Source organism: Schistocerca americana, chromosome 5 (genome assembly GCF_021461395.2).
Source record: "Schistocerca americana isolate TAMUIC-IGC-003095 chromosome 5, iqSchAmer2.1, whole genome shotgun sequence".
NCBI classification, from domain to species: Eukaryota; Metazoa; Arthropoda; class Insecta; order Orthoptera; family Acrididae; genus Schistocerca; species Schistocerca americana.
In genome coordinates, this window is record NC_060123.1 from 469,204,913 (window position 1) to 469,277,001 (window position 72,089).

The following is a 72,089-nucleotide window of genomic DNA, read 5'->3' on the forward strand; positions in this document are numbered from 1 at the left end:
AGTGGACCTAGGGATGTTTAGGAGTATGTAAATCTCACGTACAGACGTATGACACAAGTGACTCCCGATCACCTGACCACCTAACCAAGTCCATGAGGTCCGCGGGGCGCCCCACTCTGCTCTCTCACGATGTCTAATGACTACTGAGGTTGCTGATATGGAGTACCTGGCAGTAGGTGGCAGCAATATGCACCTAATATTAAAAACCAATGTTTTTGGGGGTGTCCGGATACTTTCGATCACATAGTGTACCATCCATATAATTCCCTACCTTGCAGCAGCCAACAAGTTCGAGAATTATCGCACAGTCATCTTAACAACTCAAGCAACCAAGTTTCTGACAAGAATAACATTCAGAAAAAGGCAACAGAAAATGGAGGATGCATTAGATGTCAGTCAGTTTCGGTTTAGGAAAGGTGAAAGAGCTAGAGAGAAAATTCTTACATTTCGGTTGATAACGGAATTAAGGCTAACGAAAAATGAAAACACGTTCATAGGATTTGCCGACCAGGAAAAAGCTTTCGACAGTGGCAAATGGTGCAAGATGTTCGAAATTCTGAGGAAATGGTGCAAGATGTTCGAAATTCTGAGGAAAATGTGGATAAGCCATAGGGGACAAAGGGTAATACAAAATATGTACAAGAGCCAAGAGGGAAAATAAGATCAAGAACAAATTTTTCAGATTAAAAAAGGTGTAAAACAGGGCTGTAGTCTTTCGCTGCTACTGCTCAACCTGCACATTGAAGAAGCAATAAGGAAAACAAAAGAAAGGTTCAAGAGTTGAATTAAAATTCAAGGTGAATGGATACCAACGAGAAAATTCTGTGATGACATTTCTGTCGTGAGCGAAAGTGAAGAAGGATTACAGCGTCTGCTGAATGAAACGAACAGTCTAATGAGTATAGAATGTGGATTGAGAGTAAATAGAAAGAAGATGAAAGTAATGAGAAGTAACAGAAATGAGACCAGCGAGAAACTTAACACCGGGATTAGTAGATGAAGTTAAGGAATTCTGGAAATCTGCTACCTGAGCAGTAAAGTAACCCATGACGGACGAGGCAAGGAGGAGTTAACAAGTAGACTATTACTGGCAAAAAGGGCATTACGGTCAAGAGAGCCTACTAGTATCAAACACGGACCTTAATTTAAGGAAGAAATCTATTGAGAATTTGCGTCTGGAGCAAAGTAGTGTATGGTAGTGAAACGAGGACAGTGGGGAAACCGGAAAAGAAGAGAATCGAAACATTTGAGATGTGGTGCTACAGAAGAATGTTGAAAATTAGGTGGGCTGATAAGGTAAGAACTGAGGATGGTCTTCACAGAATCGGCGAGAAAAAGAATATATGGAAGACACTCACAAGAAAAAATGACAGTATGGTATGACATCTGTTAAGCTATCAGCGAATAACTTCCATGGTACTAGAGTGAGCTGTACAGGGTAGAAACAATAGAGGAAGAAAAAAATTGGAATACATCAAGCAGATAATTGAAGATGTATGTTGCAAGGGCTACTCGGAGATGAAGAGGTTGGCACAGGAGAGGAATTCGTGGCAGGCCACATCAAACCAATCAGCTGACTAATGACTCAAAACAAAAAAACAAAAACAAAAAACAAAAAAAAGAATAAAGAACAGCAGGAACGCCTATTACTATGTCCTCCTTACGGAAGACAGTGCAATAGTCAAACAAAGGTACCAGGGTGCCCAGAAAATAATGCACTCAATAAAGAATTATTGAAGAAAACAAATTCGGTGCATTACTTTCTGGGCAACCCTTGTGTGTTTGTACGATTCTTGCGCGAGATAAAATTTCTTAAAAGTGAAATTTAAAATTCGGCTCCGCTTTTGTTATCTTCTACTGCCACACATACTGGTCAACGAGGCCTTCGACCCTCTTAACCATTTTACATAGGACCAGAATTACGTCGGATTTTCGGCAAGATCTTTTGACAAGGTATGACAGTGGAGGTTTCTCTATGCTTCACTCGTCGATCTTCTTATTCGTTACTAAGAAGATATTAAAAAGAACTTCACTGCATGCAGCTTATAATATATAGACATACCGATAGCTGAGAGACGAATTGCTTTTAATAAGGGCTTAGTCTTTTATACATAATAGCATCCCTTTGATTCACAAACCTCTTGATCACATTTTATTTCATCAGGCCATGACATAATATTTCCGTAACAGTATACTGGAGTTTTAGTTCTGATGAGACTCATTGTAGCAGAACTGTGATACATCTGGTAATTGTGATCGAGATATTTGTGAATAAAAGAGTGTATTTCAAATAGATTGCGTTCTGAAATTTGACAATGTCAGATTCGTTTGATAAGAACATCTCTATCCGACAAATTTAGTAAAACTACGTACTACAAGAACAGGGGAGAAAAGTAATGAGAGTCTCACTAAAGGGGTTTACATTGTTTGAACTATAATATCTGAGGAGCTATTAATTGGAAACTGATCGAGTTGTGATTGTATGGTGCTCTCATGACTAGTGCATGTAGCCATTTATTTGTTTTTCTTTAGTTTAGTTTCAGTTTCCAATAACTACAAGTAAACAAGAAGATGGTTGGAAACTTGTCCTTGGATCAAAGTGGATTTTAAAGTGTTACTGGAAATGTGGAAACATGAATGAAGTGTAGAGACGTCTGCAAGCAGAGTTTGAGACTGCGCAACTGTCACGTGTTACAATAAAGAAATTAAGCGACAAATTTGAGAACGAAGGGATTGCGCGTGATCTGAAGAAGGGATGGTGTGGCATGAAGAAGTCTGTAGCCGACGAAAGACTGGCGGACACAGTAGTTCAGGCTTTGACAACATTAGCTAAGAAGTCCATACACCAAATTGCACGCGAATTAGGTGTCAGAAAATCAAGTGTTCACTGTGTTTTAAAACATGTAAAATGGAAACCATACATACCCAGGCTGCTTCACACGATAAATGAGGACGATTCAGTTAGGCGACTCGAATTTTGTGGATGAACAGTTGACAGGTATCATTGCTCGGTATATTGAAGCGACGTTTAAACTGGATGGAACCATCAATCACAATAATTGTGTGTACTGGGCAAGAGATAATCCCCATTCTGCGACTGAAAGAGCTGTTAATCCTCCTGGGTTATCAGTGGTTTGGTATATCTGACAGAAGACTGGTACGGCTTTTCTGTTTTGAAGGAAGAGTGATAGGTGTAAAGTACCCTAGCATGATGCAGGAACGAATAGTATCAGCTGTTCACCAACTGTACCTTCATCTTTTTCTTCCAAGAGCGATAGTGCAAAGACACATTACCATCGGTATGTGTGGTAATTCACACATGAAACATTTGTTGAGAGGTGGACAGGGCGACGCGGAAGTGCTGAGTTCCCACACGTAGCTCCCAATGTAACGCCGCTAGATTCTTTCTATGCAGAACCCTGAAGGACACCGTGTACGCCACATAGCCACGTACGCTGGATGAGATCAGAGAGGCGAGTGTGACTGCCTGTGAATTCTGCGGATGGATTTCGTTAGATTTTGCTGCATATTTCCTGAATCGGAGCCGACATTTTCTGGAGTAACTACAGTTTGCCTGGGGCCAACATTCCCCGCTAGATCATCAACCACGCTGCTAGTCCATTGGAATTTGCCGAATTCTTTTCGCATCCGATCTTTCTGGAATAAAAAACCGTCTCTGAAAACTTCGCCCTGTTGCCGTAGGACTGTGTTCTACCTGTAGTATTCCGGATTACAAAAACACGTTTCTTCAGTGGATTTCTTGATTTCAACTTTTTCCTTCGGTGCGCCAACTTCCTTTCACGTTTCAACGGTGGAACAGATCGTTCAGAGATTCGGCGCACTACTTACAGGCACTACGCATTGCGAATACAGTGCCATATGTCAGCAGTTTTTCGAACTATTTCGAAACTTCTACAAAACAATTCTTACAGCTTTTACAATAAACATATCGTTCGCTGCACTCGTCTGTTGATCTTAGCTTTCGAGATATTAATTTTGAAATTAGGGAGTCTTTCGCTGGCCACAATGAAAGTACTCACCTATCATATATTTTGAGGATCACTACAACGCTCTAACAAGGTATTATGTCAAAAATTAAACTTTCAGTTAACATGATGCAGAACCACCTTTGCCAATCACAACAGTGAGGATCATTACGATGATCAATCAAAACTGGTAACCAGTTGCATTTTCTCACTAAAGAATAGTTCTCTAAGATATTCTGGAGGATATATTTGAAAAACAAAAATTCAGCCACAACTGAGATGTGCGTGTGAGAGTAATCCTTTTATTTATTGCGAGTTTTGGATGTGACAGCTGCATTTTTGGTTCCTCCAGCCTCTGTGCAAATGGGATCAGATAGATACTGTAATATGATTCACACAAAAGGCATTGTTGTGAAGATAACTACTCGATAGAAACACGAATTCAGTCTACCTATAATTAAACATCACATAGTACATGAGAAGGCGAAGACCGTTGTTGTTACGTAACTTTTACAAGCCTCTGATCTCCAAACGCTGCGTTACTGAGAATCGAACCCTCTTCTCCCATGAAGTAGTTAAACACTGAGACCACTCAGCTACGTAGGTGAGAGCTACCCATAAATTTTGCTCACACTTACGAAGAATTTTTTTTTAAATTTCTCATATTTAATGGGCTTCCACATTGTCTGTTTTGTAGTACCAGTAAACGATATGAAACAAAACAAATAGTCTGTCTGGCGTTCCTTGTCGCATCCACAACTACAGTATTCGTTTTCTCTTCGATCTGTATGCAACGTACAGGAAACTGTCATCTATCATATACATGGAATCAATTTTGATGGTCACTGTCACCTGTTGACGATGTGTATTGAACTTATGTCATGTTCATTTCCCCTACTTCGTTAGTAGTTTCGACATAACAAGCAGATTAATTCCTTAATTAACTGTGGAAAGATATGCGCATAGTAACATCTGCTCAGATTCAGACAGCGTTGATGTGTTACGAATTGCTCATTCTACCTAATGGCAGCTGGGTGTGACATTTTTTCTGATAGAATTTGCTATGTAATTTGTCTGATTGGTATAATTTGGGATTTGAACATTCTAGAAGCTACGGTGAACAAAATTTATGTTGTTCCGTTGTGGAGGTATTGAAATTTTTACTCACCGTAGCAGCAATTCTGGTCATAAAAACTATAACTCCTTTATGACTATATGTTGCTGTTTGTTTTTGTACACACACTCTTGCTTAACATAGCTAAATCATATCACCTTGTTGTCACTAAATGAAGGATAACAATAATAAGCTCTTAATATATTTATATATACCTGTAAGGGGGCGATCACAAAGTTTCCGTTCGAAGGCAATGCCAGCCCCTTGCCTACATGTCGGTGCTCATATAACCGCAAAGGAGTCGCGCAGCGATGCACATACGCTGTAGCAACATACTCACACGGAAACTTTTTGACCGCCTCTTATATGTAATTCTTCCGACACTTACAACCTTTGGCGTCCTCTTAAGATTGATTTCGTAGTTTTATTAAAATTACAACATGAAAGCCCGACATTTTTTTTAGGAGGTCATTAAACCTATTCACCTCAGAGTAGCTATTTTAACGTACGTCGTCAGCTATTTGCTAAATGTATTCCTATCTGTGTCTCTCACTACACTTTTTACTCTCTTGAGCTCCCTACAGTACCATGGAATTCCGTGATGTCTTAACAGGTCCTATGACCCATGCCCTTCTTCTTGTCAATGTTTTCCATACATTTCTTTCCTCTCCAATTCTGCGCTGACCTGCTCATTCATTACCTCATCACCCACCTATTTTACAACGTTCTTCTATAACACCACATCCAAAATGCTTCGATTCTCTACCGCTCCGGTTTTCCCACAGTCCATGTTTCACTGCCATAGTATGTTATGCTCCAAACGTACATTCTCGGTATTTTATTTCTCAAATTGAGGAATGTTTTGGATATTAGTAGAATCCTCTTGGCCAGGAATGCCCTTTTTCCTCTGCTTGTTTGTTTTTTACGTGCTCCTTACTCCGCCCATATTGGTTGTTTTGCTGCCTAGGTAGTAGAGTTCCTTAACTTCATCTACTTCGTGATTACCATTTATGATGTTAACTTTCTGTACTCATTAGACTGTTCATTCATTCAGCAAGCCCTGTAATCCTTCTTCACTTTCACTGAATACTGTAATATCATCAGCGAATCTTATCATTGATATCCTTTCACTCTGAATTTTAATTCTACCCTTGAACATTTATTTCTCACAGAGTTTCTTCGACGTACAGATTGAACAGTAGGAGCTAAACACTACAGGCCTGTCTTACACCATTTCTAATCCAAGCACTTCGTTCTTGGTCTTTCACTACTATTTTTCCCTCTTGGCTCTTGTACATGTTGTACATTACCCATCTTTCCCTATAAGGTACCTCTATTTTCCTCAGAATTTCGAACATCTTGTAACACTATTATCGATTAGAAGTAGGTTTCTATTCTGTAACTGTGTTTCTGACATTATGGAGTGTGTGTTCTGTGTTAGTTAAAGTCATAGATTTGCGACAGAAACTTTAGGGTTTTGTAATGTACATATGTAAAAAGCAAAATGATTTGAAAATAATACATTTTTATAATATTTGTATCTTTAAAGGAAAGACAATGTTTATTGGAAGTTGGTTTATACTTAGGGCACTTGTATATCTAATATATAAAAGACGTAGGGAAGGCCCTTCGCAACAGAAGTGACATGTCGCGATGTAAAATGTGGTTTTGGCGGTCGAATTGAGCGGCTCTTCGTGTGAACAGTACTCAGTATGTGGCTAGCCATAGCACGGTACACTTCGACGGCGCTAAGAGAGGCAATTGGAAACTGCTTCGCAAAGGAATTTTGCCTCGGGTGTGGATCTGGCTATTATTTGGTATTCTCGGCAAAAAGAAATGGCTCTAATATGTTGAAAATCCAACGCCAAGAAGAAATTTTATAGAGCATTCGAACATTAAGAGAAGTGAGTACAGTTAATCGGCATGTCGCTTGCCACCAAAACTTCACCACTGCCTTGCTAACTGTATATATGCAGTTATGTATATTGGCATAGACCAGTTAATTTGTGTGTGCAGAGTGAGATTTTCACTCTGTAGCGGAGTGTGCGCTGATATGAAACTTCCTGGCAGATTAAAACTGTGTTCCGGACCGAGACTCGAACTCAGGACCTTTTCCTGGTGAAACTGAAGCTGTGAGGGCGGATCGTGGGTCGTGCTTGCGTAGCTCAGTTGATAGTGCGCTTTCCCGCGAAAGGCAAAGGTCCCGAGTACGAGTCTCGGTCCGGTACACAGTTTTAATCTGCCAGGAAGATTCAATTTCATGAACGAGATTTTCACTCTGCAGCGGAGTGTGCGCTGATATGAAACTTCCTGGCAGATTAAAACAGTATGCCCGACCGAGACTCGAACTCGGGACCTTCGCCTTTCGCGGGCAAGTGCTCTACCATCTGAGCTACCGAAGCACGACTCACGCCCGGTACTCACAGCTTTACTTCTGCCAGTATCTCGTCTCCTACCTTCCAAACTTTACAGAAGCTCTGCTGCGAACCTTGCAGAACTAGCACTCCAGAAAGAAAGGATATAGCGGAGACATGGCTTAGCCACAGCCTGGGGGATGTTTCCAGAACGAGATTTTCACTCTGCAGCGGATATGAAAGACTCAATTTGTGTGTGGTTTTAATAATAATCCAAATGCTATAAATCTGCAAGGGTCTTGCTAAAGTACTCTTGGTTTATTGCAAAGTATAGTTTTGCTGGAATACATTGCTATATTGCGTAAATGTTATTGTCTAAAATACCTTCTTCACAGGTGATAAAAAAGGCAAATAAGTTGAGCTCATTTTAAAAATAGTGTGGTCCTAATTTCTGTCGTGAATGATTCCTTTTTCGAAGTTAATTAAGTTCAGTGTTGAAGTTTATTACCTTGCAAAGTAAATTATGAACTACTCCAATTGAAGTGACGGATTAGGTTTGTCTCAATTAGTCTTTTCTACTGAGATAATCATAAAGTTTGACTAGTGACAGTATAGTAGTTTACGGCTACCCATTATGTCCACCACATATTAGAAAGATAATTGGACTATTACAGCTGCTAAGGAAAACTGATGCATCTAGAGGAATATCAACAGTGTTTTTAGGATATTATTTATATTTATTTGTGTTTTTTTTTCATGTCAGTAAAGAAAGAAACCCCTCATGTCCAGATTTAGTTCTGAACTTCATGCAATAACATTTCAGTATTGGTTTAAGTAGTGATCTTGAGTGTAGCTGTTATCATTATGAGCTTACTGTAAATTTACTTTCCATAATTACTTGTTTGTGCGTTATTGATAACTGTGTCAGTTTGTATCCTGTGCGCTATTCAAAGGGAGATATCAACGAAAGTAACTTGAACAACCAATATTCAATTTTCTTAAACGTATATTTCCAAAACAATGTGTCAAATTTGGCTGGCGACCGCTCATTTTTTCATTCACATATGATTTTTACCACTTTCATTAAATCCCAAGGTTAAAGTCCGTTTAGGTTTTCTATTAATTTCACCATATTCAAAATTATAGTCCGATTACTTTTCCCACTAGATACGCGCACTGTCAAAAATCCGAAATCCTTCAGAGGGTAACATTAGCTTGTTTCACGGCAGGCTGCTCTTATAATCTTACACACTTTGATATTGTCGAACGCTTTTCTCGTTTGGAAAATCCTATTAACGTGTTTTGATTTTTTGTTAGCCTTGCTTCCATTATGAACCGCAATGTCAGAATTTCGTCTCCATCGCCTTTACCTTTCCTAAAGCCAAACCTTTCGTCATCTAACACATCCTGAATTTCCTTTTCCATTCTTCTGTATATTATTCTGGACAGCAACTTGGATGAATGAGCTGTTAAGCTAATTCTCGCACTCGGCGGCTCTTACAACTTCGGAACTGTGAGATGATAAATTTACCGAAAGTCTGATGGTATATCGCCAGTCTCTTTCATTCGACTCACCAACATGAACTTCTGCTTCTAGTGACCTACAGAAACAGAATGAGGTGAGGACAGAGGAGCACACAACACAGAACGTCGAGAGCTTTCGGCATCTTATCAATAGATGCCTTGCGAGTGGTTCTGGGGACCTGCCCCATTGACATCACTATCCACCACAGAGCAGCGGCATACTGGCTAATGAGAAGCAGACACGACGGCGTTCTAAGGGTAACAGAGGAAAACATCGTAGACGTGAGTCAATTAAAGAGCTGGCGCCTTAACACATGGCAACGAAAGTAGGAGACGGTCGACAAAGGACGTGGCGTTTTCTCCAATGTACGTGAACGGCTGAAGATGAAACAAGCGAATCCAGGCCGCGGCATAGTTCCCTGTTCACGGCCCGAACCCAGCACATTTGAACCGCATGGGCCTTAGCCAGAGCGTTACTTGCACATGATTCTCCTTAAAAAAGCAGCACCCTCACGCACGTAAGACCTGTAATAGAATATAACGTCTTCATAGAAACATGACGCGACCCAGACAAACGGTGGGCTCCAGGTAACATCGTTGATAAGGTTTCAAGAACATTGCATACGCATAGGGGCAAGAAAATCCATACGACAGACCTCTTGCAGACGCACAACTAACACGACATCAGGATCCGAGGGAGGACTCCAACTCAGACTCAGCCACAAACATAGATGCAGACCTAGAAAATGACACAAACACAACAACAACATTAGATACTCACTCATAACACAGGGAGTACTACACCTAAAATAGATAACTATAACAAAAGCAGGCATAGCACATGATTGGTTCATGTACCTAAACTGCATTTTAAATATGATAACTAATGTAAACGTAAATTACTAACATAAGCTACGAGATAATCAATACATGTAAGGAGTACGTCATACAAAGAGGCGAGGCTGAAAACTTAAGCTCTGCGGCTTCCCTCCCGCCTGTGGCAGTGGTCTTGCACATGACCTTTCAACATAACAGCACACAAACAACATGTAGAACTACATTTATAGTAACACACATAGTGCAATGAGTATGTCCTACATAAGCACGTAAAATATGTAATAAATAGTACTAGTTTCTTAGACAGTAGAAAAAAATACACAGTCACTTATGATGTATTTCATTTAGTAATGTAGGAAGACATAACTTTGTATGCTACTTCAAATGGGACACATTCGATATTTCTTCCGAGGCCCTCCCACCTAGAACAGCAACACGAAGCATAATTTATATGTTATATTGTATTTTAACGGTAAAAAACTGCTGATCATCCCTTTACTATCTTTCTATTATTTTCTTCTAAATTAACAACACTTATTATTTTAACGCTCCGTTTCCTACAACTAATTTAATTTTCTTTGTAACTCATTGTTATTACTCTTTATATTGCTCAAAACAAATTTTGCTAGTAATGTGGAACCATGTACTATTACATGTAAAATTGTATTATTATCAGGCAGCAGACCTTAAAATATGAATAAATGAAATGAAACAACAACCAATCAAACAATAAGTGATCGTTTGCTCTATGAACACTTCCTCACATTGTAATGACATCCTTTATATATGATAGATGTGGAAATACGATTATAACACTTGACAAGCATCACAGAACAATTCACTTGTTAAAATTTTGAATTTGCGAATGCATTATTTCTTAAACCAAGTGTTGGCCTAAATAATGGATTTACTTGAATGCTTCCAGTAGCAGGCAGCACAGACTGCCTAAGTGCTTGTGTGCTTGCCTGATTAGTGTAGTATCGTAGCCAATATGTGTTTTCTGCACTTACATGCTCAGTCAGGATAGTTTTGCTACATCTCCTGGTTTTCAGCTTATTTGAAACTTCAGCTGACAGTTTCATATATTATTATTTAGCCAAATGGGTTTATACATGAAAATAACATTCACTAACTAACTTTGAGGATCAACGTGATATTTTACACAGCTGTTTAATGAGTATGTGGATGTGTGTGTGCAGGGAAAATAACATAATGACGCTTAACGTAAAATGTTGCTTTTGTGATGTTGTTGCCGTATTTTTGTAGACATTTTAAATGTGAAAAGAACGTTGTCACACTTTACAAACACTGTAGAACAATTTGCAATTAGAAAATATTTAATTTGTGGGAATAACATTACGACACTTGTCATAAACAGTTCTTATTCTGTATCGCTGAGGTATTTTTGCAGACGTTTTAGACTTGGAAACTACATTGTGACACCTAACAAGCATCTTCGATCAATTTAGATGTGGAAAATAATTTATTTGAGGTTCTTTTGGTACAGAAATCGAACTCCACAGGTTCACTACTGCCGCTTAATCTCTAAGTTCATGAAATAAAGAGTGTCTGTGTGTGTGTGTGTGTGTGTGTGTGTGTGTGTGTGTGTGTGTGTTCAAATGGGATATTTTCGAGTATGCCCAAGATGTGTGCTCTGGGGCTAAGTTGTAACTGTAACTGTAACTGGCTGTTTAGCTTTTATGACCTGTGAAATACTGGGATTTGATTGACTGTTTTGCTATAATATTATACTGATAATGGCGGAGAGAGAACAGGGAGTTATAGCGGGAAAGGGAGGGAAGGGATACTACGAGTCAAATGCATGTAAGGGATGCGGGGGTTGCCACCATCTTGGACTGCGAAGTCGTGGATAGCATTTCTAGCTTCCACTAGGTGATGTTCATACCGCAATAAGCGCGTCAAAGTTTCCTCAGGTATAGTACTGTCGTTAATAAAGTGATGCTTAGGGCCCTGTTGGTCACCACAAACAATTTCCGCCGGCATGTAAGCCAAAAACTTTAAACAGAATTTAAATATAAATTAGAAATAACAGTTAAAATTCACTGTATCCATAAACTGGCTAGGAAACACGTAGATAACCGACAGATTTTTTCCTGACGCGAAGAAAATATGATTACATCACTGGTATTCTGGTATCATTGGTGTTCTACGGTTGGTAACGGACCTATCATAACGTATTCATCAAACTGAAATAAATTTTCGAACAGAGGAATTGTAATCGCTAAGGACCTATGACAAATTCGAACTGAATCGTTCCGTTCGTTTGTGTAGTGATCTGTAGTTAATAAAGGTGATATCATGGGCTCAATATCACAGCCTGAAGAGGGGCAATGAGCAGCTCAAAAATTATACTTTTATTTTTAATTAACTGTTATTTACGTTTCCTTTGCTGGACTCTGCGTCCAAATCGTCACTTTAGATGATATAGAACTTAATAGAAACTAATTTAACAGATTAAAACAGGTCCTGTTGTTTCAGACAAGATGCTGCTGCTCCGATGTACATTTTTTCATTATGGAGAGGTGAAAAGTTCTAGTAACTGCAGATAGGAATGTAATGTGGAAATTTTGGACGTTACATAGGAAATAATATGGGATACCCACGTGCAGGAAAACTATAGGTAGGATGAAGGTGTTTGACGAATGGAATGAAAGCAGGGTCAGAAACGGGCGATTTGGTGTCTTTACTTGGGTTGAGATAGATAAGTTAGTCTTGAAGGAAGGGTCGATTTAAAGATTTCGGGGATGTGTTCGTGGCCTACTACGGGAAGGCAACTGATATTATGCTACACAATGACATGGAACGGTAGGGGACGAAGGAAAGTGGGGTGTCTTGACATTGGTGAGGCAGTCGGCCAGCATTATGAAGGACGTAGAAGAGTTAGGGCGTTGGGCCTCAAATGTAGTGAAGGTGCGGCAAATTTATGAGCTGTTGGAGGTCACGAATGTGCGAAGGGAGTCGGATACAAAAACCGAGGTAATGTGGCTTTCGTTCCAGGATTTGGAGGAAGCAATAAAATTTGGGAGGGACAGACCACAATGTTAAATTAGCACAGTTAAGGACGAGACATAATGGTCGTAGGATTTACTTTGTGTTTTCGGCTTGGTAATGGTTTTAGCAATTTTAGTCAGAAACTATTCCATTTTGCCAATTTAAACTTTTCAGTTATTCATAACAGTCGCTAAGTAGTTACGATCTAGTTTGGAATCACTGAGGACGATTGGACTCTCTTGAAGCTGCCTCGTCTTCCAGCAATGCCGTACCGCCTGTTACCGGTCAGCTACTTGTAGAACTCGGCGAAACTGCCTCCTTAGCAACGTTTCGACGGTAGTACCATCTATCCGCCGTCACTGACAACATGTTTTCGCCGACGGGCGTTACGTGCGCCAGTGCTGTCTCCTGCCGGTAGCGCTCGGAGAAACTGCTTCTCTAGTAGCACCTGGGACGCTTGCGCCATCTATCCGCTGCCAGTGACATCACAGGCTGGCTGCCCTTTCTTTTTCGCCATATGTCCATCGACACGCATGTAAATTACCTGCTTCTCGGACGTGCCACAGGAAGGGCCGCCGGTTGTAATGTGGATGCTATGTATTACGATTGCTATGTGATTTTTGAATCAGCAACACCTTATGAAGGTAATAGGTCTTTGTCTATTAGGCTATTTTTCCACACTAATTGACACAAAAAATTATCTGCACTCCACACAGCGTTGTTTTACTTTTTAAATCATTGAGTAATTTCTACTTCTTACTGATAAAGGATTTGTTCCTGAGAACGACGAATCGGTTGATGAAAGTGTCGTTTGGCATAGTATCACGGTTCAAGCTTTTTGCCCTTGTTTAAGGACATGCATGATACCATTGTCGTTCAGTTTCTCCTGCGTCATCGTGTTGTGCAGGTAAAATTTTAATCTTCTAAGGGTGGAGTAAGAACGTCCGCTGTACGTGTAGAAACTGGTATTGTTAAGGCGATCTGCTTGAGTTTCATCACCTCTGGAATCAATACATCGACGTGCATGTTTTTATTGATTAATACTAATTAAATTACTATTTTGACAGATTAAGAAGCACATTAAGTCTTCCTTAATTCCAGAAGAATGATTTTTAGGTTTACACACATTTATTTCTGTGCAAAGATCGTCTTTCTGGATCAAAGCTATCCTTATAAAACTCTACTACATAACTCCAATCTTTAGTTTTCAAAAGAAGAAATGTTTCTATTTCTTTGAAGTCAATCACAATATCTAAAATCTTCCGTAATTATGTCAGAAGATGGCAAAACGTTTGGGGAGAGCACTGTCATCAAGTGTTCAAGGAATCCTTTGAAGTTTAATAAGTTTTCGATCTCCGACATCAAATGTTTTTGGTCAGTTTCAAGCAATGAAACATTTATCAAGTTCGAGATATGTTCACAACTTCTCGGACATTGTTAACATTGTCAATGGCTATTTGGTGCTGTCAGGAGGAATTTTGCGGAAAAGCATCCAAAATTTCAACTGGCTCTAAAATTTAAATATGAAGTCTAGTAACAAAGATACATTCAAAAGAACACAGAAAATTTAAGAAGCCTTTAGCTTCAGCATCGCTATCGGATGTTTTGAACTCAATTTCCTCAAAAATCAAAACTAACTGTCCGTAATTCTGGAAAATATTTTTCAACGAACCACATCTACAACACCGTCTGTCTGACAAGGCAAAAGGGCCAAAGACCTATAGGACGAATAACACCTCGAAAAGCTTGTAGAGACTCAAATATTGTTAATCGAGGGGGGACCTGCGTTCAAAATTGGTCTTTTCTTTCACATTTAAAGAACAGTCTCTCACCATGATCTCATTTTGCAATGCATGGTTTAGAGAATGGGCCCAACAGTTCTCGTGCAGAACTCACGGCTCACATTCTTTGATTATTTGCTTGCAACCCAGAAAAAGCGCCGGTCATATTTTCCGCTCCGTCAGTAGAAATACTTCCGAATCACTATATGTCTAGAGAAAAGCGAGTGAGAACATCGATTAAAATTGTCAAAAATGCCTCATCTGTAATAGACTCAGTGTTATAGACCCCAAAAATTAATTCATTAATTTTAAAATTATCACCATGAGGCATCGAAAGTAAACCGACAGTTTCTTGTGTTGACTGACGTTTATCCCTCGTTTAATCCACAATTATCGAATAGTAAACTGTGTAAGACTAGGTTAGCCCCAAAGAACCTACTTCATTTATTATGTAATGCTAAATCCACTTGTACTTTGTACGCCGAAACCAAGAGAAGAAATTGGGGTCATCTTCAGCAACTGACCCTAAGAATCCATTATGATCAGAATTTTCATCTATGTGAACACGGATTGCTAACCCCTGCACCACAAAATAACGCAGTGAGGATAACATTCTCAATAGAGCAACTCTTGCAGTATTTATTTTTCCCTCCTTACCATTAGGCAATAAACACTGCACGCTCACAACTTTGTCAATTGCACCTTTCCTGCTACAGGAAGACATAAGATAAACTCGATTTTTCAGACATACGAACCTTTCTGAAGGCTTAGTTCCAAGAAGAAAATACGAATTCGAGGAACACCCTTGTCAGATCTTCATCTATTTTAATTGTTATCGCAAAACGCCCACTAAACGAATTCATTTCATTACACACAGAACAAAAGGTTTTGCCACAAATCACGTCCACTTCTATTTTTATTTCCCCTGTTTCTGGAAGAACGTCCACTACCAACATATTGGAACATTGAACTCGCATTCTGAGGACGGTGGTTCAAACATACATCCGGCCATCCTGATTTAGGTTTTCCGTGTTTTCCCTAAATTGCTTCAGACAAATGCCGGAATGATCCCTTAGAAATACCATGGCCGACTTCCTTCCCCGTCCTCCCCTAATCCAATGGGAATGATGACCATGCTGTTTAGTCCTGTCCCCCAAATCAACCAAGCAATCAAAATGACCATTCATTCGATATAGCAGTTTAATCTGAGCCACCTGAAACATGTGTTGTAGCCAACTCATGTTTCTTCATTGGCGAGGGAACATCACATTTATCCATTACAAAAACCAACTACAACAAAAAAGTAGACCAAATAAATTCCAATTGTTCCAATGGCTCTGAGCACTATGGGACTTAACATTTGAGGTCATCAGTCCCCTAGAACTTAGAACTATTTAAACCTAATTAACATAAGGATATCACACACATCGATGCCCGAGGCACGATTCGAAACTGCTGTCGTAGCGGTCGCGCGGTTCCACACTGAAGCACCTAGAAGCACTCGGCCACACCGGCAGCTTAAATTTTAATTCTATATAATACTCTGTTACACAGTGGAAAAAGGCTATTAAATTTACTGATCCACAAATAATTGTACTGAGTAAATGTACATGTGGTATATATATATATATATATATATATATATATATATATATATATATATAGTGTGGTTCGTTGATAGTGACCGGGCCAAATATCTCACTCGTCTAGCTTGAAGGAGGAAACCAGATGGTGCTATGGTTGTTCCGCCAGATGGTGCTGCCATAGGTCGAAAGGATATCAACTGCGTTTTTATAAATAGGAACCCCCATTATTTATTACATAGTCGTGTGGTACGTAAAGAAATATGAATGTTTCAGTTGGACCACTTTTTTTGCTTTGTGATAGATGGCACTGTAATAGTCACAAACGTATAACAACGTGGTATCACGTAACATTCCGCCAGTGCGGACGGGATTTGCTTCGTCATTCATTACCCATGTTAAAATGGACCGTTTACCAATTGCGGAAAAGGTCGATATCGTGTTGATGTATGGTTATTGTGATCAAAATGCCCAACGGGCGTGTGCTATGTATGCTGCTCGGTATTCTGGACGACATCATCCAAGTGTCCGGACCGTTCGCCGGATAGTTACGTTATTTAAGGAAACAGGAAGTGTTCAGCCACATCTGAAACTTCAACCACGACCTGCAACGAATGATGATGCCCAAGAAGAGGTTTTAGCTGCTGTCGCGGCTAATCCGCACATCAGTAGCAGACAAATTGCGCAGGAATCGGGAATCCCAACAGCGTCGGTGCTGAGAATGCTACATCAACATCAAAAAATGGTTCAAATGGCTCTGAGCACTATGGGACTTAACTTCTGAGGTCATCAGTCCCCTAGAACTTAGAACTACTTAAACCAAACTAACCGAAGGACATCACACACATCCATGCCCGAGGCACGATTCGAACCTGCGACCGTAGCGGTCGCACGGTTCCAGACTGTAGCTCCCAGAACCGCTCGGCCACTCCGACAGGCACATCAACATCGACTGCACCCGTCCCATATTTCTATGCACCAGGAATTGCATGGTGACAACTTTGAACGTCGTGTACAGTTCTGCCACTGGACACAAGAGAAATTACGGGACGATGACAGATTTTTTGCACGCTTTCTATTTAGCGACGAAGCGTCATTCACCGACAGCGGTAACGTAAACCGGCATAATATGCACTATTGGATAACGGAAAATCCACGATTGCTGCGACAAGTGGAACATCACCGACCTTGTCGGGTTAGTGTATGGTCCTGCATTATGGGAGGAAGGATAATTGGCACCCATTTTACCGATGGCAATCTAAATTGTGAAATGTATGCTGATTTCCTACGTAATGTTCTACTGATGTTACTACTAGATGTTTCACTGCATGACGAAATGGCGATGTACTGAATAGCATATTTCATGGTACTACACTATTTGAAACCGAGTCAATGTTGCACACAACATCCTTTACTACCAAGCAAACAGAAATATTTTACAGTTACCCGTAATACTAGAGGGCATATCATTTATATAAATAAGGAACAGAAGTGGCCCCAACACTGATCCCTGGGGCACCTCCCACATGACAGTACCCCACTCAGATCCCACATCACAGCCGTTATCAACATTGTGAATTATGACCTTTTGTTGCCTGTTGCTAAACTGAGAGGTGAATAAATTGTGAGCTACTCGCCGTATAAACTCCCACGCAGGTTATCAGAAGTAAAGAGCAAAATCAGGATGCGATATTTCTTCGTCCGAATCCTCGATGTATAATTTTCTTGGAACATTTCGCCCGTAACTTACAGTTTAACAGGCGCTTTAAGTTTTAGGGAACAATTCTGTTTTAAGAGGGTTGGCCAGATCGTAACGTACCGCATTTTTTTTCTCCAACAATTCTTTATTGAACATAATGAGAATTACACACACGAAAGAGTGGTGTTTTATATACACACACTATTTTTCCACGTAATCTCCATTCGGTTCTATGGACTTCCTGCAGCGCGAAACAAGGGCGTGTCCTGGTGGCGGAGCCAGTGCTTCACTGTGTGAATCACTCCTCATCGTCCTCAAAATATCTTTCACTAATGGTATGCTTTAATGGCCTAAACATTCCATCGACTGTGACTTCGTTTCAGACCCAAAATGATGAATCCAGATTTAATCCGGGATAAGAAGATAGCTTCAAAACATTGCATGAAATCAAGACAAATATTTTTTTCTGTGGGATTTGTGATCCACTGTTAGACACCACGGGACCCATATTTCACACACTTTTGAATATCCAAGAGTGCAGAAAATTGCATCCACACTTCCTTTCCTTTGTTGAATGACAGATGTAGCGCCAACTGCCAAGTCGTAATGCATCTGTCCTCGCGAATGACAACATCAGCTCGCTGAAACATGTCAGGTGTGACAGCCGTGGATGGTCTCCCCGACCCCTTTCTGAAAGTCGTGGAGCTCCGCCGAACCGCCTTCTAATGACCACACCCTCCGTGCCCAGCGACTAACTGTACTTCTGTCTAAAGCAGATGCTTCTTAGACTTTGCACAAGCTTTTTTGAATATTCCCACAGTTTCTTTGTCTGCAGTGGGCAATACCATGACGGCACGTTTCTAGTAACCTACATCACTTACTGACGCCAATTTCAAATTTTTCTGCAGCTACGCTGTCTGTCGGAAGTGACGGAAACTTGGCGCGCTCATACAGGAGACTTCAAATAATACATACGTAATGTTTAGCATTCGTAGCATTGTTTTCGGCTGAGAAAAAAGATCTGTACATTACTTTCTGGGCAACCCTCTTAGAATCAATAGAATCAAACTGACAGTGGAAGATAAAGTAGTGGGTTCGTTTTCAAGAGAAGTTCTGCAACAGACCACAATGATTTAGGTTATTTATAACGCTTACTTAAACCACATCAAGCAAATTGAGAGATCCTTCCTTCATTGAGACTGTCATTCACATCCTCTTAACGACTGTTGTACTTCTGAAGAACTCTAAGATAATGAGACGCCAAGACGTCAAACTCTACCCACCGCCCCTTCGTCTTCCAACAACGCAACTTTTCGTCGTTCCCAAAGTTTTAACATCAATAAGGCGAAAAGGGACTTCGATTTCTTATACATTTCCTTTGGTGTTTTATCATTACTCGATTACATTACAACTTCTGTTAATCTGTCCCCGTATTCATGTGGATACAGAGGGAAATAAGTGTCGCAGAAAAAAAAATCAAATTACGACGAGGAAGAGATTACGGCGGAAATGTTGCAGTAGTAGTGGCGTAAATTGTCGTTCGCACCACCTGCCATCGGCGGTGACATGGGCACACTGTACATGCCAAGCATATCATAGACTTTGCTCTCTACAGGGTGATTCCATGTCAATGTTTCAAGTTTTCAGGGATGATCAACAAGGATAAATGTATCAAATTTGAGGTAAGGGACCCTGGTCTGGAAACGCCCAAGTCGAAAATTAGAAGCGAAAATCTTTCTGATACCTCCGACAACGGAATACATGTGCCGGTACTGTTGCTGCTAAGACTGTAGAGAAGGAACTCTCAGAGGTGGTAGTATGGATCGAAACAAGATAAAAATGTGCAGTAACTATGAACTCTACAACGCATACCTTAAGGTCTTTGAACAGAGTTTATGCATTTACACGTGTCCATCATCCCTGAAAGTTTGTAACATCATCACGAAGTCACCCTGTCTATGCACACTAAGAAATGCACTCAAACATACACTAGACTTTCAAATTACATTTGTAACATATTCCACAAAGGTTAAATTGATATAGTTTCTATCACCTACATCTGAACAACGTTTTTGGGAAATTCCTTTTGGACCTGAGGCAGGAGCCGGAACTGGAAATATCCTCCCAGGTCCCTCCCTCTGCCCTACTACTATGTAATTACTCATATGTAATCTCGTGATTTGGGTTTAAATGGTTTTAATGATATTCTTGATGCTCTGTTACATCTTCCTAGACTAGATATGTTTTCCGATGTCAAATGAGGGATAAAATGTTTCAAGGGTACATTACCACAAGGAGCGTGCTCTTTGTGCCAAGAAGTGCTTCCTTCTGGAGCTCCAAGTAATATGTGTCAAGGTCTCCCCCATTTAACCCATGATTGTTTGAAAAAATTACACACAAGATTTTGGTGAGAGGGCACAGCTTTTAGAGATGCAACGGAGATTTTGCAGTCGTAGAGAGGCAAAGAAAGATGAAAACTTCCTTTGTATCACAAGAATTACATAAGTTCTTTCAGTGAGCTAAAACTGAGATCATTAACTTTCTCGATTTTAAAGATAATGCTGAAATATTGTTGCCAAAGCAAGGTGTAATATCTCCAAATACAGCATTATCAAAGTGTCTCATGTTCATCCATATTACAGAGTGATTATAAATTCTTACTCGGAAACAGAAGAATGGACAAAGTGTCATTGAACACAATAGATGTATGGCATGCCATATGTCATATGTTCATAAGTTGAAAAATAGGAAAACCTATGGATATTGCCGTTTCTTCCTCAATAGGACGGTAGATTTTACAGTAAACTTTGGAAATTCTGATCCCATGAACGGAGTTTGTGTGAGAAATAGAAGCCAACAGGAACAATGATTGAATTTGATTTTGTCATTCTCTAGAAACAAATTTAAAAGAAATTAGTAATGGTTTTTGTTGAGTACAGTTCTACTAGTTAATTATTTATATATTCCTGTACTTGTATTATCATAATTAAAACGATCTTGTAATAAAAATTTCCTGTTTTTCATGAAGTGTTTATTAACAATCTGGAGTGAATGTATTTGGCGACTAGTTTTGAATCATCTGTTCCGTTCTCAAGCCTGACATATTGACGCTGCAATGGAAGTGTCTGATCTTAATAACAAACATCACAGTAGTAATATATGCTTTATAAAGTAATCTTAGATGACTGCTACAACCAGCGTGGGCCTACTTAAAAAGTCAGAATCAAATCCATTCTACAAATGCTTCCCAACCAAACGAGGCAAAACAGTAGCTTCAACCACAGGCGAAACTTGGTAGTAAGCCATCAAGCCATGTAGATCATTCATTCGACCTGTGATCCGAGTGAGTGTGCTTTGGATCCAGTGGAATATGAAGTCTGCTCAAGACAACCATCTCGCCCCAAGACTAAACCTTCACCCTCTGAGAACACCCCATTCTGGCAGAGAAACAGGGCTCCCGCACTACAGTGCAATATGAATGGGTTCAGGACTCATGTGGAGAAACTCAAACTCGTAATGCAGGCCCACCCCTGTGCTTAGCAGAAACGTATTTTAAAGCCACTGACGCCCCTGTGCTATGTGGCTATACCCTCCACTGGAAGGATGACTTTACTGGGTAAAGAGTCAAAGGAAGGATTGCTGTGCTTGACAACCACTGGCAACCCCACTCATTTCTCAGCTGCTACTGGGTCGTCTTCAACCATCGACCTTTCTTTCTTCTCTCCAGCCCCTGCAGTCTCTGCTCCGTGGGCTAGCAACTGATCACATTAGGTCTAGTAACCACTTCCTACTGTAGATCTACCTACCAGATGGAGCATTACCTGAAAGTAAGATTCAATATGTTGTCAACACGGCTAATTGAACGCTTTTCAGCCAGCTGGCTGTACTTGAGCATGAAGGCAGCGTCCTGGAATGGCTGGACAAGAACAAACCAATGATCCGTCACACCACTGATTTACCTATCCCTATGTTCTCATGTCATCTTAGGACGCAAACTGTACCATGGGAGACAAAGGATTGCTGCTCGACAAGACAGGTCAGGCATGCATCTCTATGATGGTATAAATGCTGCCCAAGAGCAGACTACCTAGCAGCCTTTCGAATCAGAGAGCCAAAGCGTGACATGTAACTAAAGAGAGCAAGAAGAAGTCATGGCAACCCTTCCATGTTCTACACAACTATCATTAGAAAGAATTCCTGTAAATAGAATCGTTTACCAATGGCAGCAGTGCTGAAACAGAGGTGTCTCCTAACAATGCCAGAAGACATTGCTCGGACGATGGCAGAGCATTTTGCAATAGCTACTGCCAACGCCTTCCGGTCTATACATCATATTCATTCTTGCTATCCTTAACAATAAATCTTTCTTCACCTAACAGATATAATCACAAGACAATACAGCACTACCAAATACGTCCATCAACCACCACACTTCAACTAAGAATGCCCAGATGCAAAGACTGTGCCACTACAAGACCAAAGAGTGTTTAACAGTTACGTAACTTATTCTCTCCTTGACATGCACATTGATAATTCACAAAAATCAAAATGGCATTCCTCCCATTACGTATCATCTGCACAGGGCTATTTTGAAAGTTTATATGTCATATTTTATATTGTAGTATATAGTGTTGTTGGCCTACACTGTTTTTCTAGCACACAGTAAGCTGGTTAGAGTATCTGTATCATACGAGGCCGACATTTCTGAAGCATAGTCACACAAGGCAGTTGTAATTAGCATGATGAAAATAGGTAGAAGGATGTCCTTGTCACAAATGACCAAACTCTCCTTAGCTTGTAGCAATAATGTTACTGTTGTGGAAGCAGGGAGGCTATGCACAGTTCTCAGCTGACAACTCCACACATGTACAAACAGTAAAATATCTAGTACTATCTGCTTGAAGCAGACTAGATGCATTGATAACTCGAAAACCATCTTGTAGTATCGAAGAATTACTTATGAATATTAATTGAGACTTGTATCAGTGAAGTATACCAACATTTGACAAAGAATATTTCAGTACATAATCAGTAGACACATTTCTTCTGCTCTGGCAAGTCTCAATCATTTGTGGTGATTGGTCAATCAGTTACAATTTGTTAGAATTACAATATATAACCTGTGTTAAGGCAGCAATAATAAGATTTTACATAGTTGTACATATGAACAGCACATGCAGTTTATGTTAACAACAGATTACTATGTATATAAAAAATAGTAGGAAAAAATAGCATCATGGTTTTAAAATAATGAATTCAAGGAACTTCAAACAAGTGAATCATGTGAAACAACGTACAGTAATATGCATAATAAGAAACAATTATTGTATGTGTACAAAATTACCTACAGAAAATTGTAAATCTATTCAAATAAATATATTTGTGTGGACATCAGTTAAATAAACAAAATTATAGATAGTAGGGTAGAGGGAGACGCATAAGGATAGTGATCAAAAATAAGATATAAACACACGCAGATAAGGAGACCACAAATATATGATTAGGGAAGATATGGATGTGGGAGTAACCAAGGTTGAACATCTACGATTACTTTATGCAGTCAGTCAAAAATCAGCCGTTTATTATAGATAACGTGGTCAGCAGTTAGTATACTATATAGTTGTATTTCATATTATTTAGCTCAGTTGCCCTACTTAACCAGCCCCACCTAATCATCTATCTTATCTGCCCTACCTAATCATATTTCATCTGATGTTTATCCTACCTAATCATTTCATCTCAAATTCATCTTTGTAACCATGACTTTCCTCACGTACATGTTGTACAACTGTATTTCTTACCTTTTTCTCTTTGCTCCCTCCTTACACATCTTTCATGACCCATCCACATATTTCATGACTTAAGGGAGCTGACTACAGGTCTACAAACAACATAATTATTATACTAATGGTGCCACATCCTGTAGTAACAATTTATAAAGAGAATATGCACTATAAAGAAGTGTAATAAATAACATAAGTGTAAGAGCCAAATTCAACCTGATAATTCCTTAAGCTAAAGCAACACATGTTGTCACTTTATGTCACAAGTAAATACAAGAAGACAGTCTACAATGTCACATATGTCACAAGAAAAATACATAAAGAAGAACCATATCCTATCCTACAACAAAAAGAATAAATCTGAAAACTACAAAAATAATCACATTTAGTATCCCACATACTTCATGAATGTCCTTTGTCTTATAGTACTGTATTGTCTATCTGTGTCATCTTCATTTCCAAACTTTCCCAAACATCTAGACTGATGGACAATATTATTGTGACATAGTTTCATACATATGTAAACTTCATCTGTTAGACAAAGAAAAGGCAGCCGCATGGGGTAGCTGCACTGTCTAAGGCGCCTTATTGTGGTTCAGGTGGCTCCCCTCATCGTAGGTTCGAGTCCGAAGATTGAAAGAGCTGACAAGTGCTCCAATTATCGGATACTCGCTTTAACAGCACATGAATCGAAGTTGCTGATAGAATAATATTCAGAAGATAGGAATAGAAAATTGAGGACGTGTTTGATGACGATCAATTTGGTTTTAGAGGCGGTAAAGGCAACAGAGAGGCAGTTCGGCTGGTAACAGAAGCAAGGCTAACAAAAATCAAGAGACATTAATTGGATGTCCCAACTTGGAAAAAGCGTTCGACAATGTTCGAAATTCTGAGGAAACAGGGGTAAGTTATAGGCAAAAATGGGTAATATACAACGTAAGAGAGCCAAGAGTGAAGAGTAAGACTGGAAGGCCAATAACGAAATGCTCATATTAAGAAATGTGTAACAGGAGGATGAAGTCTTTCGCTGATACTGTGCAATTTGTACATCGAAGAAGCAATGAGGAAAATTTTAAAGAGGGGTTCAAGAGTGGAATTAAAATTTAAGGTGAAAGGATAACAATGATAAGATTCGCTGATGACATTCCTGTCTAGAGTGAAAGTGATGAAGGATTGCAGGCTGGCTGAACAGAATAAACAGTCTAATGAGTACAGAATATGGACTGAGAGTAAATCGAAGGAAGACTAATGAGGAGTAGCAGAGATGAGAATAGAGAGAAACTTAACATCAGATTGGTAGGTGAAGTTAAGGTATTCTGCTATCTAGGCAGTAAAATAACCCATAACAGTCCGCAGATCGTGGTCGTGAGGTAGCGTTCTCGCTTCCCGCGCCCGGGTTCCCGGGTTCGATTCCCGGCGGGGTCAGGGATTTGCTCTGCCTCGTGATGACTGGATGTTGTGTGCTGTCCTTAGGTTAGTTAGGTTTAAGTAGTTCTAGGTTCTAGGGGACTGATGACCATAGATGTTAAGTCCCATAGTGCTCAGAACCATTTGAACCATTTAACCCTTACCAGACCGAGCAAGGAGGAGGTAAAAAGCAGACCATCGGTGACAAAGTGGGCGTTCCTGGCCAAGAGAAGTCTACTAATACCAAACACAGGCCGTAATTTCAGGAAGGAATTTCTGAGAATGTACTTCAGGAGCACAGCATTGAATGGTAACGGAACATGGACTGTGGGAAAACCGGAAAAGAAGAGACTCGATGCATTTGGGATGTGGTGCTACAGAAAAATGATGAAAATTAGGTGGACTGATAAGGTTAGGAATGAGGAGGTTCTGTGCAGAATCGGCAAGGAATGGAATATATGGGAAACACTGACAAGAAGAAGTGACAGGATATTAGAACACCTGTTGAGACATCACGGAATGACATTCCAAGATACTAGAGGGGGCTGTACAGGGTAAAAACTGTAGAGGAAAAGAGAGATTGGAATACATACAGCAAATAATTGAGATCGTAGGTTGCAAGTGCTACATGGAGATGAAGAGGTTGGCACATGAAAAAAATCCGTGGAAAGCCACCTCAAACAAGTGAGCAGACTGAAGAGTCTAAAAAAAAAATTAATGCCACCATCAGATGGCCATTTGATAATGGCAAGAATTTTCGAAACAGGCCGAAAAACCTTCAGAGTATTAGACGACACACTGAAAGAGAATGCAATTACTCGGCTTCGGTGCTTATAGATTAATGAAAGAAGTTCAGTACTTATAGATTAACGAAAGAAAAAAAAAACGGTAGCACATAGATAGAAACTTCTTTAACTGACAAAAAGGAGGAGAAATATATTGTCAATTGTGCAGGAAGTACATCTTAAAAACCAAAATTCCTTTACAAAAAAGTTCAAAGAAGAGCAGCACGTTTTGTATTATATGGAAATAGGGGAGAGAGTGTCACAGAAATGATAAAGGATTTGGGCTGGACATCATTAAAAGAAAGGCGTTTTTCTTTGCGACGGAATCTTCTCACGAAATTCCAATCACCAACTTTCTCCTCCAAATGCGAAAATATTTTGTTGACACCGACCTACATAGTGAGAAACGATCACCACGATAAAATAAGCGAAATCACAGCTCGTACGGAAAGATATAGGTGTTCGTTCTTTCCGCGTGCTATACGAGAGATTGGAATAATAGAGGATTGTGAAGGTGGTTCGATAAACCCTCTTCCAGGCACTTAAATGTGATTTGCAGAGTATCCATGTAGATGTAGATATAGATGTAGATAAAAGTAAACCTTTCATCAAGATGATAATTCCCACATACTTTTGCGATATATTATTAACAGGTAATTAAAATTGATAAGGGACATTATACCTGACGCTTGTCTGTAAATACTAATATTACCTGCAGCGACATCCAGACACCATCACTGAAGAGTTTTATTGTACAAACGGTAAAAGAAATTCTTTGGTCGTTGGTTGCAAGGCTAGGGGGAAGTAGTTACCAAGAACCTCTAACGAAACAGGCACATTCCTAGCAGCAGAACAGTTTAGGTAAGCTTGCGAATCAGGTCACACTCCTTATACGATACACGCCAGGCCAAGGAGATGTCTTCGCGAGTCCTTGTCGGATGGATACGCTATCCCCTGGCACCGGAAGGTATATAAGAAGAGACAGACAGCTACAGCATTGTACAACGTACCAACAACTCACCGTGATGGAGAGCTGTCTCTTTCCTGTGGTACTGCTGGTCTCGCTGACCTTTGTCTGTGCCTACAACAACAAATATGACAACTTCGACGTGGAGCAGGTGCTGAATAACGATCGCCTGCTCAGAAGATACCACGAGTGCCTCGTCTCAAATTCCGATGTCTCCTGCACTGCCGAGGGCAAACAACTCAAACGTAAGTCAAATGGCAATACACTGATTCTTGTGGTTGTAGGAGGATAAGTAAGAACAAAGAGAGTGCGTTCAGCTGTTTGTCACGTTTTTTTCCCTTCAAATTTGGTAAGAATATATATAAATGCAGTCTCATACACATTCAACAAACCTGTTCTCTTTTAGTCTTCCGTTTCTCGTATCCTTCGTGGGACAATAGGTGATGTATATTTTCATTCCGAAATTAGATAGATGAGTAAGAATGGGTTACAGTTCTATAGAGTTGAGAGTTGAAGTTGAAATTATTCACACTTTAGAAAATGTCATTTCATCACTGAGATATCGAGAAATGTTAATCTCATGTCAAAACTATTTTCTTGTGCAAAACATACGAGATTTAAGTCCTAAGGACACACCAAAATCACAATCGAAATCAGTTGTACTTGCCACACACTTCCTTATTACATACACATTGCTCATAATACATTCACAGTAACCATAATTACAACAAAACTTGTCTTATGGAACACAAAAATCTCTTAAGATATCTTCCACATATCGTTTTCTTTCAATCACTTACATTAATTTAAACCATGTCCATGGACCCATAATTAATTCAATATGACTGACAAATCACACCTACTTCATCACTTACATGGAAGCTCTTTTATCTACCTTTTCATCAGATCCAAGTTCGGAATTCAACAGTCAGTAATGTTTTAAGGCTTCTTTGGTCAACTTTTCATAAATTAAAAACAATATTCAGAAAATTATCCTTCGTAAAATATGACTGCCTTAACTAGCTCAGATAAAAGTTCTGAGTTCCGCCAACATCAATATTTATAAGGTTTACTCGGGCAACTTTTCATTAAATGAGAACACTATTCATAAAACCGTTATTAAGATAAATATGGCTGACCTAACCAACCCAGTGTTCAACAGGCAGTAATGTTTTAAAGCTTCCTTGCCCAACTTCTCATAATTCAAACACAATATTCATAAAAGCATGCTCGTAAAATATAACTAACATAAGTATCCCAGTTAAATGTTCTGAGTTCAACAAACCCCAAAATTTTTACAGTTTACTTGGCCAACTTCAGATTAATTAGAACAATATTACTTGCATATACCAGGTTCGTATGATTTCAGTACCTGACTATAACGAGATCTTCCCAAGAAAAACTTAACAGGGAACCGCATCCACTCTACATGAGAGTTAATGATGGACGCGAGCACACCAAAGATTTTAACCAATACAAGAAATCCATAGGACAGGAAATGAAATAAAAAGGTACACAACTTTGCACTACGATTGAGCTTCAGAAACCATAACTCTCCACCGAAAGGATGGAATTACAGGACAGTAACAACGTAACCCGAATATTCTGAGGCATGAGATAACAATCCTAACTGCACAACTAGTTATCAATATCTTTCAATGATATACTCCACAAATGAAACCAACAGAATTAACCCCGTAACTTACTTGGGCAGTCGCCGTTCTTAAAATTTGGTTAGCCAATCACTTAAAACCGTCACTAAATTAATGTCATAAAAGTTAGAATAGCAAGAATAATCTCGGCGCACATTTAAAGGCCCGATTAAAATAATGACATAACAGGTAGACTGCGAAAAATATTTCAGCGCTGCTTGGGACGTCAAACACAGACTTACGCACTACTTAGTTACACTTCTAACTATGTGTTTAGCCATGCTTCGTGTGTGTTTGGTGGGCGTCGTTACACTTCCTTAACTGCCGACAAGGTATCAAGTGACGACACCAAATTCAGTGATAAGCTGCTGGAACAGTTCCAAATGGTTTTTCGTACACTGGAATATTTAGTTAATATGAACACCACCCATAGAAGCAACTCGACGATTCCAAATCATTCGGCCTGTGTAACTTGTAACCAACTCGACGGAACTTGTCCTTTCAACCTCGAGGAAATCCCCATCACCATGGACAGAAGATTTGCCTTGTAACGGTTAAAATCGCAATAGCGGCTGGTCACACTCCTTCGTCATGCCGACTCAGCCTCTCGCCGTGCTGCATACAAGCACAGCCCCACGTCACTCCACCTCACACCGCGGATACCCGCACACCAGCCCCCAGCAGAGCGCGCGCACTCCAGTTAAAATCCCCCGCCACCAAAGATGTGACGAAGATAAATATGCAACGAAGTCGACTCAACGACGAAAAGAATCGATGGAAACTGGAGCCAGCAACGCACTAGCTCATCTATTATATTAAAATATATCTTTTAATATAAAAACAGTGTGTGGTAACATACACTGTCCAGTCACACTGATGTGACCACCCGTCTGAAGTCTGAATAACCTTTTGTAGCGCGTACCTACAGCGACGTGGAGCCTTGCCGACTGCAGTGCCATGGCAAATTGCGCTAGGTTTCTTGGTTGGGGATCCATGGCACGAAAATCCCGATCGAGGTGGTCCCGCAGATTCTTGACTGGGTTTAAATCCGGGCAGTTTTGTGGCCAGGAGGATACGATAAAGTCATCCTGCTCTTAGGACCACGTGCGCTCACTGTGTGACACATTGCATTGTCCTGCTGGAAGATACCATCGGGCCGTATAAAACCAAACTGTGTCCTGGCGTGGACGCAGTCCCCGCTGACAGACACTTACTTGTGTTGATCCAGTGAGCCCTCGAGAATAATAAGTTCACTCATGGGATGCCACGAAAATTTTCCCTAGGCCATAACGCGCCCTTCTTCGACCTGGACCCTGCCAAAGATTGTTGCATCGTGTTTGCTTTAAAACGTTTCACGCCACACACACCAACTGCCATCTGCCCGATGGAAACGTTTTTCACCTCTTGCCACTCAGTGAACGTCCAGTTGTGTACTGGCGTGCAATGTCCAGCCTTCGGCCCAGTGAAAATTAGTCGGCATGGATGCATGAACCAGGTGTCTTCCCATACGCAGCAAAGTTCCTGAACGTTCGTTGAGAAGACACTGTTGACTCTGAGCACTATGATACTTAACATCTAAGGTCATCAGTCCCCTAGAACGTAGAACTACTTAAACCTAACTAACGTAAGGACATCACACACAGCCCTGCCCGAGGCAGGATTCGAACGGTAGCAGCAGTGCGGTTCCGGACTGAAGCTCCTAGAACCGCTCGGTCACCGCGGCCGGCGAAGACACTGTTGCTAGGCCCTTGGTTCATCTGGGGCGGTCTGTTGTTTAATAGTTTGATGTCTATTCGTCTGTACGTATCTCTGCAACTTCGTTCACCCCCCCCCCCCCCTTACGTATTGTAGCGCGCCACAATTGCCTCGGTACCGATTCTGAATAGCGCCATTTTGCCAAACGCGGCTGCCGGCCAGTGTGGCCTAGCGGTTATAGGCGCTTCAGTCTGGAACCGCGCGACCGCTACGGTCGCAGGTTCGAACCCTGCCTCGGACATGGATGTATGTGATGTCCTTAGGTTAGTTAGGTTTAATTAGTTCTAAGTTCTAGGGGACTGATGACCTCAGATGTTAAGTCCCATAGTGCTTAGAGCCATTTGAACCATTTGAACCAAACGCGGCATACTTTAACTACGGCGGCACATGAGCACTTTACAAACTTTGCCGTTTCCAAAATTCTTCCACTCTTGGCCGGAAAGCCAATGATCTTACCCTGTTGGGTGTCAGATAAATCGCTCCTTTTCCCCATTACGACAACGGCTGTGCCGTTTTCCGCGTCACACCCCACGCGTTTTATATATCCTCTACTGCCAGTGCTGCCACCTGCTGTCTGTGAATGGTCATTGTACACTGACACCGAAAATAAGTGATGGTTACATTAATGTGTCTGGAACGTGTATGATGTTTTAACCCCGTCAGCTTTCCGCCTCTAACTGGAGGTGCTGATTTCTTCCAGCCTTCTGTTTAACAGAGCGTTTAAAAGTACGTTATTTACATGTAGTAATCATTTTGAATGAATTCAATTAGAAAATTGTGGAAAAAGAAGGAAAACAAATCCTCACCACAATTCTAGCCGGCCTCTTTATATGGACATTTCCCGTCCCCTGTCAGATCCTTCCTGTTCTTGTGTCTTGCTGCCTTGATATCGAACAACATGATTTAGTACAATATTACTTTTCATTTTTCGATACCACTAACTACGTTTTTTCCGTTTGTGGGTGCCTCAGGCTTAAAGACCTTTTGAGAGTGTTGAACGATAGGGCAGGTAGAATTTCCCAAGAATTTCACAGCTATTGTCGTATAACCTTAATGGGGATGAAGTGCTGTGGAGTAACTTCAGTGTGTAATGTTGTAGGTACTTTACCAGAAGCTCTGAAGACAGACTGCCGCCAGTGTAGTGAGACACAGAAAGCTCAGGCTGAGAAGGTGATCAAGTTTCTCATCCACAAGAAGCCAGACTTGTGGAAGTCGCTGGAGAGCAAGTACGATCCATCTGGCACTTACAGGCGAAGGCACAACGCGGAACTGAAGAGGCTCTCTGCTTGAAATACAGAAGTTGATTTCTTCTTGAAATATTCATGATCTAAGGTCTTATTGTTGATCAGGTTTTGAGTATCTGTGGTAAATAAACATAAATAAAATACTGTGTGTATGAAACAGGCAGTGGTACAACTATTTCTTTATACCTTTAATTTCCAGCTTTCAGATCGGAATTTTTGAGTTGGTCTGCTTGGGAAATACAGAAAAGTCAACATTATACGAACCTTCTCAACCTGGTCCTCACACTTTTCACTCTCCGCGCTAAGAAATCGCCATCGCTATGACAGCGCCAGTTTTACAATGATCGGAAAACAATATTATGAAATTACCTGTCAACCTGTTTCTTATATTTTAAAACATTTGTTATTTGAAGACGAGGTTATGAAATAGTAAACCCCAAACCAAATCACCATTGATTCTCATTATCATCTCACACGTAAGCAAGGATATTACGAAGAACTTTACCGTATGGCTCAAATGGCTCCGAGCACTACGGGACTTAACATCTGATGTCATCAGTTCCCTAAACTTGGAACTACTTAAACCTAACTAACCTAAGGACATCACACACATCCATGCCCGAGGCAGGATTCGAACCTGCGACCTTAGCGGTCACGCGGTGCCAGACTGAGCGCCTAGAACCACTCGGCCACCGTGGGCGACCTTTACCGTATGGAACTGATAATATGTAGACACACCGACAGCTGATAGGTCAACTGCTTTTAATAAGAACTTAGTCTTTTATGCATAATAGCATCTCCTTAATTCACAAAACCTCTTGATCACATTTTACAAGTTTGTGATTACGACGAGTGCTTCAACACGCCTTGGCAAGTTACTTCCGTAACAACATATCGGGGTTTTAGTTACGATGAGACTCATTGTAGTAGAACTGTCATGTATCTGGTAAGTGGGATCGAGACATTTGTGAATAAAACAATGTGTTTCAAAAAGATCACGTACTGAAATATGACAGTGTCAAATTTATTTGATAACAACAGCTCTCTCCGACGCATGTGCTAAAACTATATAACACTGAACAAGGTAAAAAATTCTGGGTGTCCCGCAAAGCGGTTTATACTGTTTGAACTTTAATAATTAAGAGGTTATTACTGATAAACTGATCCAATTGTGATTATATGGTGCTCCCGTGACTAGCGCGTGTGGCCATTTATTTGTTTTTCTTTCGTTTATTTTCAGGTGTCAAATGGTTCAAATGGCTCTGAGCACTATGGGACTTAACTTCTTTGGTCATCAGTCCCCTAGAACTTAGAACTACTTAAACCTAACTAACCTAAGGACATCACACACATCCATGCCCGAGGCAGGATTCGAACCTGCGACCGTAACAGTCGCGGGATTCCAGACTGTAGCGCCTAGAACAGCATGGCCACTGCGGCCGGCTCAGGTGTCACTAACTACATGTAAATAAGAAGATGGCTGGGAGCTTCTCCTTGGAGCAAAGACAGTGGATTTTAAAGTGATGATGGAGATGTGAAACCATGAAAGAAACGCAGAGTTTAATACTGCACAATCGTCAAGTGTAACAATAATGAAATTACACGACAGATATGAGAGGGAAGGAATTGTGCGTGATCTAAATGTGAGACAGTGTGGCATGGAGAATTCTGTAGCGGATGAAAGAGGGGCGGAAGTGCATACGCCGAGCTGCATGTGAATCAAATGTAAGAAAATCAAATATTTACCGTATTTTAAATTGGCAAAGTGGATACCGTACATTCTCAGATTGCTTCACACCATGAACGAGGACGATCTTGACAGGCGCTTCGAATTTGGAACGATCAATCGCAATAACTGGATGTATTGGGCAAGAGATATTCCCCATTTTACAGGTGAACGAACTTCCTGTGTTATTAGTGCATTGTGGTATATTTGTCATGGGACTTGCAGGGTTATTTTTCTTTGAAGGAACAGTGACATGTGTACATGTGTAAAGTACCCGACCTCTACGGTCGCAGGTTCGAATCCTGCCTCGGGCATGGATGTGTGTGATGTCTTTAGGTTAGTTCGGTTTAAGTAGTTCTAAGTTCTAGGGGACTGATGACTTCAGATGTTAAGTCGCATAGTGCTCAGAGCCATTTGAACTTTTTTTTTTTTTTTTTTTTTTGTAAAGTACCTTACCACGTTGCAGCAAGGAATTGTACCGGCTGTTCAATAATTGAACGTTTATTTTCTTTCTTCCAAGCACGATAGTGCGTCGTTGTGTTACCATAGGGACGTGCAGCAAAAAAAAAAAATGGCTCTGAGCACTATGGGACTCAACTGCTGAGGTCATTAGTCCCCTAGAACTTAGAACTAGTTAAACCTAACTAACCTAAGGACATCACAAACATCCATGCCCGAGGCAGGATTCGAACCTGCGACCGTAGCGGTCTTGCGGTTCCAGACTGCAGCGCCTTTAACCGCACGGCCACTTCGGCCGGCTGGGACGTGCAGCACTTCACGGACGAAACATTTGTTGAGAGGTGGATGGGACGACGTGTAAGTGTAGAGTTCCCACACAAAACTCCCGACATAACGCCGCTAGACTTCTTTCTATGGAGAACTCTGATGGACGCCGTCTACACCACATAGCCATGCACGTTGAATGACATGAGAGACGATGGTGATCGCCTGCGAATTTCTTTGGCAGATTTCCTTGGATTTTGCTGAAGATTTACAGAATCTGTGCCGTCTGGAATAACTACAGTTTGTCTGGTACCAATATTCCTGCTAGATCATCAACCACGCTGCTTGTCCATTGGAAAAAATCGTTCAAATGGGTCTGAGCACTATGGGACCCAACATCTGTGGTCATCAGTCCCCTAGAACTTAGAACTACTTAAACCTAAATAACCTAAGGACATCGCACACATCCATGCCCGAGGCAGGGTTCGAACCTGTGACCGTAGCGGTCACGCGGTTCCAGACTGAAGCGCCTAGAACCGCACGGCCACACCCACTGGTTGTCCATTGGAATCTGCCGAAAAGCTTGCCAATTGTTTTCGCAGCGGCTGGAAAATAAAACGGTCTTTGAAAACAGCGCCCTGTTTCCGTAGAACTGTGTTTTAACCTTTAGTACTTCAGACTATAAAAACAAGTTTTATCAATGAAAAACGTGATTTCAACTTCTTCCTTCTGTACGCTAATCTACTATCATGTTTCAATGGTGGAACTGATCGTTCACAGATGCGGCACACTATCTATAGGTACTACGCATTGCGATCAAGTGCCATCTGCAGCTTTTCGAACAACTCCGGAACGCATCTAAAAAAAATTGCGCATGCTTTCACGTTAAACTTACCGTTCGCTGCACTCGTCTGACGATCTTAGTTTTCGAGGTATTTAATTTTGAAATTAGGGACCCCTTCGCAGGGTATTTTGTAACTATTCACCTATCATAGATTTTCAGATTCATAACAACACTCTAATAAGGTACTGGTCCGCCCCGGTAGCTGAATGGTCAGCGTACCGGCCTGCCATCCTAAGGGGCCCGGGTTCGATTCTCAGCTGGGTCGGGGATTTTCTCCGCTCAGGGATTGGGTGTTGTGTTGTCTTCATCACCATTTCATCCCCTATCAGGTGCGCAGGTCGCCCAATGTGGCGTCTGAGGTAATAAGACCTGCACCAACGCGGCTGCACCTGCCCCGTAAGGGGCCTCCCGGCCAATGACGCCAAACGCTCATTTACATTTCCAATATGGTATTGTGTTAAAAGTTAAACTTTCAGTTAATATGGTGCAGGGCCACCTTCGCTAATCAAAACAGTGTGTATCATCACGGTGATCAATCAAAGAATGTTTTCAGTTCCATTTTTTCACAAAGGAACTGTTCTCTGAGACGTGCTGAAGGAAATACGTAGGAAACAAAAATTCAGCCACAAATGAGGTGTGCGTGTGAGAGTATTCAGTTTATTTTTTGCTACCTTTAGGTATGGTAGCTGGGATATTTTTAGCTTCCTGCATCTTCCGTTTAATTGTGATCAGATAGATTCTGTAACATGCGTCACCCAAAAATGATTGCTTTAAAGATCGCTACTCCATAGAAACACGAATTCAACCCATCGATAATTAAATATAACACAGTATTTGCGAGGGCTGAGACAGCTGCAGTGCCAACACACCACACACTTGCATGATACGCAGCCGTAATCCAGCAATTGACGTTGCTTTGGAAAACTAATTTGTTTCTAGTAACAATCCTCTTACCGGCAAACGCTGCGGTGCTGAGAATCGAACCCTGGTCTTCCACGAAGTATTTAAACATGCAGACCGATCAGCTACCTAAAAATTGTGATTACAGTTATGAAGAAATTTGTTTTCTTTGCTTTTTCATATTTAATAGCCTCTCATACTATCTGTTTTGTAGTACCAGTAAACGATGTGAAACAAAACAAGTAGTATATTTAGCGTTCTTTGTCACACCCACAGCTACAATATTTGTTATCTCTTCGAGCTCCACGCAGTATATAGGTAACGGTCATCTGTTATACAAAAGAGATCATTTTTGACCGTCGTCGTCATCCATTGTCAATGTATAATGAACTTGCATAACATTCGTTTCCCCTACGACGTTCGTCGTTTCGACGTCAACAAGCAGATTAATTGCTTAATTAACTGCTGAAAAATATGCGCACAATAAGATCTACTCAGATTCAAAAACTATTAATGTATTAGAAACTGCTCACTCTACCTAATGGCCGCTGCGTTATACGTTTTTCAGATAGAATTTGCTTTGTAATTTGATTGATTGTATAATTTTGGACTTGAGCATTATAGAAACTACATTGCTCAAAATTTAATCAGTTCCTCTCTGGAGGTATTGTAATTTTCACTCACTTACTATAGTAGCTTAGAAAAGTACAGGGAACCAGATCTCTGTGGAGGCACATCCAAACAAGAAGAGACAAACTTTTAGGGTACGTCCTATGACCCAACAACATCACTGGAAGAATAGCAGAAGGAGCTAATGAGGGAAGGAATTGGTGGGGGCGGCCAAGAATATCATACATGCAACAGATCATGAATGACGTTGGATGTAACACATACAAGGAAATGAAGAGGAAGGCAGACAGAAGAGAGGAATAGCGCTCTGCTGCAAACCAACCTCAGGGTTGAACACTAAAAGAAGACTATAGTAGCAACACTGTTCATAAAACTGTGGCTTCTTTGTAGTTATACGTTTCTCGTTCGTTTTTATGAACATGTTCTTCCTTAACATAGTTACATCACGTCTTCCTTATCGTCACTAAAAGAAGGATAACAATTATACGCTCTTAATATATTTCAATGTACCAGTAAGAGGCGATCACAGAGTTTCCGTTCGAGGACTATTCTAACCGCTTGCCTACGTGTAGGTGGTGATAGACACGCATCTGAGTCCCGCAGAGATCTACGTATATACGCTGATTTTCAATCGCCGCTCGTATGTAATTCTTCCGACACTTAAAAACTTTGGTTTCCTAGCTTTAATTAAAATTAAAACTTGAAAGCTTGACAATATTTATTTACATATTATATTTTATACATTTTATATACTTATTTAATATTTAATCGTATTACAGATGTGGTACTGTCGTCGCTTCGTATCTTGATGGATTATACGTAAGCCGGACTGGATTTTGAACCCAGACCCTGCTTTGCATTATTCTGCTGTTAATCGCAAAGTATAGTCTGCATAGCTGGTGTATTCATTCTCAGCCACCCTTACCATGCGAACCCGTTTCTTTCAACCTTGGGTTAAACACTCCAGTATGAACGATTCTATCAACCTAATCTTGTAGGATTGAATAGTTACCATAGAATTCTGGTTTGGTCTATTATACGTAACTCGTCTGAATTTCGTAGTATAAGAGGCAGTCCAAAAATTTCCGTTTGACGGCGTTGCTGCAGCGTATACGAAAACCAGCGCATCTGTAATGCGGATATCTAAGCACCGAAATGTAGGTAAAGGATAGTGTGGCTTTAGAAAGCGAACTTCTTCATCACCTGCTGTGTATACTTTACATAGTTTCTGAAAGCCATCTATACCATCACAACGCATCTACTTTTGTGGTTTACTAGACCTACGCTAACGCATCTTTCACTCCCTTACAGTTCTGAGCATTACTGCACTCACTTGCAGCACTCTTCACACGATAAACAAAGCACATTATTCGCTTAGCTATTACAAGTTTTCTCAGTTATTATTTTTTAAATAAACGTCGAGTAACCACAAAATAGACCACATACATGACTAAAACAAATACCAATAAACTGTTGTTTTCACTCAGCATCGACAGAACATCAAATAACTTCAGGAAATTCCTTCTGAATACTCAGTTCTATCGTTAGGATATATTGTAAAACACTTTTCAGTACTCATTGTTTCAGTGCAGCACCTAGGCATCTAAAAACAAGTGGCCATTACCGTTTTGTGTGTATCAGTGTGTGTATGTGAGGGGGAGGCAAGGGAATTTTACGCTGGTTTCATGTGGCCTGTTACGACTTCCACTTCTGTGCCAACCTCTTCATCTCATGGTTTTAAATACATCCAAAGTCTTGAGGGTTGGAAGTCCATACTTAAGATAAGTATGGTGGGGTCGACAAAATAATCTCCACTGACTGCAATAAACGGTACTTTGGGCAAACGGGCCGGGCCTTATCAACAAGGCTGACTGAACATTAACGCAGCTGGAGATTAAATAAATCAGACTTCACCTTTGCTGAACATGTGCTCAAAGAAGGACACAAATATCTAACACACACAGAAGTGCTAAATATAACCAACAAAGGCAGAAAACTCAGCCTACTAGAAGCACTTGAAATCAACAAACACTTAGCCGTAAATGACCAATTGCAACTGAGCACATCACCACTCTTAAACTTTACACAGTAAACTAAACCTGCTACTAGCCACAAAGTGTCCCAATAATAAAAAAATTCACGCCCCCATATAATGTAATATCCATTATGTGTTTACATTCCTAACTGTAACTCAACGATAACAATGTAAGGATTGGTATATATTAATACACAATTTTCTAATAACAAAATGTAAACGCCAGGGAAAACATGGCTGTTTTACAACCAACGATTAATGTCCAATGCAACTGTTCACAACAAATACAAAAAAAAATTAATTCTAATAATGTGTATTCTAAATAATTCTAATTGGTACTGACAAACCACAAAATGTGATTTTTTATGTTAAAAAACAGTTTTACAGATCAAAAAGTCAAACGACCCGTTTGACAATTCCAAAGACGATAGCAGAACGAAAGTTCGTATGTAAGTGCGTTGTATCTTAGTCCAGAATGTTTGGTTCATAAAAACACAAGCTCCTTGTAAATAATAGCCAGTAGGTATCTCAAGATGGCCTGGTAAGCCGAAAACTGGTTCATACAAATAAAAATCAGTAGAACAAAAAACCGCCTAATTGTTATTCAACCCTCAATATGGAATTTTTCTGTCAAGAAGAGACGGAAGAATCCATAAATAAAATATCCAACATCCGTAATTGTTTGTTGTACATATTCCAATTTATGTAATGCACATGTCCCTTAATAAGGTATGGTCTCTATTCTCCACCATATTATTTTTTTTTTTCTACTTTGAGTCATCACCCTTCTGACTTGTTTGATCCGCCTCGCTACGAATTCCTCTCCTGTGCCAACATCTACATATCTGATTAGCAATTGCTATCTATGTCCTCAGTTGTTAATTTCAACGAAGGTTGTCTTGACTTTTCTATATGATGAATCAGTCCTTTCTTTTCTGATTTCTTCCCATTTTTCATGCAGCTCTTTCACCTTAGCTTCGCTGCATTTGCTATTTATTTCTTCCTAAGTGGCTTGTTTTCTGCTTTCCTGAATTTCCTGAACACTTTTGTACTTCCTTCCTTCATGAAAAAAATCTACTATTTCTTCTGTTTTCAGTGGTTTTCTCGCATCTAACTTCCTTTGTACCCATCTTTTTCTTTCCAAATTCTGTGATTGCTGAGAGATGTCCATTCCTCTCCACCTGAACTGCTCTTTTAGATTTTCCTTACAGCAGTATCTATAGCCTCATTGAACTTCAAGTGTATCTTTTCATTTCTTAGTACTTTCGTATCCCACTTCTTTGCGAGTTGATTCATCGTTACTAGTCTCTTAAACTAAAGCCTACTCGTCATCACTGCTAAATTGTGTTCCGAATCTATATCTACTCCTGGGTACACCTTACAATACAGTATGTGGTATTCGTAATTTCTGCCTGACCATGATGTAATCTAACTGAAATCTTTCGGTATCTCCCGGCCTTTGCCAGGTATACATCTGATCCTTGTATTCTTAAACAGAGTATTCGCTATTACTAGCTGAAAATTAATCGCAGTCCTCTCCCATTCCTAGTAGCGAGCCCGTACTCTCCCATAACCCTTTCTTCTACTACTTCCCACAGGACTATTAGATGTACTGAATTACCAGTTCAGAAGCCCACATACTTTCTCTATCTCTTCTTGTGACATCGGTACGTATACCTGAATTATTGTTATCGGTGTTGGTTAGATGTCTAAACTGATGAGAAAAGCTCTCAATAACTCACTCTCTGTCCTACTGAATAGGTATGCAGAGCATTGGAGATGGATTAATAATTGCTTGAATAATTGGAGAAACTGACTGGAAAGAATAGTTGAAAGAAATTTTTTAGGTAATTTGTGAGTATGTGTACAATCCTGGATGAACTTTAAGTGATACCAATATCAGAAGACCTTTAATATAAATAAATTCACGGTCAATAAATATAATTTGCATTACGTACTGCTTCACATTAATTTCATTTTATTTCGTCTTGATTGTGACAATATCGATGCAGGAACGCTCCTCCACATATCGCGTAAATTCCTTTTGTCTGCACCGAACCTCTTGATGCAGGCTATCGGCGGAGAGTGAAATGATGAACAGAAACGAGTAGACCTCTGAACTGTCCGAATAAATGTTCCTTTCTTTAATAACTTTTTACAATACTTTTAGTCAACAGTTAAAACACACATTTTTTACACTGCTGGTACGACGATTCCTAGCATACGTCCGTTCACTACCACTTTTTGGAACAAAACTGTGTAGATACATTGGAGAGAGTATTTCTTACAATGTCTCTTACAGATATTTAACAATGTATCAAAACATTTTCCTTGCCACAAACAACTCGTTAATTAACCTTTGGCGGTATCTATAATTCTCAGTTTATACTTACATATATGAAAAAAAATGAAAAATTAATATGATTCGATATACTACCCACCTATCATAATGAATCCTGCTACCGTTATACCATTTTCGAGCCTTAGCATTTCCCTTTTAAGATTTTCTAGCTTCTCTACCACTTCAGACATCTGACAGTCCGCGCCTCGGATCGTAGAACGTTATCCTTTTTTTTTTCGTTATTCAGTCTTTTTCTCATGGTCACCTCCCCATCGGCAGTCCCGTTGTGGAGTTCCGAAAGGGGGATTAGTCCAGAGTCGTTACCCAGTGGAGAGATCATCATGAAACTTTTCCAATTACACACCATATGTACTTTGGATACACATTATGTGTCTTTAATGCAGTGGTTTCCATTGCTTCCCGCAGCCTCATGCCGCTGATCGTTGCTGATTCTTCCGTCTTTAGGGGCAGTTTCTCAGCCCAAGCACAACCTCTGTCCACTCCTCTGTCCTCTTTGACAAGACCGTTGGCTGAATGACGGTGACTTCTTATACCGAAAGTGTTCGTCCGCCATTGCTGATAGCTTTTATTCAAAATTTAAGCGGAAGGGGGACTCGAAAACGCAGAACGGGAACTATTTGATTATTAAACAAATGCGCTACACCAACACCACAGGCGCACTTGTAGACTGAGGCAAAACTTCCCTTTGTCTTGCTACATGTTCTGTCACCCACTCTAGTCTTCTACACTTCGCAACACAAATAAGAACTAATTTTTCGGAACCCAATAATTGTGTCCCATTCCAACGAAAATATTGAAATGTGGCCCGAAAAGTGCCTACAACCTTTGTCTATAATATTACAAAAGCGTGCGCCCAGGTACATCACCGTCGGGCTCGATGACACTTGAAAGAACAAGGGATCGATACATGCGGAGATAAGACCAGAGACTAGAATTTCGCGTTACGAGTAAAATGAGCTTCTAAATCGCATTGGCACCCATGGTCTGTGGGTAGCTAATGCGTAAACGGATAGTGTTCAGCCGCGGTTTCGAATCTTGCAACTGTTTAAATTTTGATTAATAATCAGCATTGGCGACCGAGGACTTCCGGAACAAGGAGTCACCCTCGTTCTGCCAACGGCGTTGTCAAAGAGACGGAGGAGCAGACAGAGATTCAGGCCACTCTCTTGTCATAATGGTGGGAAACCGCCCCTAAAGGCGGAAGAATCAGCAATAGTAAGCGGCATGAGGATACAGAAGGCAATTGAAACTACTGCATTAAAGACACGTAACGTGTACCCGCAGGACATGGAACCTGTAGTTGTAAAGAATCATGATCATATCTCCATTGACAAAAGATTCCCGAATAATCCGCCATTCGGATCTCCGGGAGGGTATTGCCAAAGAGGAGTTGACTATGAGAAAAATATGGAATAATCAACGAAAGGATAACGTTCTATGAATCTGGGCGTGGAGTGTCAGAAGCTTGAACTTGATAGGGAAACTAGAAAATGTGGAAAGGGAAATGCAAAGGCTCAATCTAAATATAGTAAGGGTCAGTGAAGTGAAATGGAAATAAGACGTGGGTTTTTGGTCAGATATTATAGGGTAATGTCAACAGCAGCAGGAAATGGTATAATGGGAGTAGGATTCGTTATGAATAGGAAGGTAAGGCAGATATTGTGTAACTGTGAACAGTTTCGTGATAGAGATGTTCTTATCAGAATCGACAGTAAACCAACACCGACAACAATAGTTCAAGCATACATGCCGACGTTGCAAGCTGAAGATGAAGAGATGGAGAAAGCATATGAGAATATTGATAACACGTAAAGGTAGATGAAAATCTAATAGTCATGGGGGCTGGAGTGCAGTTTTAGGGGAAGGAGTAGAATAAGCACTTACAGGATAATATGGGCTTGGGACAAGGAATGAGAGAGGAGAAAAACTAATTGAGTCCCGTAATAAATTTCAGCTGGTAATAGCGAATACTCTGTTCAAGAATCACAAGAGGAGGAGGTGTACTTGGAAAAAGATTCAATTAGATTACATCATGGTCCTATAGAGATTCCGAAATCAGATACTTGATTGTAAGGCATACCCAGGAGCAGACATAGACTCAGATCACAATATAATTGTGATGAAGAGTAGAATGAAGTTTAAGACATTAGTCAGGAAGAATCAATACGCGAAGAAGTGGGATACGTAAGTACTAAGGAATGACGTGATACGGTTCAAGTTCTCTAAGGCTATTGATACAGCAATAAGGAATAGCTCAGTAGGCAGAACAGTTGAAGAGGAATGGACACCTCTAAAAAGGGCCATCACAGAACTTGGGTAGGAAAACATAGGAACAATGAAGGTAACTGCGAAGAAACCATGGGTAACAGAAGAAATACTTCAATTGATTGATGAAAGGAAGAAGTACAAAAATGTTCCGGAAAACTCAGGAATAGAGAAATACAAGTCGCTGAGGAATCAAATAAATAGGAAGTGCAGGAAAGCTAAGACGAAATGGCTACAGGAAAAATGTGAAGACACCGAAAAAGAAATGATTGTCGGAAGGACAAACTCAGCATACAGGAAAGTCAAAACAACTTTCGGTGACATTAAAAACAAGGGTGGTAACATTAAGAGTGCAATGGGAATCACACTGTTAAATGCAGAGGAGAGAGTGGAAAGGTGGAAAGTATACACTGAAAGTCTCTATGAGGGGGCAGATTTGTTTGATGTGAAAGAAGAAGACACATGAGTCGATTTAGAAGGGATAGAGGATCTAGGATTAGAATCAGAATTTACAAGACCTTTGGAGGACTAAAGATCAAATAAGGCAGATGGGATAAATAACATTCCGTCAGAATTTCTAAAATCATTGGGGGTAGTGGCAATAAAACGACTATTCACGATGGTGTGTAGAATGTATGAGTCTGACGAAATACCATTTGACTTTCGGAAAAATATCATCCACACAGTTTCGAAGACTGCAAGAGCTGTCAAGAGTGATGATTACCGCTCAATCAGTTGTACAGCTGTATAGTTGGTGCTGACAAGTATAATCTGCAGAAGAATGGAAAAGAAAATTGAGGATGTGTTAGATGACGATCAGTTTGGCTTTAGAAAAGTTAAAGGCACCAGAGAGAAATCTGACGTTGCGGTTAATAGTGGAAGCAAGACAAAAAAAAAAATCGAGACACGTTCATAGGATTTGTCGACCTGGAACAAATAGGGGGAAGGTATAGGATTAGACGAGTAATATACAACATGTACAAGAGCCAAGAGGGAATAATAAGAGTCGACGACCAAGAATGAAGTGCTCGAATTAAAAAGGGTTTAAGACATGGACGTAGTCTTTCGCCTCTACTATTCAATCTTTACATCGAAGAAGCAATGAGGAAATAAAAGAAAGGTTCTGGAATGGAATTAAAATTCAGAGTGAAATGGTGTTAGTGATACGATTCGCTGATGACTTTGCTATCCTGAGTGAAAGGGAAGAAGGATTACATGATCTGCTGAATGGAATGAACAATCTAACGCGTATAGAATATGGACTGAAAGTAAAACGAAGAAAGACAAAAATAATGTGAAGCAGCAGAAATGAAAACAGCGAGAAACTTAACATAAGGAGTGGTGGTCACAAAGTAGATGAAGTGAAGGAATTCTGCTACCTACGCAGTAAAATAACCAATGACGGACGGAACAAGGAGAACATTAGAAGCAGACTATCACTGGCAAAAGGGGATTCCCGGCGAAGAGAAGTCTACTACTATCAAACATAGGCCTTAATTTGAGGATGAAATTTCTGAGAATATACTTCTGGAGTACAGCATTGTATGCTAGCGTAACGTGGACTGTGGGAAAACCGGAACAAAAGGGAATCGAATCATTTGAGATTAGACGAATGCTGAAAATTAGGTGGACTCATAATGTAAGGAACAAGGAGGTTCTGCGCAGAATCAGAGAGGAAAGGAATACGTGGAAAACACTTACAAGGAGAAGGGAGAAGACGATAGTACATTTTTAAGACATCAGTGAATGACTTCCATGGTAGCAAAGAGCCAAAAACTGCAAAGGATGAGATTGGAATACATCCAGAAAATATCTGAGGACATAGGTTGCAAGTGCTAATCTGAGATCCAGAGGTTGGCACCGGAGAGGAATTCGTATCGGGAAAAAAAAGAAAAACGAAAAAGAGAGAGAGAGAATTGGCACCAAGATTCAACGCAGTTCTGCCCAATACCACTGCGAACGAGTCACACGATACGAAGGATGTCACAGCCCCTCTTACTCACATGCCACCTCATCTTTTGACGCCTCTGCGATATAAGTCGGAAGCGCGACGCCCAGCGTTGAAATCTAGCGGGTTTCTTATGAGTGACCGAGTAAAACATTTGAAACACACCACCGTTCAGAATCAGAACGAAAAGGCCTCAACGAGTGGAGTAAAGGGGTCAATGAAACCACCTCTTTCCTTGGGACGCTGATTCCCACACATTATGCCGCCCCCTGAGGCATTTCGTTTCGATTCTGAGCTTCAGTGCGTCTGAAATTTTTTCCCTCAGCCACTCACAGTAAAAACAAAAAACAAAATAACACGTGATTTAAACTCTGGGTGTCCAGGTATTGCAGGTACTGATTTCCACCGCAGACGGGTCACATTAGAGGTAAAACGTGGATAAGAGTTGCTGTGACATCCTTCCTATCGTATGAGACTCCCACAGTGGCACTGGGCAGAACTGTGGTGAAAGTTGGTGCCAACGTGACATCATTAACACACTTTACACCTTACATGAACTTCTGAGCTCTGATCTGTTTTCTTCATGTGTCGACGCCTAGCTTTGAGACCGAGGGTGACATCGTAGGATCCTACTTATTTGCACCATTACGTGGTTACGTGGGACGGTTGTAGGCACCTTTGACCTTCATTTCAAACTTACGCGTTGTAATGGAGAGAATTACGGTGTTTTCAAAAAGTGATCCTTTAATTCTGTAGAGCATTATAGTTACTGTTTCCAGATATTTCCTGACCGATTCTGTGTGAAACCACCTCATTTCTTATCATTTCATTTAACTTTCAGCCTAGTCCTGTAACAACGCCTTTCATATGAATAAATTCTCTTTTTTGTGTTCCCGCAGACCATGGTCCATTTCCAGTACCAGAATAGTAAAACAAAACAGCTGATAACATCCCAGTACTTTACAGGGCATTAAAAAGAAACAACCAATCATAATGTGGCAGCATCAGAACTCGCTAGTTAGGTCCTCCTAGATTCATAAGCCATTTGGTTTTAGGATAGCAGAATTCCTTCACTTCGGTTACTACGTGGTCTTCAGTTTCGATGTTAACTTTTGTTGCTAATCTCACCTCTACTCCTGTTCATTACTTTTCCTTTTTGTTTACTCTCAATTCAAATTTTGCATTCTGTAGATTGTTCATTTCACTCGACTGTCCTTGTAGTTCATCGCTGACAAGGGGGCTACATACTACACCAGCGAATATTATCGCTGGTATCCTTTACCCTGAATTTTAAAACATTAAATGCGGAAAAATGCATCAGAGCTACCCACCTGTTCATTACTTTTCCTTTTTGTTTACTCTCAATTCAAATTTTGCATTCTGTAGATTGTTCATTTCACTCGACTGTCCTTGTAGTTCATCGCTGACAAGGGGGCTACATACTACACCAGCGAATATTATCGCTTGTATCCTTTACCCTGAATTTTAAAACATTAAATGCGAAAAAATGCATCAGAGCTACCCACCTTTTTTTTTTTTTTTTTTTTTTTTTTTACTTGAGCACTTCTATCTTTGTCTCCCATGCTTACAGTTTCTTCTTGGATCCTGTAACTATTGTACTTATAACCCATTTTTCGCTGTAGACTAATTGGCTTTCGCATTACTGATAACTTTCTTGTACAGCAGCTGGAGCAAATGCCATTACTAGATGCACTCTTATTTTTATTTTAAACCCTCAAGATCACTATCCAACGGTTTGCTGTCAGAGGTTGTGAGAGAACACAGAACCTACCCTATGTTCTCTTAGGACACTTTTCATGTACCACTTTCTAATGTCCTTGTGGGACAAAACTGGTTGTGGACTTTAAAATAAAAATAAAAGTGCACCTTGTTCCAAATTAGCGAGAGACCTCTCCACCGGCAGCACCAGTTCTTACGCTTGCTACAACACTTTCATAGCTACACAACTTGTTACTAATATTTATACACAGTCCAGTCACATTATTGTGACCATCGCCCACGTTCGATGTCAACGTGCAATAACCACTCACAGACGGTAGGTGGCAGCACTAGCAGTGGAGGGTACGTAAAACGTGTCGGGACGATGCAGGAAACAGTGGAGTCGTTGTCTTAATGTGGAAACGGAGCTTTCATATCCAAAAGGGCACTATCATTGGCTTTCGCGCTAAGAGTTGAAGCATTTGTAAGGCGTCTAAGTTTGTAATCTATTTACATGCCACCGTAGTTAAATTGGGGCATAGATGACTGGGGCAAAAGGTGGCTGTGGAGATGTGTATGGGAGAGCAGAAGTGCAACTGTTGAACAACTGATTGCCCGGAAAAGACAAGGAGCTACCAACACTGTCTCCTTAAGAACCTATTCAATAACTGCTGTTGCTTAAGGGACTCCGCAGCTGGTGCCTGGTTCATGCAACCAGGCTGACTGTGGTTCATCAAACAGGTTGAAATTTACACGCCGCAACGGACTTTCATTTAGTGGCTACAGGTGGCCTTTCCAGGAGAATAACGTTTCGCGCTCCATCGAACAGATGATTGTTGGCGTGTACGGCGTGTAATGGTTGAAAGTAAACACCCTGCAGCAATCAAGAGTACAGACACAGGATCTTGGTAATCTCGTCACTCTGGACGGCATATCTATCATCACAAGTATGCTTCAAAATGGCTCTGAGCACTATGGGACTTAACTTCTGAGGTCATCAGTCCCCTAGAACTTAGAACTACTGAAACCTAACTAACCTAAAGACATCACACACATCCATGCCCGAGGCAGGATTCTAATCTGCGACCATAGCGGTCGCGAGGTTTCAGACTGTAGCGCCTAGAGCCGCTCGGCCACTCCGGCCGGCTCACAAGTATGCATCCATCCTTGAGAACGGAGTCCACCCCTACAGGCCGTTGATTTTTCCTTGGCATGAAGGCATCTACCGGCAGGACAATACAACGTGTCACACAGCTCGTAGGGTACGTAGGTGCTCCCCTGGCCACCAGACTGCCCGGATTTAAATCGCTCAAGAATCTGTGGGAGCACCTTGATTGAGCTGTTCGCTTTAGTGATCCTCAACCGGGAAACCTAACACAGTTGGGCACGCACTGGAGTTGGTGTCGTTGCACGTCCCTGTCAGTAGCTTCCAAAAACTCATTGACTCACTATCCTTAAGTCTCGCAGTGATCTGCGCTGCAAAAATAGGTTATTCAGGATATTTACAGATAGTCTCATTAGTTTGACGAGACAGTTTATAACTAGCAGTGTACTCAAATGACTGGAACTCTTCCGACGCTTCCTTCTGGCCGGAAACTACTATAACAGGAGTCTTCTAGGAATTGTTACAGGCAACAGAGGAACTAAACACTGCAGGTGCACTGGATCCTGATCAGGATGAACAGGAATATGGCCACCTAAAAGGGAATCCTCAGTTAAATTAAAGTGTCATTTTATCTTAGTTCCCTGTATTCTGATGAAAGGAATATAATTCGGCGCGCCCGAATAAGAATGCCAGACCATTAGCCGGTCAATGTGACCATTAAAGCATGTCATTTTCTGTCGGAAGAAAGAATAAAACTATCAACCGATAAACAAAATAACCACACTGGCGGTACAACAACCCCCACCTCAAAAGTAATTACAGACTGTTAAACAGAAACTATAATTCGGAATAGCAAACGCAGCATCCACCCAAAACAGAGCTTGGCGTCGCGCAGTCGCCTGGTGGCAACACATTGGACTTTTACGAAACGTGGACCTAGAAGCAGGCAGACCGCCCTCGCTTCATTCTTATGATGCAATTCAGCAAAGATAATTTCATATCACAAACGATAGCGACGATGCACGTGTGCAAGGTGCCATAGACTACTAAGTAGCCAGGCAAATCAAGCATGACATGTATCAATGGACATCTTTCAAACCGAGATCTTACTCAGAATGAAGGTGTATGATGTGAAAATCCTTCATCTAGTTACTGATAATGCATACACAGATGTAGACACACCGAATCATCAATGGTATAATTGTAGGGCTCAGTAGCAGAACACCGAAATTAATCAAACAGGCATACACCTGGACACTTACACACTTCATACTCACACTAAAATACATCTCAAAATAGTAATACAACACATATCTCTAACACAACCGCAGTAGGGACACCAAGATTAAAACCAAAATACGATACAAGAAACTGTAGATCTTACATAAAGCCAGGTCACTTTACGTTTGGAGTCACACACAGTCAATGCAGTCAAGTACTTGTAATAGAGAGCTCAGAACATGCGAGAAGAGTACAAATAAATCAGAAGTCAAAACGACATCAGTAACAGATAGTGCGAAGAAAGGTTACAGTAGTGCAGATGCCACAAACACAGACACGGACACGAGATCCATACACACACACATATAAAAAACACGAAGAAACAAAAACTGCAAACAAAGACAATCCGCAGCCATGTGTGCTACATATATTATCAGCAGATGCAGAGTATATCAAGCAAATACCAGGAACAGATATATATTCCACACACCACGTCCGACCTAATAAAGAAAACCATCTCGACGTATCACCAGTCGCAGACTAGAAACATGGACGTGACATAGCAAATGTAATCGATTATGATGACATTGAGACAAGCCTATACATCAGTAGGCTCGAAAATGAAGATGTATTTCAAATGGCACTAGACTTAGTTACACGTCTCAATCATCGAAATGGACACACAATGTACTATCCAACCACTGAGCGACCAGATCGTATGATCCTCCGAACCGTAAACCTCCGAACCGACAAATGCAAGTCCTGCAACCTCTTGGAAGTAGCATATACACGGAAGGGAGAGACACTGACTTTACAGAAAGTCTCCAAATACTTTATATGAGCACATGAACGCATCTATGTGAACGCTAGGACACTATACTTCAGTGTTGCGCTTATACTAAATACCGATTCTGAAGACTGTAGAACTGAATTTTGTGAAGAACACATTAGCAGGCATCGAACTTAGTAGGCTTCTGAACGAACTGGGAGCGGATGTACTCTGTCTCCAGGAACAATACAAGCTTGGTGGAAAAATTCCAGGGCATCCATAACATATTTAACAGTCATAGGGGCGAAAGAAGCAGGACTGCAACTGTAGTATCGAACATGGTCTTCACGACAACAACTATTACACAGCTCTGTTCGGGACTCTAATCCACACCTGAAACCATTCACGGTCGCGACACATGGATAATCAACGTACACACAGTACTCGTACAACATCGAACGTTTGTAGGTCTAATCAGAGAAAAAGTTGCGCAATTTTGCCCCCTCTATGTTCTGGTGTTCTGGTGGGCTGATGGAAAAGATACTAGAGGACATACAGTTGTTTAAATCATAAATGAGCCAAACTCTTTGTATTAAATATGAGAGAACAAGCAGCAACATACTGCGGTAATGCTGGAGAAGTCAGTTATTTAGACATGTCAGTAGCAAACAAAAATTCAAAATTGGAAGTACTGGACAAGACATTGCACAGTGTCCACTATGCCATAATAACTCACACAGACACATACATGAACATAAACACCACGACCTGAAAACATTAGCAATTACTTTCAGACAGAGCAAACTGGCAGGAAATCAGAGACTCAGTAGAAGATTTTCCACTACGCGCTTTCTAAGGCACCATAGATTACAAAACGCATGCTCAAACAGACTCACTCCAACAAACGCAATCAACAGCCATTCCACTGGCTAAAGCCGGGCGGAAACGAAAACTGCCATGGCCTATAGAGTTGAGAAGACTACAGAAAGACTCAAGAGCAAAAGAATATACTATAAAAGAGCCAAGATAGCACAAGAACGACAACTCAGACTTGAGCTATACCGTGACTCGAAGCAAAAATATAAGAAAGAAGTAACCAAAACAAGACAAAACTTTCTTAAGACGAAACTACAGAATAACATATGGGAAGAACCGTTTAAGTTACAGACAGAACGAATAAGATGGTACGACAACACAGGACTTGAGATGTTCGTGCCGAGGAAGCTCCTTCCTGATGACCAAGAAACACACGACCAAAAACATCATGTGGCCTCAAGTGAGCAAGTTAGCACTATTTACAATAATGCCTGTGTAACTATCCTTTTGGCCCTTAAAGAGCTAGCACAAGCGACATCTAGACGTAAAGATAGAAAGGCGCCCGGCCCAGAAGGAATACTTCCGGAAACTCTTAAAAATACTGTCACACAAGTTACCCGCATTCTAACCGACATGACCAACGACACCCTGCCACAAGGAATAGTCCCTGATTTTTGGAAAACCGCAAACATGGTCATTGTTAAGATATCAGAGGACAGGGACACAACTGACTCCGTAAACCTCAACAACTGACTCCAAAACATACTGGCCAATCTGCCCCCTAAAAACGTTGGCTAAAGTACAGGACGAGTTCCTTTGTGTTCGACTACAATTACACAGGCAGGACTTTGGCGTAAGTCCACATCAATACGGCTTTAGGGCAAAAAGATCGATAGATGATGTAATCAGCTACACATTAGAAATAATACTCACGATCAGTTATAAATATTCAGTTGCAATTTTAATCGACATCACAGGTGCTTTTCATAACATTTGGTGGCCAGTGTTGTTTGCTAGGCTGAGCGAGATGCAATTACCAACTGCCCTATTTGAGAGCTTTCTAGATTATTGTAAGAACAGAACACGAGAGAGGGTAGCAGGACACCAGAAAATAATCGAGAAAATAACGTAAGGATGCCCGCAAGACTCAATCTGTGGACCAATAGTTTGGGACATTGCTATCTAGCCACTCCTAAACAACGTGGGTACACCAGATACTCGCTTATGCAGATAACTAATTAGACGTTGTGTCAGCAAACTCACGATTACACGTAGAAAACCAAACTACGCAACTTCTTATAAGTAATTGGTGAAGCTGGAACAAACTCAAAATAGCTGCAAACAAAACATTATGTCTATTACTCAAAGGAACAGTGAAACGGAACTCAATTTTTTGGATTTGAGGTCCGCCAGTTACGCAAAACAGCGTTTTTCTCAGCACCCAAACATGTTTCGGCACCACTGTGCCATCATCAGTGGGTTTCTTCGTTTTTATTTATTCTGCAATGTGAACATTTTTCTTACACGATTATAAAATTATGTCCATTTTTAGTTCAAACAATAGATCGTTTCTTTTTGTAAATACGTTTACATTTGGTGACCATGAATTTTCTGGGCCAATATGATTGGTTCATGCATCTAAACTGCATTTTAAGTATGATAACTAAATAATATACAGGAAAATGGCTAATAAAAGCAACGTGAGAATTATTATATCTAAGGAATAAGCAATATGAGGAGGTGAGGCTCGAAGTTTAAGTTCTCAGGCTTCCCTCCTGCCTATCTCATTGGTCACGGATATACAGTACACATATTACATAACAGCACACAAACAACACGTAAAACTACGTTTGTTTATAGTAACACAAACAGTGCAGTGGGTATGCCCTACATAAGCATTTAAAAGATGTAATAAGTAGTACTAGTTTCTTAGACAGTACAAACAAATACACACAACGTCTTTTGATGTATTTCATTAAGTAATGTAAGAAGACAAGAGTTTTTTGCACTGTTTCAAGTGGTACACGCTCGATGTTTCTTCCGAGGCCCTCCCACTTTGAACACCAACGCGAATCATATTTATATGTTATATTTTGTTTTAACGGTAAAAGAAATGCTGATTGTCCTTTCCCTATCTTTCTATTATTTTCTTCTACATTACTAGCTTTTAGTACTTTAACACTCCGTTTCCTACAATTAATTGTCTTTGTAGCTCGTTGTTATTATCCTTGTTTTATTGCTCAAAACGGATTGTTAGTTGTGAGGAACAAAGTACTATTACATGTAAAATTGTAATATGTATGACCAGCTTTTTAAGATATCAAACAGCAGGTCGTGAAATATGTAGTGAATGAAAAGGGAGAGTGTACGTCATGTCTAGCTGGTGGCTGGAAGCAGAGAGAGAGAGAGAGTGTGTGTTCTTTCTTGGACCGATACTCCGGTTGTGTCGTGCAGCCAACACATGATATGTCTCCCAGACATTCTCATTGGCTGTTATTACTATATCGGTGGGAATTACAGCAGTGTAAACATCAAGTGACGCCTCGAAACGTCATGGTTGTACTACCCACGAAGCAACTAAAAATTTCAACAACTAAATTGTTCTCTGATACTTTCCAAGTGTAATGTTATCTCTACATCTAAAATACATAAAGGGTGTCATTTCATTTTGAGGAAATCTACATAAAGTAAAAGATCACTTACTGTTTATACAAACTTTTCAATAAAGTTTCACCTCACAAAATATCATTTTAGAGTGGAGATGGCAAAGCAGCACTAGTGACCGTAACGTACAAACTTCGTTTTCTTACCATAGATGAATTAAAATACACTGGAGCCTCAAATTAATTGTACTTGCGTAGCTACATATACATATATAATTACAAAAATCGAACATTCACTAGTGCTGCTTAACATGTAAGTGCATGGTATAATTATTGTGTGTAACGAATTTTAAATGTTGAAATACTACAAGTTACGCTGTTAGGATACATGCCACAACTTATTCAGATCGTTCAGACAGTTTTCAGCATAGACAGTTTCTCATATCAAGCATTGTCCTAAATAATGGAAATAATTGCATTCTTCCAGTGGCGGACAGCATTGACTGCCTAATTGTTTGTGTGCTTGCCTGCTTAGCGTAGCATCGTAGTTAATATGCTTTTTCTGCACTTATAAGCTTGGTGAGGTTAGTCTTGCTACAGCGCCCGATTTAGACCTTACTTGATTTGTTAATTGTCTGTTTCATATGTCATTATTTAGTCTCATGGGTTTATGCATTAAAATAGCATTGACGAACTTACTTTGAGGATCCACAGTGATGTTTTAGACAGCAGTCCGATGGATATGTGTATGTGCGTGCGTGTGTGTGTGTGTGTGTGTGTGTGTGTGTGTGTGTGTGTGTCTGTGTGTGCGTGTGTGTGTCAGCGTGTGTGTGTGTGTGAGTGTGTGTGTGTGTGTGTGTGTGTGTGTGTATTGTGTGTGTTAGTGTGTGTGTATTTTAGTGAATTATTTTACATGTGGAAATATTGTAACTGACACTTCTATATAATGTTTTTGATAACTGCTTTTGAATATGGTTCAAATAATTCAGATGTATTTTTGAGCATATCCAAGATGTGTGGTCTCGACCTATATCGTGACTGATTGTTTTGCTTTTATGACCTGTAACATACTGGGATTTAATTGGCTGATTCGTTTTAATATTATTCTGATATTGTCTGGGGAGCAGACAGGGGGCTGTAGAGGGAAACAGAGGGAAGGGCTGTGGCGAATCAAATGATAGATAAGGGTTGCGTGGCTTCCGCCATGTTCGACTGCGGTGAAATGGGTAGCATTTATAGCTTCCACTTGTTAATGTTCATACTGCAATACGCGAGTCAAAGTCTGTACAGATATACTACTGTTGTTTATAAAGTGATGCATATCGGCCTGTAGATAAACAAAAAATCTCTCCTGAGGCGGCGATTACATTTGACATTTAAGCACAACGATTTGTACTCAACACTGCAGACGAAAATTTGAATGAAAAAAGTTAGAAATAACAGTTGAAATTCACTGTACCCCACAAAGTAGCTTGATGACCCACACAGAACGGACATATTTTTTCCTAAACCGACGAAAATATTGTGGTATCGCCGGTGCTCTGGTGTCACTGGTGTACTACAGCTGGTAACGGAATTGTAAGTTTCTGTTAGAAGCCGATAGCAATTGAGAAGGATCTAGCGGACCCAATCGCGCACACACACTGAGCCACGCATCCAGTGGTGCTGTACAATGAGCGCCCTCTGCCGCCATGGTATAGAACACCAGCTCGCACTTCCTTACATGTTGCTATGCAGACACTGCCTCGTCACAGCTCCACCATTAATGCTATAGTGCAGGGAGCCTCTTCCTTTAGGACACTGACAGATGCAATTTTCTTGTTTTGCTTGGAGAGATAAAAGTTAAGCAAATCTTCTGTTTACTGTGATATCTTGTCCGCTAATCACTTCTGCTCCTGTCCAGCTTTCCTATGATGACATTTGCCACGCCACTATCTAGGCCACCTCTCCTTACTACTGTGTGTACATATGTACCAACAAATACATCCTTCATTATGCGTCATTCTCACAAATTTTACTGAACACCATACACTCCTTGAGCACCACTCTGACAGCTCGCTTGCAAGTAAAGCCCAAATCTCTTTTTAGTTAATTTAGCAGTAGCACCCTTCATAGAGAGATGCTGTACTTTGTAACCGAAATAACGACATGTGTGGGCAGAAATGTTAGCTCTGACGCGTTCTCTCATGTGTCTTGAAATGTTTATTTTTTTTATTAAAAAATTAAGTTTCTCCTATATTTGTTGTACATGGTAAAGCTGCAATTTGTAGGATGAAAGTAATATGCGCCTGTATGTAATTTTCTACTAATTTATGTCAAAATTAAAGTGGTCTTTCCAAACTCTGTTAGCTTTTAGAATGTGTTAATAAAACTTTGTCTCCATATGCACTTTTGTGGCCACAATAGAGACGTAAACTGCACGTGATTTAAGCGGCCATGCCATCTGTCTAGCTATACAATTATAGGGGGTGTACTACATATAAGTGCAGATATTGATATTTGTGACTGAGGACGGTGTTCTTAGCAACATTACACCGCGATTTACTTCATTTGTAAAGTAATAATTATAGTTTTAGGAGTAGTATGCTTTTACATTAGTCAGAACTTCTAAGCACATGTGACAAGCGCAAGCCATTAGAGGCTATTTTCCGCTGGGCTGCACGTCAGGTGTTGTAGTGTCCATGTGTGGATGCATACTGTATGCACAGGTCACTTGGCGCAGTTATGACAGTGCTGAAAACATCAAGTAGTGAATTAAGTGATCTGGTTCAGAGAAAACTGTTTGATGCCGAGAAAAACCAACCAACACACTGATGTGTCTACATGTTAAGGTACCACACATATAAAAATATCTGCGCTTATGCCTATTACACCCTCCACATTACAATAATTCAGGGTTACTCGTAAGTACGTCTGGGGTTTGAGGAGACGACTGTATGATAACTGCAAGATATACAGAATTATGACACATATCAGTCGGCAGTACCTTTCTTAGTTTTGACTGATAGTAGGTGACCCGACACAGTTGCACTATAGGGCAGCTGTTTCAGAACCTGTCGTCAAATCATCCGCTCCATGACGCATCGATTTAGTTTGCATCTGAAGACAGGCTACCAATGATGGGATTTCTGAAGCAGGTAGATGTCGCGGCTTCCCAGTCAGTTCGTGTCATCAGCTTCAGTGAACTGCACGAGCTGACTGATGGTTGACACATCACAAATGGTATCCTTATTGAGCACCAGTAATGTGAGTTAAAATCTGGAGAGGTGCTCTGTCCACTGATATGTGTCTAGTTTCTGAATGTCTCGTAGATTCCTCAGTCAGCTTATGAACCCCAGAGGCAGTTATGAATAACCCTGTAAATTGAGTAAAGAACTGACCTTCAAACTGCATATAGTGTTTATTGTTTGTGACATTATTCAAAAAAACCTGTTGGAACATGTTATGATTAATTAACTACTCTGCAGGTTCATGTCATTGCATCGTTATTGATTTTATTGAGTTGAAATTGGTTGGATGAACTACGGTAGGGATAAGAGAGAAGTCTTTTTGCAATTTTCGGTCATGTCATAGGTCAGGTGCTTCTTACGTTGGTTGCTTACATTTGGGGAGGGTGCAATACAGTTCAGTGGACAAAGTGACATACGCATGTTAAGTAGCAGGCACACGTTGCAGTATCTGCAACAGGTGTGTTAAGCACGTAGCGTCTCTTGTTTTAGTTGTTCCTCACAATGGGAGAAGCACATGTTTAGGATTAGTGACTGGTGCAGCGACTGGCTGTTGATACTGAACAGAAGTAACTGTTACGCACAGTGTTTACATTAGTGAAGAAATCTACTGCTTTCCGATTATACTACTAGTTGCAAATCATTGGAAACACTAACTACTACAGAGTACCTAACAGTAGTCATTCAGAACGAACTAAATTGGAATGACCACAGAAAACAAACTGTAGGAAAGCAGATGCCAGGCTGAGATTCGTAGGAAGAGCCTTAAGGAAATGTAATTCACCCAGAAGAAGTGTCTTACAAAAAAATCTTTCGTCCGTTCTTAAGTATTTCTAGTCAATCTAGGTCCCTTACCAAGTTGGATTAATAGGAGAGATGCACATGATCCAACGAAGAGTGGTGCGTTTCGTGACGGAATCGTTCAGTTGACACGAGAGCATCACGGAAATGCCCAACGAACTCCAGTGGCAGCACCGTTTACCAGAGAGGTTTATTATTAAAATTCAGAGAGAGCACGTTCCAGGAAGCGTCTGGAAGCGAATCATTTCCTTCCTAATATATTTTGCAAAATGACCACGACGACAAAACAAGAGAAATTAAAGCTAACATTGAGGTTAATCCTCCCTCCATTCGCGAATGACACAGGGAATTGGGGATCAGACAATGATATCTGAAGTACCGTCCGTCTCAAAACGCAAGGTGGCTTGCGAAGTTAGATGTAGATACAGAGGAGCAACTCAAAGTGTGAAGCATAGTGCCATTACATAGTCTGCTCCTCTCTACGCAGACAAAACTGTTCCATCTGACGTGCCAGTCACTAACATTTCATACAGCACTACTCCTCGAGAAGTTTCGAAGAGAACTGAAATTTAATCCAAGAGATTGTTGCAAAGTTTTCTTACTGACAGGCTGATTATTTCACGACTGGCATTCCAGCTGACACTTCATTAAACGTTAGCATTGGCAGTCTTGTCTACGGAATCAGGCTCGCTTTGGTATATCTCTAGCAGTGCGCAACTGATTTTGAAGCAAGCGTGTGATCAAGCATCTCTGGTACCACGGTTTAAATTCTATGTTTTTCATCTCGAAATTCACTCAGAAAACACAGAAGTATATGACAGAAGTAGAATATATCGTACACCTAAGATTATCAGCCACAGAAGAAAGGTCAACGACATTCTAACTAGGTAACATAACATATTCATCAAACTCAAACAAATGTTCAAACGGAGGTACTGTAACTTGCAAATATTTATGACAAATTCGCACTTAATCGGTGTATTCGTTTGATTAGCGATCTGTTGTCAATAAACGTGATATCATGGGCTCAATATCACAGCTTAAAGATGGGTGTTGAGCAGCTCAAAAATTCGACTTTCATTTTTAGTTAACTGTTATTGATGTTTCCTCTGATGGAAACTACGTCCAACTTCTCACTTTAGATAATTTAGAACTTAATATAAAATAATATAAGGGATTAAAAACAGATGCTGACATTTCTGACAACAGAGGTGAAAGTTCTCCATAATGAAGCTGCAGTTCAGAATGTACTGTGGAAATGTGGAAGTTATACGGAAAATAATATGGGATACCCACGTGGAGAAAAACTGTTAGGTAGGATGAAAGTGTTTGATGAGTGTGATGCAAGCAGAGTATGAAGAGAGCGATCTGTTTATTTCGATTGCGGTGGACAGAGTAAGTTAGGCTGGAAAGAAGGGTCGATTTCAGTATTTCAGGGATGCGTTCGTGGCCTCCGAGGGGAAGTAGATTGAAATTACGCTGAGAAATGACATGGAGCGCTAGGAGACGAAGGAAAGTGGAATACCTTGACATTGGATTTTTTTTTACTTTTTTTATTTTATTTTTTTAATTTGTGCAAAGATTTTATGGGACAAAACTGCTGAGGTCATCGGTCCCTAAGCTTACGCACTACTTAATCTAACTTAAACTAACTTACGCTAAGGACAACGCACACACCCATGCCCGAGGAAGGACTCGAACCTTCGACGGGAGGAGCCGCACGGATCCGTGACAAGGCGCCCAAGACCACGCGGCTACCCCGCGAGGCTCTTGGCATTGGTGCGGCAGTCGACCAGCGTTATGAATGACGTACGAGACTTAGGGTGTTGAGGAGAGGCGATCTACATAATTGCGGACATGTGGCAAATTTATGAGTTGTTAGAGGCCACGAATGGGTGAAGGGAGTCAGATACAAAAACCGAGGTAACGTGGCGTTCGTTCAGGGATTTGGAGGACGTAATGAAACTTTGGAGGGGCAGACCTAAATGATGCATTAGTATAAGTAAGGACGATAAATAAGAGTCGTGGGATTTAATCTGCCTGCTCGGTTTGGTAGTAGTTTTAGCAATTTTAGGCAGAAACTATTCTGTTTTGGCGATTTAAAGTCCTCCATTACTCATGACCGTCGCCAAGGGGCTATGATCTAGATTAGATTCACTGAAGACATTCTGTTTTCTTGAAGCTGCTTCATCTTACTGCAAATCCTTGCAGCCTGTTTCCGCTCAGTTACTTGTAGAGGTGGCAAAAAATAACGTAGCTGATAGAAATAACCGGTTACTGAGAAGTAACGGTCACTGCGATAACCGTTCCTCTGATTCTGGCAGTTATTTCAATAACTGTTTAGTGTCAACAGTGCCTCGTGCCATCTGTTGACCGAAGATCGTACTGCGCATTTGGAGGGCGTTCTATAGACCATGGGAATAACTGTGAGACTGCGCGCCATCTGTTGATAAGAACTGTGTACTATTTCGTGGGCCTTCGTTACTTTTAGCATAAACAACTAAATAAAGTTAATGTCCGAGCCGTGGCGGATAGGAGCTGCAGTACAGGCATTAACAAGTATGGTCGTTCCCTTAAGCCACCGCCTTACGTGTTAATTTAGCTTGGACGGGTAGTACAAGGAAAGTTACTAAGGAATTCGAGCGACTATGGAAATAACTGTCAGAGACCTGTATTCTACTCTGGCAGTTATCTTTATTGGCTCGTAGTTCTAGTTCTCTGGTAGTTATCGGGCTACCACCACAGATAACCTGGAAGCTGGTAACGGAATAACTGTGTGTCTAGACGTTCCTGACTCGGTGACTCCAGTTAAAGGTCGTAGTTCCAGGTGATATTTCCAGAGAGGATAGTAACTGGAGCGAACAAATATTTTCGTTCTGCTACGGAAATAGCCGCTGGCCATCGCGAATGACAAATAACTTGTCAGAAAGTATAACATAATAAAGTGGAATATAATAATAATTATCCTCATCATTTGTCAGGAGATTGTCAAAATATGTGAATATATCACAGTAACTGCTAATATTTACAGAATTGGTACACTGACAGAATAAAACACAGTTACGTACTTTTAATAAATTTATCGTACACAGAATACCCGATCTTGACTGTTGCAACCAAGTGCTGTCAAAACTGAAATATAGCAGAATTTTTACCTAAGCTGGTCTATCAGTCTCTGTTACGATATTCATCTACAGAGTAGAAGGAGGGGTCAATGGAAGTGTCTGATTCCACCCGTTTGCTTCGACGTATAAGGTGTTGTGGTGTGTGACTGTCATTACGGCACGGTGTTTATGAGTTGGTTTTTGTGTGTGTGTGTGTGGGGGGGGGGGGGGGGGGGGCGATTGTCGATCTAGGTTGTAGTGCCGGAATTTGCTGGTGGTAATGAAATTTTTTTTTTTTTTTTTCCTAGCTGTGATGTTTTGTGTATTTATGAAGTATTGAATGTGATTTAATTTATGTAGGGATGATTGATTTGTGGACTTTTGGTATTGTGGTTTTATTTTTCGCCGTTGTAGGTGTTGGTTTTTTGGCATCAGTAGCTGTGGTGGACCTATATAGGTCACCGGAAATGACCGATTCCCATTTTCATAGTTGTGTGCGTTGATGTTTTAGTATCGTCATCTGAGGTTGACCTATGTAGGTCAAGGGAAATGTCTGATTACAATTTTCGTACTTTTAGTTGTGGGTATCGGTGTTTTGGTATGGTCACCTATAGTTGACCTATATTGTTCAAGGGAAGTGTCCGATTCCTGCAGATTTTTTTGTTGGTTTAGCAGAATGCTGTATTTTTTTTCCTTTTTGTTCTTCATTTTGTGTTTTGGGATCATGGTGTGTTTTTTTTACTAGCTTGTCCTCACCCTAAAACTCCCAACTTCCCGCAGTTGTCCCGTTGGTTTGTTGTATTTTTGGTGGGAAATGTTATTTTATTATTTATATGTATCTTCGTGTTTGTTGCCAAGTGTATGTAGGACGTCATAGACACATTTAAAATAGCCATTCCGGCATATTGATGACGGGTGGAATGAGACACTTCTGTATCAAATAGTCTTTCAAACACACTGTAAACCGTGCTTTATCTGAAACTAAGTTTTTAATGGTTGCTGACTTGCTGGCAGTTTATTGAAAATGCATGTTCCTGAGTATTGGACCCCTTTTGGACCAAGGTAAGTGATTTTAGGTCTTTATGTAGATTGCTGTTCCCATTTCTAGTACTGATATTATGTATTAAGCTATTGGTTGGAAATACTTGTAACAAATTTCATTAAGGAATAAATATACTAGGAAGCAGTGGTTAGAATACAAAGTTCCTTGAACAGGTTCCTACATGATGTTCTTGAATTGATACCACAAACGATTTTTATTACGCGCTTTTACATGCGAAAAACTTTTGCTACGTTTGATAAGTTACCACAGAATATGCTCCCTTATGAAATAATAGAATGAAAAAATGTGGTATGCCCTTCCCAGCTGAATTTATTATCGAGTTATAGTCCCAGAAATGTAATACTGTCAACCTTTTCGATCTGCATGTCTTCATATGTTATAAACATGCTGTAGCTAGAGAAATCGAGCAGTTTCCAAATCTGACATAAAACTTGGATTAGCGTACTCACACTTTCCCCAATAGGACTAGCTTTTACAGCACAGGAGTAAACGAATCTGTCACATTACGTATATTTTTTGTTGTATTACAAGGCTGTACACTTTATTCTATTATGTGAGCAGCACAAGAAATTAAGCTTCGAATTTAACCTACAGTACTCAGTTTACATATTACTTCATACTTAAAAACGCACGTTGTTAACATTTTATCTAAACAGTGCTTTGGCGAAGTTCCGCGTACTTTCTGTCGCAGCTGCGAAGATAATATTTCTAATAGCGACCGATAACCTACAAACATATAATATGAAACACTAATAATCGTTCTAACATCAACTAAAATGTACCCGGAGTTAATAAGCTAAGGTTATGACACGATTCATACGACATTCCTGATATTTCACACTACTCGCAGTTATACTGATAACTAAACTGATGGATTCTAACTATGTCGTTATTTAACTGTCGGAGTATTCGGTATTCGCTAGCGAAAAATAACTTGGCAGTTATTAATAACCATTAACGATAACGGTTATCAAAGAATAACTGGAACTGTGATAACGGTTACTCCAGAATAACCGTTTGGACCACCTCTAGTTACTTGTAACACTCGGAGAAAGAGCCTCTTAAGCAACGCTTTGACGATTTCGCCATCTATCCGCCGTCAGTTACATCTTTCCGCCGCCAGGCGTTCCATGCGCCAGTGCTGTCACCTACCGGTAGCGCTCGGAGAAACTGCTTTTCTAGCAGCACTTTGTACGCTTTCGCCATCTATCGTCCGCCACTGACAACATCACGGACTGGCTGCCTTGTCTTCGTCGCCAATGTCGTTCGTCGCGCATGTTACAATTTTTATTTGTCATAGGCTGGAGGACCGATTGTTGATTATGAATGGTGGTCCTCTATACCACAGTTTACAAATGTTGAAAACTAACCCTCCTGAAAATCTATTTTCAGATATCTTTAAATAAGCTAAACCCTATAAAGGTAAACGAACTATTGGCAATTACGTTCTTTTTCCACACTAATTAACACAAAAAATAATCTGCACTCCACATAGCATTGTTTCATTCTCTTAAGCCTTTGTGTAATTCGTACATCTCATTCATAAAGAATTTGTTCTTACGAACAATGGAGTGTTTGATGAAAAGGTTCGCCAAAGGATCACGCTTCAAGTGTTTGCCTCTTGTTCAGGGACAGGCGTGGTGGCATTGTAGTTCAGGTTTTCTTGCATCATGGTGTTGCGCAGGTACGTTTTTAATCTCCTAAGGGTGGAGAAAGAACGTTCCACTGTACGTGTAGAAACTGTTATAGTTAAAGCAATCTTCATCAACTTTATTACCTCTGAAATCAGTTCGCCGTTGTGCTTATTTGAGGAGAAGATGTGCACTAAGTCTTCCATACTTCCAACGAAATAATTTTTATATTTACACACATGTAACATCACATTTGTCTGGAAAGATGGTATTTCCTGGTCAAAGCAGTCTTTATAAAAATCTGTTATGTATCTGCAAACTGTAGTTTTGAAAATAAGAAATATTTCTATTTCCTTGAAGTCAATCACAGTATCTAAAACCTCCTGTAGTTATCGAGCGTGCCGACAAAACAATAGAGTACACAACGCTATTATCAAGTTTTCAAGGAATCTTTCGAAGTTTTGTAAGTTTTGGATCCACGACATCATATTTTTTGGTCAATTCCAATGAAGATCTCCATATTCCATTGAAACTTCCGTCTGTTCGAGATAACGTCACAACCTCTCAGACACCATTAATACAGGGTGATTCAAAAAGAATACCACAACTTTAAAAATGTGTATTTAATGAAAGAAACATAATATAACCTTCTGTTATACATCATTACAAAGAGTATTTAAAAAGGTTTTTTTTTTCACTCAAAAACAAGTTCAGAGATGTTCAATATGGCCCCCTCCAGACACACGAGCAATATCAACCCGATACTCCAACTCGTTCCACACTCTCTGTAGCATATCAGGCGTAACAGTTTGGATAGCTGCTGTTATTTCTCGTTTCAAATCATCAATGGTGGCTGGGAGAGGTGGCCGAAACACCACATCCTTAACATAACCCCATAAGAAAAAATCGCAAGGGGTAAGATCAGGGCTTCTTGGAGGCCAGTGATGAAGTGCTCTGTCACGGGCTGCCCGGCAGCCGATCCCGAAATGCACGCTGAACAACTGTCGTCGATTCACTTCTGCCGTACTCAATAACACAAAAAGCTTTCTGTTGAGCGGTCGCCATCTTAGCATCAACTGACGCTGACGCCTAGTCAACAGCGTCTCAAGCGAACAAATGTACAACTAAATGAAACTTTATAGCTCCCTTAATTCGCCGACAGATAGTGCTTAGCTCTGCCTTTTGTCGTTGCAGAGTTTTAAATTCCTAAAGTTGTTGTATTCTTTTTGAATCACCCTGTGTTATTAATGGCTGGTTGGTGCTGTGGGGAGGAATTTTGCAGAAAAGCATTCAAAATTTCAACTAGCTCTAAAATTCAAATAAGCAGTGTAGTCATAAAATAAATTCAAAACAATACAGAAAATTTAAGAAACCTTTTGCCTTAGCACCGCCATCGGATGTTTCGATTTCGAATTCCTCGAGGAACAAAACTAGCTGTTTGTAATTCTGGAAAATAGTTTTCAACGAACCAATTCTACAACATCATCTGACAGGGCAAAAGAGCCAGGATAAATAATACCTTGACAGCTTGCAGAGACTCAAATGTTGCTCCCGCTTGAGGGACCAGGCTACAAATATATCAGAGGGGCTGGCCCATCTACGTGTTTGGTGAGTGATCAGAGAGTCACATATTTCTGTGAATCTGTTTTAGTTTTCCTCATGTTTTACTTGGGTTTTCTTAACAGTCTTTGAACACCTGTACAATTTTAACTATATTGTCCATGACGTGAGCTTAGTGTGATTGTGCAAATGATCATGGGTGAGATTAGGTGAGATTTTATCTCAAATTGCTCTTTAACTCTTTTTCTCGCGTTTTTTCCAGTATATCCACAATAATTTCTACTTATTGGTACGGGCGCTGATAACTTCGTCGTTGAGCGCCCCTACCCCTTAAACACACACACACACACACACACACACACACACACACACACACACATACAAAGGTCATTCGTGGTCGTCGAATTGCTTCGGACGGGCAGTTACGGCCTTGGCCGCAATCATGCTTTTTCCTTGAAAGCATTGACCGTCTTGTCTCACAGTGGAGTGGGATAAATGTATTAATAGTTACGACGATCAATTTTGAAATAATAAACAGTTTAGTTACTCTTTTTCCATCGGTCCCGTTTCGTTTTAACTTACACTTACACATTTTTTGTTTCTCCTGAGAAAAGTAAGATTTCGCACTAAGAACGTTTGAAATTTCCAGTCGTCATTAACACCTTAGTGCGTCATTGATCAGTCAAGCTAAGTAACGTTATACCTTAACTAGAAACTGTGATATCTGATAATCATGGTATTTTCCCTCACAGGTTAAAACGTGCCATTGTCAAACCCCTCTATAAAAAAGGGAACACTACAGATGTCAATAATTACCAGCCGGTATCCCTCATTACAGCATTTTCAAAAATCGTCGAGAAAGTAATGTACTCAAGAGTAGTTAGCCCTCTCGCCATTAATAGGATACTCAGTACATCACAGTTTGGATTTCAAAAATGCTGTTCCACAGACACATTTTCACTACCCACATAATAGAGTTTTTAAATAGTAAAATGTCGCCAATAGTAATTTTCTGTGACTTATCCAAAGCATTTTATTCTGTGAACCATGACATTATATTACAGGAATTACAATTCTATGGTATAAATGGAACAGCATATGAGAGGTTTAAGAACAGTAAGCAAAAAGTTTCTTTATATGCTTTAAGTGATTCAAGGAAGTTTGTCACGGCATCTTTGGTGAAAATACGTTAGGTATTCCACAGGGTTCAATCATGTGTCCCCCTCTGTTCTTCATACATGTGAATGACCAGCTTAAAGTCTAAATTAACACTGTTTGCAGATGATATAAGCATCATTATTAATCCAGTCGCCCCCCCCCTCCCCCCCCCCCCCCCCCCATGAACCATGGACCTCGCCGTTGGCGGGGATGCTTGCGTGCCTCAGCGATACAGATAGGTGTACCGCACGTGCAACCACAACGGAGATGTATCTGTTGAGAGGCCAGGCAAACGTATGTTTCCTGAAGGGGGCAGCAGCCTTTTCAGTAGTTGCAGGGGCAACAATCTGGATGATTGACTGATCTGGCCTTGTAACACTAACCAAAACGGCCTTACTGTGCTGGTACTGCGAACGGCTGAAAGCAAGGGGAAACTACGGCTGTAATTTTTCCCGAGGGCATGCAGCTTTACTGTATGGATAAATGATGATGGCGTCCTCTTGGGTAAAATATTCCGGAGGTAAAATAGTCCCCCATTTGGATCACCGGGCGGGGACTACTCAAGAGGACGTCTTTATCAGGAGAAAGAAAACTGGCGTTCTACGGATCGGAGCGTGGAATGTCAGATCCCTTAATCAGGCAGGCAGGTTAGAAAATTTAAAAAGGAAAATGGATAAGTTAAAGTTAGATATAGTGGGAATTAGTGATGTTCGATGGCTGGAGGAACAAGACTTTTGGTCAGGCGAATACATGGAATTTAAGGAGATGGGACCTGGATAAACCGACTAAACCAGAGGTTGTATAGAGTTTCAGGGAGAGCATAAGGGAACAATTGACAGGAATGGGGGAAAGAAATACAGCAGAAGAAGAATGGGCAGCTTTGAGGGATGAAGTACTGAAGGCAGCAGAGGATAAAGTAGGTAAAAAGACGAGGGCTATTAGAAATCCTTGGGTAACAGAAGAAATGTTTAACTTAACTGATGAAAGGAGAAAACATAAAAATGCAGTAAATGAAGCAGGCAAAAAGTGTAACCTCCCCACCGCAATTTTTTTTATAAGAAAATATATAGCAATACTTAATAGAAATGGGAGCCAAGTGTAACCTCCCCACAAAATTTTTAAAAGAAAAATGACGATACTAATTAGAAATGCTGATGGACATGACTCTAAGCGTAACCTGCCCACAATGAAATGTACTGACAATGGCAACAAAAATGTGAAATACGCAATCTGACTCAAATATAAATCCTTCACAAAATTTTTAAAGTCCGTTCAGTGACAAGAAAATTCAATTAAACCGAAATATCGGTCTTTGGCCCTGTGTAAAACAATCAGAATTAAAGTCTTACCTCAGAATAAATGGATGTCACATATCTGCTCTTGTTGTTGCGCACCGCTTGGAGGAACTGCATTGCAAATAATAATATTCTCTTTTTTTGTGATTTTACTGGAATTTTTCTTCAAAAGAAGTGGAATGAAATGGGAAGTGCAACGAGATCTTTAGTTCAAAAAAATTAAACTTTTGAGAAAATGCTTTTGAAATAAAAAATTATTATTGGGAGACTTGTTGGAGAATAATTACAATAAATAAAATTTTTCATTATCTAATGATTATATTAATTAACAGTATACCTTATCCTTATTCCTCATCTTGACCATTGTTGCCGACCGCCTACATCACACAACCGCACTGGGCTGCTACTACTGACCGACCGCTCTGCATGACGACTACAGACTGAGTACTGCTCTCAACTAGACAGAGCTACAGACTCGCAACGACTGAACTGACAGACTCGGGACGACTGACTGACTGCTACTCTGCATAGCGACAACTAACTCACAAAGACTACTACTGACTGAGAACCGCTCGCAACACTCGCGCGGTCAAGCGCATACTCTCTGGTCACAGATGCTACAATGCCTCGCCATCGCTGCTGCGTTACATACGTGTTTCATAACCCTCCACTCGGGGGGCAAAAATTTGGCAGCGATGGTGAGTCATTTGGACTTGCCAAGCGCGGCAAAATTTTTCTTTAATTAACAAAATCCTACAACTTACAGAATATTTAAATGTTGTGCATACGCACTAAGTACAAAATATATCAGACAAGGACAAAATGTGAATACTAAACATAGTAGCAAATCAGAAAAAAGTATATACAAACTTTTTGACAGATAAAGTGCACAGGCACTGAAAAAATTCTTTAGCATATGCAGAACAAATAAACAGACTGGCAAGAATAATTAGATGTAGTACATAAAGTAAATGTTGTGCACACGCACTAAGTACAAAATATATCAGACAAAGACAAAATGTGAGTACAAAACATAGTAGCAAATCAGAAAAGTATATATAAATTATTTGACAGATAACAAAGTGCACAGGCACTGAAAAAATTCTTTAGCATATTCAGAACAAATAAACAGACTGGCAAAAAATATTATGTTGACAAGTGACATAAGTGTACTCGCATTGGAGTTAAGCGAATCGAAAAATGTATAACCTATGAACATAAATGATATTACCAAAAATTTTTTCTTTATGTGACAAGAATCAGGATAGGAAAGGGAAGGATTGCATCATGGTTGTAGCACTTTAGATTGCACACAGCTGCTCTGAAAGTCCATATCTTTCCACAGTAGTACAACACCAAGTGACACAACTTGAAGTTCTTTTCCCATCAGAATTTATCAGTGTAGCCAAGACACTGAACTGTCGTAGTAATGTTCCATGTTTTCATTTTGGCAGTACATTAGGTACACCAAACAGTGGGACCATAATAATGTCTTCATCGCTCATGGTGGTGGACAGCATGTCGTGTCAACACCACACTCTTACAAGGCACACCAACGTAGAATTAGTGCAAAACCAAAGATAGTGCTCCATGATCACTAGGATAAACAGGACAAATGGACATTGCAGTAATTCAGGGTAGTCAGCTTATGAGGTGAAGGACATCAAGTCACATAATATTGACAATTATAGTCTTCATTGATAGTTCGTGGCATTCATAGCCCAGTTATTGAACATTTCTGTACCAAGTATGTAGTATTACAGAAAAATGTTCATTAATTGTTTTACATAGAATCAGTAGCCTTCTTTTCCTGGTTACAAAATATTATGAAATAATCGCATTCTTTTCAGTTACAGAGTGTAATTAAGAATCATTAACCTTCTCCTAATTACAGTTAATTAATCATTTGTCTTTAATTAATCATTTGTCTAATTACAGTTAATTAATCATTTGTATAATTACAGTTAATTAATCATTTGTCGTTAATTAATCATTTGTCTAATTACAGTTAATTAATTAATCATTTGTCATTTCAATATACTAAGAATTATTAGCCTTAATTAATTACAAAGCATTATTAAACAGTACCATAGTTAATTAATTATGTGTCATTCCAATCTATTAAGAATCATTAGTCTTTTCCTAATTACAAAGCATTATGAAACAGTCACATTCATTTCCAACAACAAAGTATCAACATTGGAAACAAGAGCTAATCAATGGCATAATTAATAACAATTCGTGGAGTGACATTAATTATTGGCACTCAGTGGCCAGCAAGTATTGAATAAAATCATCAATCAGTATTATTCAGATCATTACAAAGTCATTATTAAAAATCAGTTAATTACAGTCAAATCATTAGTAATCACAGGCATTACAATAAACAGTGGCAGTTATTAGCTAGTGACAAAGCATTATTTTGAATATAGTCTCATTAAGAGGTCATTACTCGAGTGACATGCTATTCAGAGTTGATCAGTATTATTCAGAATTATCATAAACTAGTGACATTATGTGGGACTGGTAATACATTTTTTTGGTAGCAATGCATTGCGTTGGGATCGATAATTAATTGCTGAGGCATAATACTTTTTGCTTTTGACCTATTGCTGCAAATGAGGATAGGTACGTCATTCGTCATGAGTCAGCTGTAGCAAGATTATGTAACAAGGCAGTACATGTGATCACATTTATAAATGATAAACACAAATGGGTAAAAAATATAAAAATGCAAGTACTAGAACAGGTATAATAAGTAACAGGTTTAGTAAGTGTCATGAAAAACTTCTCCTGGAAAAAATACAAAAACGGATTATTGACCTGAAAGAAGAAACGCACACTATGCTGAAAAGTAGTGAACTTCGAATTAACAAGTAGTGAAATGTGTATAAAATGTGTTCCATAGCTGTTCTTTCCAAAACTTTCCGTCATCCTACTATGCAATGTAACACCTGCTGTCAAAGCAAACCGCAACAAATACTTAAATAACTACGTGGCATAAAGAAAAAAAAACTTCATTATCCATATCATCATAACTTCACCATTATCATCACCTGTAAAGAAACTTCATTATTCATAATACCATTTCCTTCATCATTATTCATCAGTATTCACTATCATCTGCAAAAAATCACTTCATTACTCATTATACAACTATTCCTTATCTCTAGCATATTTCATCACTAAAACTAAGATGTGTAGTTCAGTCTGACAGCCTGCATCAATCACCTTGTATTCTGAAAGAAAAAATTAGTTAAGACTGCTATTCTGTGATGAGTATAGTATAGTCTTGTTAATGCTTGTTAATCCTGATCCCTTTACTCTTCCTCATAAAGTTATTGCATCTCCTTTCGTTTATTCCGTAGGTGAAATTCCCATTTATGTTAAATTTATTTCTTAGAATCATCATTCCTTTCTGAAATTGATGAACAAAGATTAATGTCTTGCATTTAAATCCTATACCCACTAAATAATGACTAGTTTATGGTGACACAATTAACCATACAGCATAACATGACAGAAAACGTAATATGTCCAAGACATTGACAGTGTTCGGATGCGAAAAAATGTACACAGAATAATACAATGCAGTAGCAAAAAAAATGTGAAACAGTCACGATGTTGAGATGTCATAAGGCAAAAAAAAAATGTCAAAGTCGACTGGTGTGTGTTATATCTTAACTATTTCATAGTGCATACAAACAAAACTGGAGTACAGTCATATACACAAAAAAATGGAAAATGTGCACGGTCTGATGTGTAACGACAAGAAAAGTGACCTGCTAACCTTACCTTGCCGGGCACTTGCCAAGAAAAAAAATACGATAATCATCAATAAGTAGTCACATAAATATAATTGCAGAAATAGTCGTAAATGTGTAAATTCATCTGGAAAAATATGCACGGTCTGATGTGTAACGACAAGAAAAGCGACCTGCTAACCTTACCTTGCCGGGCACTTGCCAAGAAAAAAAATACGATAATCATCAATAAGTAGTCACATAAATATAATTGCATTAGTAAATGGCATCATAGTGTGTTGAATCATACAGTGGTTTCACTCAATAAACGGTTTAATGTTTGAGATATGGTGATTGCCTTTCGATTTTCTGGTTCTCAAAGTTTCGACGTGTACAACATTGGGGTGAGGGATACTGCGAATCCGATACGGACCTGCGTATAGAAGTTCAAATTTACTGCACTTACCTTTTAATTTGCTGGATAAATAGTGTGTACGTACTAATATCTTCTGTCCAACGTGAAAGTCGCGGCGTGTACAAACCTGTTTTTGCTGTCTTCTCCGGCGCTCTGCGGCACGTTTGATGTTGTTCAGCGCAATGTCAATTATTTCGTGGTGTCGTAGGCGACGATTTTTGGGGAATTCTATTAATTCTTTAATTTTGTTCGGTGGTTCAACGTTTTTCAGTATAACAGTCGGAGATAGCATAGTGGATTCATTTGGAATGGAATTAATTACATCTTGGAATGAGAGTATGTGTGTATCCCAATCAATATGTCTTTTGTGGCAGTATATTCTGCACAGCTTACCAATTTCCTTCATTAATCTTTCACAAGGGTTCGAAGAAGCGTGGTACTTGGATATATAGATCGGAGAAATGTTTCTAGCTCGTAACATGCGTGTCCATATACTACTACGAAATTGTGATCCATTGTCGGAAATTACTTTCATTACATGCCCTACATGAGATAGAAAATGTTTTATAAATGCATTTGAAACAGTTTTAGCAGTAGCTTTGCGTAATGGAGTGAAAGTAACAAATGTTGAAGTGAGTTCACAGCGACAAAGATGTAGCAAAAACATGGTAGTGAGGTCGGACATGTTCTTTTGTGTTCCGATTCTACTTTGTTACTATCCGTAATAGTTTGCACGTGTCAAAATTAATCATTTGCTGAAAAACATTTGTTTGTGTTTTGTGAGTGTCGTAAATTGGTAGTGACAGCAGAAGACAACACAGCTGACGGACAGAAGCATTAGCTTGCGCAGCTGACCAAAGCATGTGAAAAAAAAAGAATACTATGTCTCGTAATGACGACGAAATGAAATTTTCAAATGCAACTTGTTGAATGTACATGACGC

General features: G+C 40.0%; 1 protein-coding gene across 1 annotated transcript; it reads left to right on the top strand.

The window, feature by feature from the left end:
* The first annotated feature begins 26,890 nt into the window (after positions 1 to 26,890).
* LOC124616451 (ejaculatory bulb-specific protein 3-like) lies at positions 26,891 to 31,529 on the top strand. Its single transcript, XM_047144759.1, has 2 exons — positions 26,891 to 27,077; positions 31,339 to 31,529. The coding sequence occupies exons 1-2, from the start codon at positions 26,891 to 26,893 to the stop codon at positions 31,527 to 31,529; spliced, it is 378 nt and encodes a 125-aa protein (XP_047000715.1).
* Positions 31,530 to 72,089: the final 40,560 nt, after the last annotated feature.

Coding starts and splice junctions, on each gene's coding strand:
- LOC124616451 (XM_047144759.1), top strand. CDS start 26,891: ATGGAGAGCTGTCTCTTTCCTGTGGTACTGCTGGTCTCGCTGACCTTT. Junction 27,078..31,338: donor CGAGGGCAAACAACTCAAAC/GTAAGTCAAATG, acceptor GTAATGTTGTAG/GTACTTTACCAGAAGCTCTG.